The sequence below is a fragment of the Oncorhynchus mykiss genome, chromosome 23 (genome assembly GCF_013265735.2).
Source record: "Oncorhynchus mykiss isolate Arlee chromosome 23, USDA_OmykA_1.1, whole genome shotgun sequence".
Lineage (NCBI taxonomy): Eukaryota > Metazoa > Chordata > Actinopteri > Salmoniformes > Salmonidae > Oncorhynchus > Oncorhynchus mykiss.
The window spans coordinates 17,916,837-17,988,925 of NC_048587.1; the positions used below are offsets into that span (position 1 = coordinate 17,916,837).

Sequence of the window (72,089 nt, forward strand, 5' to 3'; positions counted from 1 at the left end):
GAACCCGATGGTGACTCTGACAGAATTCCAGAGTTCCTCTGTGGAGATGGGAGAACCTTCCAGAAGGACAACCATCTCTGCAGCATTCCACCAATCAGGCCTTTATGGTAGATTGGCCAGACGCAAGCCACTCCTCAATAAAAGGTTGATGACAGCCTGCTTGGAGTTTACCAAAAGGCACCTAAAGGACACTCAGACCATGTTTTTCAGCGGCAGGGACTGGGAGACAAGTTAGGATCGAGAGAAAGATGAACAGAGCATAGTACAGAGAGATCCTTGATGAAAACCTGCTCCAGAGCGCTCGGAACCTCAGACTGGGGGCAAAGGTTCACCTTCCAACAGGACAATGATCCTAAGCACACAGCCAAGACCACGCTGGAGTGGCTTCGGGACAAGTCTCGAATGTCCTTGCGTGACCCAGCCAGAGCTCAAACTTAAACCTGATCTAACATCTTCGTAGAGACCTGAAAATAGCTGTGCAGCGATGCTCCCCATCCAACCTGACAGAGCTTGAGAGGATCTGCAGAGGAGAATGGGAGAAACTCCCAAATACTGGTGTGCCAAGTTTGTAGCATCATACCCAAGAAGACTCAAGGCTGTAATTGCTGCTAAAGGTGCTTCAACAAAGTACTAAGTAAAGGGTCTACTTATGTAAATGTGATATTTCAGTTTTTTTTCTCCAAAAGCCTATTTTTGCTTAGTCATTGTGGGTTACTGTGTGTAGATTGATGAAGATTTGTATTTCTTTTTTCCATTTTAGAATAAGGCTGTAACGTAACAAAATGTGGAAAAAGTCCAGGTGTCTGAATACTTTCCAAATTCACTGTATATATTTAAAATAACATATTTATAAAAAAGTATATAAGGGGGATTGGAAATTATACAGACAATTACATTGATAGAAGTACTGTATATGCAATATTAATGCTGTTCCACCCCCAAGAAAAGATTGATAAATAAAAATAAAGGATTTCCCTTCACTGGAACTAAGGGGCCTAGCCCGAACCATGAAAGACACCCCAGACAATTATTCCTCCTTTACCAAACTTTACAGTTGCCACTATATATTTTGGCAGGTAGCGTTCTCCTGGCATCCGCCAAATTCCAGATTTGTCCGTCTGACTGCCAGATGGTGAAGCGTGATTCACCACTCCATAGAACACATTTCCACTGCTCTAGAGTCCAATGGCCGCAAGCTTTACACCACTCCAGCCGACTCTTGGCCATGGAAAGCTCCCAATAATCAGTTTTTGTGCTGACTTTACTTCCAGGGGCAGTTTGGAACTCGGTAGTGAGTGTCGCAACCAAGGACAGACGAATTTTACAATCTTCAGCACTCGGCGGTCCCATTTTGTGGGCTTTTGTGACCTACCACTTTGCAGCTGAGCCGTTGTTGCTCCAATAACAGCACTTACAGTTGACCGGGGCAGCTTTAGCAGGGCAGAAATTTGACTAACTGACTTGTTGGAAAGGTGGCATCCTATGGCTGGGACACTTTGAAAGTCACTGAGCCCTTCAGTAAGGCCATTCCACTGCCAATGTTTGTCTATGGAGATTGCATGGCTGTGTGCCCGATTTTATACACCTGTCAGCAATGGGTGTGGCTGAAATAGCTGTATCTACTAGTTTGAAGGGGTGTCCACATACTTTTATACATATATACACTGCTCATAAAAATAGGGAACACTAAAATAACACATCCTAGATCTGAATGAAAGAAATATTCTTATTAAATACTTTTTTCTTGACATAGTTGAATGTGCTGACAACAAAATCACACATAAATTATCAATGGAAATCAAATTTATCAACCCATGGAGGTCTGGATTTGGAGTCACACTCAAAATTAAAGTGGAAAAACACACTACAGGCTGATCCAACTTTGATGTAATGTCCTTAAAACAAGTCAAAATGAGGCTCAGTAGTGTGTGTGGCCTCCACGTGCCTGTATGACCTCCCTACAACGCCTGGGCATGCTCCTGATGAGGTGGCGGATGGTCTCCCGAGGGATCTCCTCCCAGACCTGGACTAAAGCATCCGCCAACTCCTGGACAGTCTGTGGTGCAATGTGGCGTTGGTGGATGGAGCGAGACATGATGTCCCAGATGTGCTCAATTGGATTCAGGTCTGGGGAACGGGCGGGCCAGTCCATAGCATCAATGTCTTCCTCTTGCAGGAACTGCTGACACACTCCAGCCACATGAGGTCTAGCATTGTCTTGCATTAGGAGGAACCCAGGGCCAACCGCACCAGCATATGGTCTCACAAGGGGTCTGAGGATCTCATCTCGGTACCTAATGGCAGTCAGGCTACCTCTGGCGAGCACATGGAGGCCCCCCAAAGAAATGCCACCCCACACCATGACTGACCCACCGCGAAACCGGTCACGCTGGAGGATGTTGCAGGCAGCAGAACATTCTCCACGGCGTCTCCAAACTCTGTCACCTCTGGCATGTGCTCAGTGTGATACTGCTTTCATCTGTGAAGAGCACAGAGCGCCAGTGGCAAATTTGCCAATCTTGGTGTTCTCTGGCAAATGCCAAATGTCCTGCACGGTGTTGGGCTGTAAGCACAACCCCCGACTGTGGACGTCGGGCCCTCATACCACCCTCGTGGAGTCTGTTTCTGACCGTTTGAGCAGACACATGCACATTTGTGGCCTGCTGGGGGTCATTTTGCAGGGCTCTGGCAGTGCTCCTCCTGCTCCTCCTTGCACAAAGGCGGAGGTAGCGGTCCTGCTGCTGGGTTGTTGCCCTCCTACGGCCTCCTCCACGTCTCCTGATGTACTGGCCTGTCTCCTGGTAGCGCCTCCATACTCTGGACACTACGCTGACAGACACAGCAAACCTTCTTGCCACAGCTCGCATTGATGTGCCATCCTGGATGAGCTGCACTACCTGAGCCACTTGTGTGGGTTGTAGACTCCGTCTCATGTTACCACTAGAGTGAAAGCACCACCAGCATTCAAAAGTGACCAAAACATCAGCCAGGAAGCATAGGAACTGAGAAGTGGTCTGTGGTTACCACCTGCAGAACCACTCCTTTTTTGAGGGTGTCTTGCTAATTGCCTATAATTTCGACCTGTTGTCTATTCCATTTGCACAACAGCATGTGACATTTGTCAATCAGTGTTGCTTCCTAAGTGGACAGTTTGATTTCACAGAAGTGTGATTGACTTGGAGTTACATTGTGTTGTTTAAGTGTTCCCTTTATTTTTTTGAGTAGTGTATATATTTATATATATATATATATATATATATATATATATATATATATATATATATATATACATGGTAACTGCCTACATTTGTCTAGAAGAGTAGCTGCTGCCTTAGCTCTTTAGCCACACACACCAGTGATGTGTTTGGTGTTAAAAAGGGAACTGTATGAGAGAATGCATGTTCAGTTAGCCTATTGGGTATTAGTTCGTTTTTATGATTGTGCAAGAATAGAAACCTGGTTTTGTTGAGAATTAAAAGCCTGGCTTTTATGAAAGATCCCAAAAGTTACACAGATCCTAACACAGAGGTGTTATATCCCTTCCTGTGATTGAATATAATTTGTTATGGTCTCTTCGTAGACTGGTAAGATTAAACCATATGTCAATGATTCCAACATTTTTGTTCTTTGGCACTGTTTTGTGTGAAAATTAAATTGCCATGACAAGGATGGACCTGTTGCACAGAATGACATTCCAGAAAGCACATAACATGCTGAGAACCATATGTTTCTTAGAGCTTGGTGAGAGTGTGGTTGTTCTATGGTTATTTTGCATACAACCTTCCCACAACGTTCTGGGAACGGTGCAGGGTAATTGCTTGGTTTTGGAAAATTCTCAGCACGTTTAAGGAACAAAATAACGTTACTTTCTTGGTATTTCATTACTCTAACAGAACGTTTCCTAAAAGTTCAAACATGGTTACATTTCATACAATTTTGGTAATGTTCTAGGGAGGTTCTCCAACTGGTTTAACATTGGGAATGTTCTCAAATAGTTCAGAGAACATTAAGAAACAACTTTCGTCTGTGGGAATTTCAGTACTGCAGTGTAATGTTTCCTTATGGTTCTATTTAAATGAAAGTTCTCAAATTGTACAGAGAATGTTAAGAAAACATTCCATAAAAACCACAAGCAAACTTTAGTAACATTCAGAGAACGTTCTAAGAACGTTATTTAAAAACATACATTCGGTTTTCAGCATCAAGAAAACTCTATACTCTATCTGTGATATTAATACGTTCTTGTTCCTTGTTGGAGTTTCATCTGTTTGAATAGACTAAAATGAGCAGCTTTGTATGAGTTTAGAATAACAGCTCCACCCTGGTGATGCATTGGACTAATTCCATGGCTAGAGATCAAAGTATCATAGGTTTGAATCTCACTGACGCTGTGCCACAAAAGTAAATAAATGTGTTTGCATGTTTAATTGCTAAAGCAAATTAATTTACATGTGTCCTATCTGTGCTTGGAGTTCAAAACAGTTCACCAAAACTAAGCTAGTAGTGTTCTCAGAAAGTTATTTAATTTCCGTTCTCAGAACATTAATAAAACTTTCAAGGAATCATAGTAAAACACTATCAGAACCTCCCTGCAACCTAAACAACAACTTTCCCAGAACAGACTAAATGTTCTCAGAATGTTTAAAAAAAACTTTAAGTTTTACCGGTCAGGACACTTATGGCGTCGTTGTTTTTGGGAAACCAAAAACGTACGTTCCCACAACTTCCAAGGAACCATTTCAATTCCTCTGACTCACTCTTTTCCTGCAAGCAGCAGAGGAGGTTTGTTTCTTCAGTGAGAAGCAGTTTTCTACTGCACTGTATATGAACAAAGATATTGCAAGCTTCACAAGGGTTGTAGATTCCCCACCCCCCCCCCCCCCCCCCCCTAAAAAGAATTTGAAATTAATCTAATATCTCCACTCAGAATGATATAATTAGGCAAATTCTTAGTGCCGTTAAATTGGAAAGGTTTTTGAGAAGGATCAAAACATTTGACAGACGACAGCGGTAGAGACAGTAGTTGTGGTGGAAGTTCTTATAATTTAAAAAAAAATGAGGGCTCTATTCGATCCGCATCGCAGAAGTTCAGCGTTACAGCGCGACTGAAATTTAAAAGCAATGTTTCTGCCTCAGCGGTGACTGCATTCACGGTAAACACTCCATATTTCGGCTCAATTGGAAATTGCTTTTACTTTTCTATCGCAGAATCTGTAACGCTTTATAGATTGAATAGAGCCCTTCGTTACTTCGCTGTTACATTGTGTTCACTGTACATAAAAATATGAGTCTCCATTTATGCACCTGAATATAAAAAATAACCAGATTAAAACATCACAATCCTCTCATCTCCTGTCTTCACCCTCCAGTGACCACAGAACAGTTCTTTGAAACCTTGGGCCATGCACCGGTGGGGTAATCAGCTTTCAGCCCCTACCCACCTCGTGATGAACTTCGTCTGGAATCTTTAAATAAGGACTGGTTCATTAATAAATGTCTTTGAGTTCAAATGTGCACAATTAACAATGTTAGAGAGAGCCTGTCTGGAGACAATCTTTTGATGGCCACCCATAATGCTGAAGATAAAAGATCAAGGTCTGCTTGCTAACAATCCAACTCCCCCTCCCCTTTACATAATACATCAGAATGATCCTCAACAAGGTAATAAGGGCTAATAGTTCACAGAGAAGTGTGTCAGGGAAGATATGTACAGTGCAGATTAAATGACAAGGAATAACTCTAGGTTGTTGAGACAGAAATGTATTAATCAGAATATCCCTCGTTAATCTTGGTAACATCTTGTGCACTTCAAAAGGCTACAGGCCCTATAGGTGGGTTGAGTCACAGGTGATTTCATTATTATCCTTTGTGTGTTGCCATGTTTTGCTGAGAGACCCCACAAGATCCCCCAGACATCTCACTGGAAATGAGCCAATCTACTGTTTCATTTCCTCCTATTAATTGAGTAATTCTGTCTGTCTATCTCTCCCCGCCTTGCCTCTCTGTCTCCCCCTCTCTCTGTCTCTCTCTCTCTGTCTCAGACGAACAAGGCAGTGTCTAAGGGGGACTTCCACTTGGCCAGCTCCAGCTCCAGACGTGCCCTCTTCCTGGCTGTGCTGTCAATCACCATCGGGACAGGCATATATGTGGGCCTGGCTGTAGCGCTCATCGCATACCTCTCCAAGAACCACCACTTGTAGCCTTGCCCTGGCCCCACCCCCTGCACTACAGGACTGATTGCGCTGGGGGGGGGAAGGGGAGTGGTTCACTTGGGGGCAGTTTAACAATGGAATTTAGGCCTGCAAACTATGGGACTATCAGGATGAACAGAACCTGGCCATATGGTTGACTCAATTCATGGGATGTAACATAAGAGGGTTATGATATGGAAAATAGTCTTGTAATGGTCAAGTCATTCTCTCATTTTGACAAAGAAAAACTGGAAACTCGTTAGTCGTTCCATACACAACTGAATATTTTGTTCTTCAGATGTCTAAAATTGGTGTGTGAGTTTTACCAAGGCAAGACACATCCTTTGAGAGGTCAGACCAACCTGCACTAAATATTACCTGTACCAAGGGCATAGTGTTAGTTTACGGGGCATGCTCTCTGCTCGGTTAACGGTGAGTTGTTGAGTGGGCTGCTTTATGTTCAGCTACATTTACCGCACTATCAGTCACATTTGGCAGCTCCTGTCGAGTATAAAGAGGGTGGATAAAAGTGCTTTTAAAGCTGTCACTCATCCATACATTCAACCTGTATACATGTATTCTACATCACATTGAATTGATCTGTGGAAGTCGCATAGTAGACACTGCAGCTCACTTATTAAGTAAGGTGATGGTCTATATACTGCACTCTAATACAGTATCTTGGTGGTCCTATTATCTCAAGGGAGAACTGATGTGTCCTCACGGCACAATATTTTTTAACACATGCCACACACCTGAAATGTGGAGCTTTGTTGTAACCCTACGACAACATGCTTTTGTGTTTCGTCAGGGAGATCAAGTGCACAGGCTTGCAGCTCTCTGACAGAACCTGCTTACACAGAGATACCTCCATGTTGATAGGCACAAATCACTAAGGAAGAGAAAGCAGACAAGTCTTTGGAGGCAGAAGCCATGCTGTAAATACCTCGATACATGCCTAACTGCAATATTTTTTTTTTGCAATACTATTTATTTTCCTGTTGTATACTGCTACTATGTATGGGCGGCACGTAGCCTAGCAGTTAAGAGCGTTGGGGCGGTAACCAAAAAGGTTGCTGGTTCGAATCCCAGAGACGACTAGGTGGGAAATCTGTCTATGTGCCCTTGAGCAAGGCACTTCACCCTAATTGCTCCAGAATTGCCATCAATAATGGCTGATCTCTGGCTGTGACCCCACTTTCTGAGGGTGTCTCAGGGGGAGTGAGTTATGCAAAAAACACATTTCCAATTCACACATATGTATAATACACACTTGTACATGTGTGAAGTAGGACAAATGTAATTATTATTATGTCAAAACTGTCGATTTTGGGGGGAAACTCATTGGACTCAGTGTTTGACATAAAAGTGCTTGCAAATTAAATGTATTTCCATAAAAAAAATGGCTGATTTCACAGTCTGACTTGGGTTAGTTCAGCTGCTAAAATTATAGTTTTTTTCCTTCATGCACACAGTATTACCACATTAAGTAATATGGTCTTGCAGGTTAGGCTATTTTGTTGCATATACTGTACAGTATAAAATACTTTTAAAAAAAATACTATGTGCAATGTAAAGGCTTCTAACAAACAAAAATATTACTTGAACACACCAAAAGATTACTGAGTGTTTATTGAGGTCAATATAGACATACATTATGGACCCTGCTCAAGCATCAGGTTTCTCCACTCACTCCCCTAACTCCCTATCCTCTCCTCCACTGCACACACACTATTGCAACTCTATTACACCCAGCCTTGCACCCAAGAATGACTAATCACCTGCACGCACTGTGCATATTTCATGGCAGCAGAAACATCTCACTGCCTGTCAGAAATATTAGCTTGCCAGGCGCCCAGATGATTTATACATTTTACATGACATTGCGGGCACCTTAATTGCTCCAACCCCTCTTCTTCTGTCCCTCCTATATGATATGAGAGTGTGGGATTGGGTGATTGGAGGTTTGGTGAGTGGGACCCTGTGGACACGATCAGAGGGAGGCCGGGTTTCTCTCTAATTAATGAAAACGTAATTCAGCTCAGAGCGGATGTTCCGCTGGCTGTAATTAACGCGTCTCTATGTGCTTGCCAAGACTTCAATGTCAGGGGGGGGGGGGGGGGGGGGCTATAGTTGTATCATATCTATATGTGACATGAGAGAGACTCAGTGGTTAAGGCCTATTGTACTCAAAACAAATTGTATTCGTCACATGCTTCCTAAACAACAGATTGTAGACTAACAGTGAAATGCTTACTTACATGGCCCGCCCCAACAACGCAGAGAGAAAGACAATAGAGAAGTATAATACGTAACCATAAAAATAATACCAATAGGCTATCAGGCTCTGGTTGAGTCACAGGGGCTGGAAACCCAGCAGAGGCAATAACAACAGCCATTCTGTAAATGCAAGGAGGATTGATGATAAAGAAGACACCTACCACCTATAGCGTTTATGGCTATAGACCCGGAATGGTTAAGATACCCTTTTTTAGAAGGCACGGGGAAATTGGATTGCAACAATAACCATGGAAATCAATAGCCTATTCCAATATCGGTATTGTCTAGACCTCCAACATGTGTTACGATACGATAAAGAAGCAGATGAGACACTCTTTTGCATTTGGCCATCAAAGTATTGGACTCGACCGTACACTGACCTTTAACATGTATTGACAGCACTGGAACAATGCATTAGAGCTCTCATTGTTAAACAGAGGGCCCCTTATCACCAGAAAACTAACAAGCAACTCCAAGGCAAAGAGCTGCCAATAGGGATAAACGTCTGCTGCTAACATCTGTGTGCTAAGAGCAGCCCACAACCCTATCTAATAAGGGGTGAAATGGTGGAGGGTTGGAGAGCGGGGGACTGAGGGAGTGGGGGAAGATGGGTAATTAGCTTAATGCACAGTGGCTTCAACAATGTTTTTGTTAACTAGCAGGACATCTGATTTGAAAAGCAGAGATGATGATTGCACAGTCTATTCATATCTGCATTGTCGTATCCTCTAAAACATGTGAAGGGCATTGATTATGGTTGTGTACTGTAAGACTGCACTTTGAGGCAGAGTTGGCAGGGTAAGATCTAAAAGGAGATATGTTTTAATTCAAATGTTGATTCGCACAACACCCCCATTTGACACTTAACTCTCAATGTCAATCATTGAGTCAAATACAGTGTTCGGCTCCAGAGATTTGATAGGTTAGACAAAAGATGTATGGTAGCACTAGCTACAATACATATCATTGCTGGTCTCAACCAGCAACAAAAAGTGAATGAAATGAGAAGTTGCTACCATTCATCACATGGTGTGGTTCTTGTGGCGAGGAGGAATCTAGTCGATGAATGACAGCAGCTGTTTTTCTCCCAAGGCTCATTAATTGTAAATGAACAGTGATTGAGTTTTCTTCCACAGAAAAACTTGGCCTGGCTGGGCTCTGTTGAGGAGAAGACACAGAGGGACAGACAGGTTTACATTAGCTTTTGCAGCAGTTTGACATTTGTGACTCGTTTTATGAAACTAGGTGTATGTCGCGCATCACTACTTCACAGGAGAGCCATTTGAACATAAACTTAAAAAAATATATATATATCGTTTTTGGGCAGAAATCCCTTTTGGAACATGTGAACTTTCACGTGCCTTATTAACAAACTTGTATGCCATCTGTAAATACGAATAGTTGGTTTAGCCACCGAAAAAGACAGGAACCTTTCCATTAGCCATGATTGGCTGAGATAAAGGCTGAACAAGCAGAGAGATGAGTTTGTAGCACGCTTCTGTCTATAACATGAGCTGGTCAGTACGTGTATGTAATTTCCTTTGTAATGCTGCTTTTTTGAAATATATCACATAGTAGAACTACAAAAGTGTTGCTCTCCACTTTCTGGAAGACCCAGTTTTGAAACCAGTGGAATGCCTGGTGCAATTAAGAGTATGATAGCTAAGGAGATGGAGAAAAATCTCACGTTTAAATGCAAATATGCAGAGGGAGTCGAAAAGAGAACACAGAACGCTGTTGTAAAAAACACTTGTCTCCGGATAACATCTTCAAACTAAGAGCAACCATGGCACCCGTGACAGAGAGGGAGATGCGTCCATCCATGTATACGGGTAAGATAGTCTAGCTAGCTACATTTTCAGATATTATACGTTCCTAATTTTGTCAAAGTCGTTTTCATTTAAAGTTCAAACTTACTGTTAGCTAGCTAGCTAAAGTTAGCTTGCTGGCTTGCTAGCTAACGTTACATTACGTGTATGATCTGTGTAGTAATATTAATTGTTTCTCAGAGCCATTTACATTGCTAGTTATAGCCTAATGTTAGCTAGCTAGCTAACATTGAACCTGGTTGGTTAGCTACCTGCAGTTTCATGCAGGGTAGTAATGTTATGAGTTGAGATTATGGTTCATTGTTTAGCTAGCTAGCTACATGTCTAAACAAAAGACTCCACTATGCAAGTAACTATTTCACTACACCGTCTGTATCCTGTGCATGTGACAAATAAAGTTTATCAAATGAAATCATAGTATGTGTTTACTAGAGACGGTAATGTGAAGAACATGACCTGCACCAAAGTCAAATTAGGATATAACGTTAGGCCAATGAGACAATGTCCAAGTGAAAAAATTATCCGGTAGAATGCCCTGCTTTTATTTCGTCACACTCACAACCGTAAGCTATTTTCTGTAATTGGCTCGACATTCATTTGTAAATAATGATTTTGTTGTGAGTTTATTTTCCTGTAATAATGAAAACAAATTAGCTAAAGTGAAGACGTTGTCAGCTATATGATAATTATTTGAACTGGCTAGCCAGTTAACTTAACATTAGCTAGTTAGTTAACAAGCTAGAAACTAACCAAAACTTTGTTTAGAAAGTTTATTTTAGTAGCCTGGTTTGATAGATTGACATATACTCATTTCATTTTTAAACAGGTGGGTTTATTGGTGTTAAAATACACTAGTTATGATATTTTGAAACACCAGGCTGATGTCATGCAGCCTGTAGTTTTTGTGTTTATACTTTTTCATAATGACAAGTTTGATGTCGGATGACAATAGAATGTTCATGGTGTCACTGCAACAACTGTCTGTAGATGTAGTATAAACCAACCTTTAGTCTTGAAATCTTTGGTTGGTTAGTACATTACATGGCCTCACATGTGAATCCTTAAAAAGATGGGTGGGGCTAAGGCTTAAGAGGGTGTGAACGATGCTGAATGGGTGTAGACAAAGAAGCGCTCTCCAGTTGGTTCACCAAAATATTCAAGGACCATTTTCTCAAAGTGAGGTTACACGTTTATCAACTTTCAAACCAGAATTACTGAATTACCTGAATTACTTTCCCATTGTTCCTCAACTGTAGTGTATGATATACCATTTTCTATCTCTGAGTCTTTACTTTTATCCAATGTAAAAAATAAAATTTCAAATTTTGTAACATAAGACCGAATCGAGCTGGTAGGTCACATTTACACCTGTTTATGTTCAAGAAGGAATAAGGCAAGGAAAGGATGAGAAAGGGGATTATTTTTTAAATTAATTATACATTATAATATTTTGTCATGAAAAATGTATGCAAATGAGAACTAATGCTGTGGGTAACTGGAAATGTATAGTGTTTATCATTATACACTGCCCCTAATAATGTACATTACATTACGGGAGGTCTGAGTTCTTTTCCATTGATGCAACACTGTGGTTTGGGCTGCCGTTAATTAAGAAGAAACGTCAACCTAGATCTGTAATGTGTGCATCCTCTCCCTTGAGCTAAAGGGTTAATTATGATGAAATAGACATATTGTCCCTAAGATCCATTTTAGAGTCACATTGAATATCTGCCACATGAATAAGGTATGAATAATGGGCACGAATGTATACACACACACACACACACACACACACACACACACACACACACACACACACACACACACACACACACACACACAGTTATATTGTGCATAACTACCTGCAAAGGACAACACATAAATAATTGCACAAATAAATACATTATCTATATGATACTGAGCCAGGTGTGCATCTCAACCCTCCACTCAGATGCTTCACCCAAAATTCAATATAATCATCATATGGGTCAATTAAAGATTGCTGAGATTAAGCTATTCATAATACAGCATAAGTAGCAAAGAAAAAGGTCCTGGCTTTACCCTTTTCAATTAATTCTAAAGGGTTCGCTCGCGGGTTTCCATGACAGCTGCAAATGTTAATGAATGTGCAAGTGGTGCATCAATGTACAAGAGCCCACTGCTGTGGCACGGAGCAGTGATGACTCAACCCACTTCTCTCATCTTTGAATGATTTGTTCATCCAGTCTTCTCCGAGGCCAACAACTCTCTAGATGGGCCAGTAGTTGTGAGAAGTGGTCGGGGAGCAAGGCAAGTCAACAGGAGGTTGTTGTGTACTCTGATACAGAATCGGACACTTGTGTTCCAACTGGGTCATCATGGCTAGTGTCATATTATCTCATGAACAATACAGGCACTGTGGCTAATCAGATGTTAGCCTGAAATGAACAATCAGAGTTGGGTCACCTCACATACACAGAGCGTTACTTTCTCTCCTCCACTGTTGTGTTCCCCGCTTATGCCGTAGAGAGTTCCTGTGAGATCACAGACGCCAAGCTCTTCTGGGCGGTTCCGTCATACTGTACGCCGAGAGAAAGGAAGAAGGCAACCACGGCCCTGCCTCACTGAGGATCAGAGCAGCAGACCCAAATGCTTTTGATCAAGCCCTGCCTTTAGGGAGGGGGTATGGGTCTAGTCAGGCATGTCTGCACAGCGGAGACCATGCTTGAGACACTCAGCATACCACACCATTGTTGTAGCTACGTACTGTATTCTGCAATTCTGGCTTGACCCTTTAGTGAGAGTCTGAACAATGCCTGAATGAAAACTCTTTGGTGGAAATGCAGTTACTTGTGTGTACTGATGCAATAATTTCACTTGGATGTTTGGATTACATTATAATGTACTGTATTTGATTATTAAATGAATCAGCAATATGAATGCAACCGACCACAGGTTAAACGGAAACTTCAGACACAATAATGAGGATTTCTGATCAGTGATGCAGACAATGTCATCTGGTTAAGAGGGAGACAACAGTAGCGCTCTGCTGATAACCACTGCCATTAGCCACTGGAGTCTGAGGAGAGACCAGGCAGGAGCAACCACAAACCAAATGGACTTCAGATGGAGGGATGAAGCAGAAAACAAAACGGAAGGAGAAAGAGGTGGGAAGAGGAAGGCTCATTAACGTAGAGAGTACTGTATAATAAATCAACCTTTAAAAGGGAAATGTAATGCAGTCAAATGGAAATCACCCAGCAATGGAGTTTTAATTGCTATGCAAATGCTGTCTATGCCTCCTGAGGCTCGATATGTGGGCCCTGCTTCTCACTGCTCCAATCACACCACAGCAGAGCAGACACTAGCTCTCTCAAACTCCAGGCAGAATTCTGCTTTCTCCCTAGAGTTCAGAGTGGTTAGCTTCACCCACGCTTGGCTCCATGTGAACTACAATCCTGACACGGTGTTTTACCGTTTACTAACGTCAATAATCATCGCTTAAGATACGTTTTCGAAACATGGCTTTAATATCAGCAAAACATGATATTTCAAATAAAACATATACAATTACTGTAGGAGATTTGCATCCATATGCTGTGTGTGTCTCCAGTTGACGAACTACACTTCCTCCCCAGTTATGCTGACTCATCGGTGTACTGAGCACGCTAGATAGCTAATTAGCACAGGGGATCGCCTCTGTTTTTTGTCTGTCTTCTGTAAACAAGCGCTGTAACATGGAGATGTGACAGTGTGGGAACACTAATCCTATGACGGTGTGTAGTAATTGAACCTTTTGTTTTTTTGAAAATGTATTCTCGCTGATATGACAGATGTGATCCTTATATGACAGATCCTTATGTGTCCAAAACCGCAAGCGATGAAGAAGATACCTTTATCAATAGGTTCTAAAGTTAGTTAGCATCTATGAATGGGCTAAGCAGACACCCCCTTCCTTCATTAAACCACTGTGTTGCTATTACTGCGTCCGACACATTGACGTCATCATTTTCGCTGGTCCTGTCATTTGGGATGACATGTTAAACCGAGGTCCTCTTGACTATAGATCCCAAACACTTGGGATCTATTGCACTTATTGCAAGTGTCCTGGCTACATTCCCAATCTAGCCCTCATATCATGGCCACCTAATCATCCCCTGATTAATTGGCATTTGTCGCTCCTCACCTCTCCACTGTGATAGCTGATGTGTGATGATGAGCTCTGGGACAGAAATGCCTGCACAGGCATCACTCTCGAGGGTGCTACACATTGATAGTGGATGAGGTGAGTTTTCCCATACAATGTGAAGCATTTTGAGCTCCTGGTGGAAAAGCTATATACAGCAATAATAAATTAGCAATTTATACTCTATACAAACAACACTGTCAGCTGTCCCACAGGAGACGCTATACAATACAGAGACATGGTTCTTCTATAAGAGCATTTAATGAAAGTGCCCTCTAAAAAGCCAGATAACTTAATTGAGCAGTGGTAATGCAGTTAGTGTGTTGCATATCTATTTGTTTTTGAGGAAGTCGTCTTTGTGCATGGAATGGCAGCCATCCATCAAGCAAGCAAGAGGAAGCAGTCAAGACCAGGAAGTGATGTTCTGTATCAGTGAAGTCAGGTGACAGCAAATCCATATCCCAGATTACAGCTGCCCCATTTAAGAGAAGAGGAAGAAGTGGAAAATACAGAAAAGTTTTAGAAAATGAAGTACAATCATACAATTAAATCCAAATGTGCAATTTTAATCCCTAGCATTCAAATAATTCAACTCTCAGTAATACTTTTAAAATCTCAAGCTTCTAACAACTGTGTTTGCTGGACATAGTTCTGCCATTTAGTAAAGTAAACAAGTATGTATGCCAAAGGCAGAGCCATGGGTTACAGAGTTTAGAGTGCTTCTTATGGTGGTGATGCAACCCAGACAGTGGCTTATGCACTTTCCTGTATGTATGGGGTGACATGCATGCATTACTCAAAGCTATGGTGAATAACAATGAAGTCAATGTCTAAAATTACATCCACAGCATTCGAATAACATGTGAAGCAGTAGCCTATTTGTTCACACTACGCTGAAGCTACTGAACAATTAAAGCATGACCCGTGTACCCTGACCATCAGGGTATGGAGTGGATATATTTTCAGGATATCTTCCCATTCATAGCAGCAGGGTACAAAGTCCAAACTGATGCCCATTAGGTCCAAATCATTGATGTCAGAGTCATGTCAGGATTAGCTTGACGACTCAAACTGAATTATTCCGCTTGCTCTATGTTCGCTACATACTACAGTCTGAGACTGCCATCGTTGAAGTAATTTGTGGTGGCGTCAAAAGGATGTCACCGCAAAACAAAGTCATCAGCGATTGGATCATTTCTAACCAATCAGAGTATCAAAGCCAATAAAACATTTTCAAAACGCTGCTTTAACTACGTGTACTGGCCATGGCTGTGAGAAGATGTTTTGGGGTGTAACTTGTCTGTGTTCTCTAAGAGAGGCTACAGGGGAGGGAGAATTGAGCCTCAGCAGTTGGAACCTAAATTATTTTCCAATTGTTTTGTTCCGAACAGAACCATCATTTTTTTTCGTTCCATTTCACTGTTCTGAACAGCAAAATAAAGTTCTGAATCGGTTCGAACTCCAAAAAAAGTAACGGTTCATATTGTTCCTTTCAGTTCCTTGTGAAACCTCTGAAATTCACAAAAACATAAACGCAACATGTAAAGTGTTGGTCCCATGATTCATGAGTTGAAATCAAAGATCCCTGAAATATTCCATACGCACAAAAAAACTTGTTTTTGTCAAATTTTGTTCACAAATTACTTTACATCCCTGTTAGTGAGCATTTATCCTATGCCAAGATAATCCATCCACCTGACAGGTGTCACATATTAAGAAGCTGATTAAACAGCAGGATCATTACACAGGTGCATCTTGTACTTGGGACACTAAAGGCCACTTTAAAATGAGCAGTTTTGTCACACAACACAATGCCAGAGATGTCTCAAGTTTTGAGGAAGTGTGCAATTGACATGCTGACTGCAGGAATGTCCACCAGAGCTGTTGCCAGATCATTTTATGTTAATTTCCCTTCCATACGCCGCCTCCAACCTCGTTTTAGAGAATTTGGCAGTTCGTCCAACTGGCCTCACAACCGCAGACCGGGTGAATGGCATTGTGTGGGTGAGAGGTATGGTGATGTCAATGTTGTGAACAAAGTGCCCCATGGTGGCGGTGGGGTTATGCTATGGGCAGCCATAAACTATGGACAACAAACACAATTGCATTTTATTGATGGCACTATGAATGCACTGAGATACCGTGACCAGATCCTGAGCCCATTAGGGCTCCAGAGTGGCAAAGCGGCCTAAGGCACTGCATCTCGGTGCTAGAGGCGTCACTACAGACTCTGGTTCGATCCCAGGCTGTATCACAACCAGCCATGATTAGGACTCCCATTGGGCAGCGCACAATTGGCCCAGTGCGGTTCGGGTTAGGGTTTGGCCGACGTAGGCCGTCATTGTAAAAATCTGTTCTTAACTGACTTGCCAAGTTAAATAAAGGTTAAATTGTCGTGCCATTCATCCCCCGCCATCAGCTCATGTTTCAACATCATAATGCATGGCCTCATGTCGCAAGGATCTGTAAACAATTCCTGGAAACTGAAAATGTCATCATGCTGAACGACAGCATGTTCCAGTTCCTGCCAATATCCAGCAACTTTGCACAGCCATTGAAGAGGAGTGGAACCACATTCCACAGGCCACAATGAAATCTATGCAAAGGAGATGTGTCGCGACGCATGTGGCAAATGGTAGTCACACCAGCAAATGACTGGTTTTCTGATCCATGCCCCCTACCTTTTTTAAGCGACAGTATCTGTGACCAACAGATGCATATCTGTAATCCCAGTCATGTGAAATCCATAGATTGGACCTAATGAATTTATTTCAATTGACTGACTTCCTTAAATGAACTGGAACTCAGTAAAATATTTGTAATTGTTGCATGTTGCATTTATATTTTTGTTTAGTATAGATTTTTTAAAACATTTAGCTCGACATTAAATTACTTCACCAATCAGTGTGGATAGAGCAACATGCCTTGGAGCAGGCAGGATATAGCTAGTTGTTTACATGGGGAAAAAATGCCCAGAATGTAAAAGAGCATTATTTACCAGTTCCCAAGCTTTTAAAAGAACAGTTATTTTCTGGAACAGTATAGATCACTTTCGTTCCCAGTTCTGATTCTGTTCCTCGAAAAATGTCATTCTTTTTCAGCTCTGTTCCCTAAACCGGTTGCAATGATCCATGCCTGGCAGTCATCTGTCACCAGCCTCAGTCTACTGGAAGAGCATTCCATTCTCAATCAGTCTGCACTAATGCCTCTATATACCTTACCTGTTTTCACTTGATCGACTGTATGTACGACTATGAGTCCACTTCGGTTAAGACCGCTCTTGCTTTTCATCCTTCCCTCTTTGCATACATTACATATTGTATAGGTTTATATTGAACTAAATCTGATTTAAATTAGTATGCAGTTAACAATCACACAGCACTGCTGTCATTGGTGATGTGGTGATGAACAGGTTTGAGTTTGGAGGACCTAGACTGGGGAATAAAAATGCATCCACTTTGGGAGCTGTTGCTAGGTTACATTCAGTTTAACAGAATAATGACATGACCTGGTTTAAATTGTTGAGAAACATGCCTCTGCTATTTCTACTTTTAAAAGTTGTGAAGATGTGGCAAGAACTCATTATATAAAATACATATCCACGAAAGACGGCAAAAAATACAGGGATTTGTATGTCTTCCTCGCCTCCTCCAAGCTGTCGTATTGCAAGGCAAAGCAAAGACAGGGCCAAGAGTGACAGATGCTACCTGTTTTAATGGGTACATACATAACATTAGTTGGGCTAAAGCCTTGTTTTGATTTGTGCCTGCATGAGTTTCTACCACCGGGCATGTCAAATGACTGGAAGTGACTGAATAAATGTAACTTAGAGAGCATCCCCTTATCTCTGAACATCACATTATACCTGTGGACAGATGTCCTTGGAAAAGCAGGATGGGAGCGAGAGACAATTCATAACTACATGCATTACACGCCTACAGACTGGATGACTAGCTGTATTGTGTAATGCTCATATCTAGCTGGAAAACCACAAACACACTTTATTATTTTATAATAGTCAGCCAGATAGTTGCCATTTAGCACTGTATGATGGATGACATGTTGTGGGTCATCATACAACACACTTTGAAAGTAAAAATTTCACCACTGAAGGGTTGATAAAGCCCTTGCAATTAGGTTATGTAATTCAACATATGTAAAGTAACTGGAGACGTTCACACCAAGGATAGACAATAGAGTACACAAACCAAATAAAACTACATACAGTTACATCCCCATCCACTTGATATGCTCAAGAGAAGGGTCATTCCACGAAATGAGTGCCTTTTGCGTCCCTTTAATAATTTAAGTAGAAATTGTGCACAAATATTGAATTTTAACCCTTGGATAAAACCACCTAAATTATATTTTTTCAACTTGAAATGTGATGTCTTTTCCTAGAGTGACGCCAACATTAGAAAAAGTGAAACATCGCCTTTGTTCATATTTCCATGAAAGCTATACACCACCAGGGTACAAAGATTGTCTTAGGGTCATTTTTCACCTGGCAGTTATAAAATCAGACCTATGAGTAGAGTGACCTGTGTGCCTACATAGGGCTGCTAATCTTAGCGGGTGTGTATAAGTACCGAGGCGAGGCTACGTGTCGTCTCTGGGATGCAGAGAGTGGAAGGGCGATTTTCCGTGACACGATGCCACTGAAAGTCTTTCACTTTTTCTCAAGAATGCTACAATTTGATAACCGTGAGTCAAGACGTGTGAGAGACAAACTGGCGGCCATAAGAGAGGTCTGGGAGAAGTAGATGGAGCGTCTGATATACAGTGCCTTGCAAAAGTATTCGGCTCCCTTGAACTTTGCGACCTTTTGCCACATTTCAGGCTTCAAACATAAAGATATAAAACTGTATTTTTTTGTGAAGAATCAACAACAAGTGGGACACAATCATGAAGTGGAACGACATTTATTGGATATTTCAAACTTTTTTAACAAATCAAAAACTGAAAAATTGGGCGTGCAAAATTATTCAGCCCCTTTACTTTCAGTGCAGCAAACTCTCTCCAGAAGTTCAGTGAGGATCTCTGAATGATCCAATGTTGACCTAAATGACTAATGATGATAAATACAATCCACCTGTGTGTAATCAAGTCTCCGTATAAATGCACCTGCACTGTGATAGTCTCAGAGGTCCGTTAAAAGCGCAGAGAGCATCATGAAGAACAAGGAACACACCAGGCAGGTCCGAGATACTGTTTATGAAGAAGTTTAAAGCCGGATTTGGATACAAAAATATTTCCCAAGCTTTAAACATCCCAAGGAGCACTGTGCAAGCGATAATATTGAAATGGAAGGAGTATCAGACCACTGCAAATCTACCAAGACCTGACCGTCCCTCTAAACTTTCAGCTCATATAAGGAGAAGACTGATCAGAGATGCAGCCAAGAGGCCCATGATCACTCTGTATGAACTGCAGAGATCTACAGCTGAGGTGGGAGACTCTGTCCATTGGACAACAATCAGTCGTATATTGCACAAATCTGGCCTTTATGGAAGAGTGGCAAGAAGAAAGCCATTTCTTAAAGATATCCATAAAAAGTGTCGTTTAAAGTTTGCCACAAGCCATCTGGGAGACACACCAAACATGTGGAAGAAGGTGCTCTGGTCAGATGAAACCAAAATTGAACTTTTTGGCAACAATGCAAAACGTTATGTTTGGCGTAAAAGCAACACAGCTGAACACACCATCCCCACTGTCAAACATGGTGGTGGCAGCATCATGGTTTGGGCCTGCTTTTCTTCAGCAGGGACAGGGAAAATGGTTAAAATTGATGGGAAGATGGATGGAGCCAAATACAGGACCATTCTGGAAGAAAACCTGATGGAGTCTGCAAAAGACCTGAGACTGGGACGGAGATTTGTCTTCCAACAAGACAATGATCCAAAACATAAAGCAAAATCTACAATGGAATGGTTCAAAAATAAACATATCCAGGTGTTAGAATGGCCAAGTCAAAGTCCAGACCTGAATCCAATCGAGAATCTGTGGAAAGAACTGAAAACTGCTGTTCACAAATGCTCTCCATCCAACCTCACTGAGCTCGAGCTGTTTTGCAAGGAGGAATGGGAAAAAATGTCAGTTTCTCGATGTGCAAAACTGATAGAGACATACCCCAAGTGACTTACAGCTGTAATCACAGCAAAAGGTGGCGCTACATAGTATTAACTTAAGGGGGCTGAATAATTTTGCACGCCCAATTTTTCAGTTTTTGATTTGTTAAAAAAGTTTGAAATATCCAATAAATGTCGTTCCACTTCATGATTGTGTCCCACTTGTTGTTGATTCTTCACAAAAAAATACAGTTTTATATCTTTATGTTTGAAGCCTGAAATGTTCAAGATCAAGGGGGCCGAATACTTTCGCAAGGCACTGTACCTCTACAACCCTGAGCCTGAAGTAACAGTGGATGAGCCACTAGTTCCATTCAGAGGTACATTTTTATTTTCATATCTGTAATGTAAGTGATTTTCACTGTTAATTTTATTATCTATTGCTGTAATATCATTGATTTATGTGATTGTTTTCTGTGACACTGATACTAATTACTGACAGTAATCTCTTTTGTCAAAAGGTTGCTGTCCTTTCCGGCAGTATATGCCCAGCAAGCCAGCAAAGTGTGGCATCAAGATATGGGTGGCTGTGACACACAATCCAGCTACACTTGGAAGATGCAAGTCTACACAGCGAAGCTGACCAGTGGAGGCCCGGAGAAGAACTAGGGGATGCGGGTTGTGCTTGATGTGACAGATGGACTTAGGGGGCACATTTTCTTCACCTCTTAAAAAACTCAGCCAGCAGCTCCTGAAGAGGAAGATCACCATGGTTGGCAGAGTTAGAAAGAACAAGCCTGAGCTCCCCCTTGCAATCCTCGCAACAAGGGGGAGAGAGGCCTTCTCATCAAATCATGGCCGGTCCGGACCGGACCCAAAAACTATGCCCATGTACTTTGAAAATCAAGGCCAGGGCAGACTGAATTTCAACTAGTTTTCAACGTTCATGGATGTCCGGTGTCGGTCGGGGCTCAGGGGTAAGGATGCTGGTTACAGTAAATGGAAAGAGAGGGTCTTATGGGTATGTGTCAGTAATACCCATGAGCTGGGAGAGGTAACATTAACTAGATATAGAGAAGGCAGAGCGAGGGAGTGAGAGAGTTAGGGGTTGTCCAAATGGTTTTCCCATTGACCACCAGACGACAGAAACAGAAAGAAAACAGTTATGAGCTGAACATAACAGTATGCCAGTAGAAGATGAGGACAGTAGCAGGTGACCCAACTGTGGCTTGTCACTACTATGATTCTCCATTGTAGCCAATTCAATTGCAGTCATTCTGTTACCAATTTGGCAACAGAATTCTGAATTTTAACCACTTAATAATTCAGAAACAACTAAATTATTCTCAGTTAAAACACTATAACTAACTGGTAGGTCTACCTTTACTATTACTTCTGTGAAATAAGAAAATATCTTAAAGATATGTGGGTTTTTGGTAACAGAATGACAAGACACAAGGCCATATTTCTTAAAAATAATCAGTAAATGGTTAATAAGGTGCTACATTAATCATCAACTGATGTATTAGTATGTGCATTTACTCACATTTACAAATGCACTCATTAACAAGTATTAAATATCCCATTCATGGCATATATAAATATATTGATAAATATGCATATAACATAACCATTAATCAACCATTAACAAATGCCTTATAAATAATCTTATGAGTTGACAATAACTCCTTTATCACTGGTTTGTAAGTACATTAGTAATACATTATTATTAATTTATCATTTACACAAATTGTGAACCTACTATGATCAAACACCTTATTCATTATCTTATAAATCATACAATTTAAATAAAAAATGATTTAAAATAGTGTTCATAAATGCGGAAATATGTAAAGATTGCTTATTGACGTTTACAAACATAGGAACAATGATTAAGAAATGGCAAGTAAACTCTTTACAAACTATTTAGAAACGTTTTATGAAGGGAGCTAAATATAAAGTGGTACCTAGAAATGTACATCCTCAAGCTGCACATGGCTCTCTGGCTACCGAGGAAATCATGTAATAATTAAACAACAGACACTTTGAGATGTAAAAACAACCTCTCCCTTTCAAACGGAATCCTCCTGCAAGAGCAACATGAGCTCCGAACGAATGCTCACATTGTTGGGCTGAGATAAATTTAGAGCACTCCATCAAAATGGCAGGAACCACTCAGTCTATTTGATTGCTTACCTCTTGCAACAAGATTGGCCTCTAAAAGGCCCACAAATCAATACAGTATACTTGACAAACCCATTTGCATCATGTTACTGTAGCAGTTTTTAAGGCTGACAGCATCATCAACTTTACCCAGTAACAGACCATTCTAGCCCATAAACTGGTTGCCTCTGCAAGGAGGCTGAAACTAGGCCGCAAGTGGATCTTCCAGCAAGACAATAACCCAAAGCACACATCAAAATCTACAAAGAAATGGTTAATTTACCATAAAATCAACATTTAGCAATGGTCATCTCATTCCCCGGACTTGAACCCCATTAAAAACCTGTGGTTTGAATTGAAGAAGGCAGTCCATAAGCGCAGACGAAGGATATCAAGAATCTGGAAGGATTCTGTACGTAGTAATGGTCTAAGATCCCTCCAAATGTGTTCTCCAATCTCATAAATAATTATTTGAAAGGCTCAGTGCTGTTATTTTCGCAAGGTGAGGTATTGAAAGGTATTGGAAACAGGGACACAAATAATTTTGACCCCTATCTTTTGGGGAAAAGAGATGATTACTTGATTTTTTTTAAATCTCTTACTCTGAGCAATCGTATTAGTATAAAATAATATAATAAAAAAATGTTTTTGCATACAGTATACATTAGCTCAGTGTTTGTATTATTTATTTTATACAGTATTTTTGGCTCATCTTTATTAAGGGTGCCAATACTTCTGGACCTGACTGTATATTCTATCACACATCAAAGTAAACATTTCAAAGTCAATATCTATCATGGTTTTTCACCTTGTTTTTTATAGATCTGAATGACAAAAATCTATTTCATGTTGGAGACATACACTACATGGCCAAAAATATGTGGGCGATTAGGCCTGGCTCGCAGTCGGCGTTCCAATTCATCCCAAAGGTGTTCTCTGGGGTTGAGGTCAGGGCTCTGTGCAGGTAAGTCAAGTTCTTCCACACCGATCTCGAAAAACCATTTCTATGTGGACCTTGCTTTGTGCACAGGGGCATTGTCATGCTGAAACAGGAAAGGGGCTTCCCTGAAATGTTGCCACAATGTTGGAAACACAGAATTGTCTAGATTCTAGAATGTCATTGTATGCTGTAGCGTTAAGATTTCCCTTCACTGGAACTAGCCCGAACCATGAAAAACAGCCCAAGAACATTATTCCTCCTCCACCAAACTTTACAGTTGGCACTATGCATTGCGGCAGGTAGCATTCTCCTGGCATCCGCCAAATCCAGATTTGTTCGTCGGACTGCCAGATGGTGAAGCGTGATTCCTCACTCCAGAGAACGCGTTTCCACTGCTCCAGAGTCCAATGGTGGCGAGTTTTACACCACTCCAGTCAACGCTTGGCATTATGCATGGTGATCTTAGGCTTGTGTGAGGCTGCTCGGCCATGGAAACCCAATTCTTGAAGCTCCCAACGAACAGTTATTGTGCTGTTGTTGATTCCAGAGGCAGTTTGAACTCGGTAGTGAGTGTTGCAACTGAGGACAGCTAATTTTTACGCGCTACGAGCTTCAGCACTCGGTGGTCCCGTTTTGTGAGCTTGTGTGGTCTACCATTTAACGGCTGTTGCCATTGTTGCTCCTAGACGTTTCCACTTCTCAATAACAGCGCTTACATTTGACGAACTGAGTTGTTGGAAAGGTAGCATCCTATGACGGTGCCACGTTGAATGTCACTGAGCTCTTCAGTACGGGCCATTCTACTGCCAATGTTTGTCAATGGAAATTGCATGGCTGTGTGCTCGATTTTATACACCTGTTAGCAACAGGTGTGGCTGAAATAGCCAAATACACTAATTTGAAGGTGTGTCCACATACTTTTGGCAATGTAGTGCACCTCACATAACTCATAGTGATAATTCATGCTTTTTTATATATATTAAGAACAAATCTGCCGAAAGTCATAATTTCTTTGGTCAGGGAAGTGAGTGCAGTCAGTGGACATCAGATGTCCCATCTAAGAGTTAGTACAGGATTCTAAGAAACAATTTAAAAACATTTTTAAAGGGATTGCCTAGCAAAACTACATGGTCAAATTTGAGAAAATGTCATGTCTCTGATTGACTTATCATTGTGAGATACTAAGTAAGCCATTGAAATCCTAAGACCAGTTTCTGCCAACATGAAGAGTGAAAAACAGGATTTTCCCTGGAGGGGGGAAGCTGTGGAAAAACACAAATAAGATAAAGTTCTCTGTCAGTGAGTGAGCAACGACAGATGGTGGTGGTGGGGGTGGGGGGTGGGGACTTTGATGACAGAGGTTCAACCTTAGTGCATCAGTGAACTACCATCTCTCTCCTGTGAAGTAGAACGTCTACTGACCTTTTTCAGAGAGCTGATTTTTTTATGCAGCTAGATGTCAAAACCAGAATACAATTCATGGTCAAGTGATGTGACAGGGAATAAAGAGACCATGAGGATACAGCCAATGAAGACCAAATTTGACAGACATTACAAAATGTGTACAGTTTCCCACTTCTGGCTTTATCCCACTTATGGGATGTGGGACCTGTAAACCAGTTAATGTAAATGATTATGAGATGAGCATTATAATTAACTTGATGTTACTTCTACATACTGAAAGTGCAATGCACTTCTTTACAGACATGACAAAAGTGAAATAAAAATTTGTCAGATGTTTTGAGGAGTGCAGTTTGGTCTCTCAAAACAGGGTTGTTAGTCTGAAGACAGAGTAAATGTTCAGTTTCCATGCAAAGATTTATCCACAGGGTATAGTTTCCAAAAATGTCTCGATTCAGGTCACTCTGACATGGCCTAAACTGATTCCCCCAGTCAGTGTAATCATCAACGTTCTCTAGTTGAGATCTCTACAACTCCATGACGTTTCCCAAAATGTATTAATAATTCACATTTGGATTTTTACCTCCTTGTGTAAAATAAGACATTATTTTGTCAATTCAATGCAGACAAAGCTCTTGGAAACGCGAGCTATGTCTACCAGCTGCTGGTGGTAATTGGTACTACAAACAATGTACAGTATATCTACAGTATGAGTAGCCCATAGAGTAGTGTTTTATGACTCTAGATGTCATGAATTTCGTCACTTTTACTGTTTTCTCAAAGCCTACTTTGGTTTCTTGTGGATGATTAGACGCCTTTTTATTATTCATGTTTTATTTCTTTGTATTGCCACTTTCCACAGACAACATTATTTTAAAAAGCACTTTTACGTTTACACAAGCAGCACTGTTCTTCTGTTCTTTATTTTCACTAATTGGTCTTTTTTTTGTGTGATATCCAATTGGATATCGGGAGAGGCGAAGGTCGAGAGCCATGAGCTGTGTCGGAGGACACCATACATCTGGCCAAAGTGGCAGCGTGCATGCGCCCGGGCCGCCTCAGGAGTCGCTAGAGCGCGATGGGACAAGGACATCCCGGCCGGCAAAAACGCTCCCCTAACCCGTGCGTCGTCATGGGTCTCGCGGTTGCGCATCTCTAGTGACGCCTCAAGCATTGCAGTGCGTTTGACTGCTGCGCCACTCCGGAGGCCAACTAATTGGTCTTTTCACCAATCAGATCGGAAAAATGCTATTACACAAGACTGTTCAAAGGGAGCTTTAAACCAATTTAAGGCCAATTCAAAATTGGTTGTGGTTCTTTTATTTTATGTACTGATTAAATATAAGTAAAGCACCACCTTTCCATGTAACACAATTAATGAAAATAATGTTCTGTTGCAAAAAGATGAGAGAATGTCAATCAAAAGATATTGAAATGATCAAACTAGTTTGTTCAGTTTTCTCTATTGGCTGCACCTGTTAGTTAATTGATTGTCTTGTGGAAGTAGGCCCATGGTAGGTTTGACTAGTCTGCAACATGTGGTGGAAGTGTTGCCTTACAGGAAGTCAAATAAACAGAGCAGTGTTGAGAAATCTCTAACAGGCATGGGGCTGAGTTACATGCTTCTGCTCTTCTCTGGCTTGTGCTCAATTGGTAAGATCTTATTTTAATAGGTTGAAATTGTCTGTGTTTAGTAGAAGTAGTATGGCATGTTCGTTATCTAGGTTTTCTTAGGATTGAGGATTTTTGTCCACAATTTAACAATTCTAATTACTTTACCATAACCACACAATGTCTGTAATTACAAAAATGTTGAATAATGAATTGTCTTTTGATCAGTAGCAGTGCATGACCGTTAATGATTACTGTTGTGAAATAATGCAGCTGTATCCTGTTAGCGTTAGGCCCTTATGGCTTGATTTCAGTTTCTTTGTGGGGAGTTAGGTTTCTCTGCTCATGTTGGTTGACTTAATCGGTATGAGAAATATATTGTCACTTGCCTTTTGGCAACAGTTCTGACTGTCAGTTGTAGCACAGTCTTGTGTAAGCTGACCTAATTCTGTGTTCATAGGAAGACCTGTCGAACCTAAAACATAACGTCGCAAACATTTAGTGAATTTGTTGAATTAGCTTCTTTTTTTTCAGTCAGTTGCCAAAGGTTAGTGCCTGGCGCTCCATATAAGATCGACACAAATGACAAGGGGGTCCTAAAAGCGGCGCTTCATGGGACCAATTCATTTAACAATCAGACCAATGATGCCTTTCTCTTCAAGCCATCTGCAATTGAAAAAGCCGAAAGACAGGTATGGAGGACTGACATTTTATACTGAAGTAGTCGTATATTGAATGCGTTGAAATAAGGATGAAAGCTATGTTGAATTGAAGTTCATGCCTCGCTGGTATAGTCCAACTGCACTGCTCAGAAAAATACAGGGAACACTTAAACAACACAATGTAACTCCAAGTCAATCACACTTCTGTGAAATCAAACTGTCCACTTAGGAAGCAACACTGATCGACAATAAATGTCACATGCTGTTGTGCAAATGGAATAGACAACAGTTGGAAATTATAGGCAATTAGCAAGACCTCCCCAATAAAGGAGTGGTTCTGCAGGTGGTGACCAGACCACTTCTCAGTTCCTATGCTTCCTGGCTGATGTTTTGGTCACTTTTGAATGCTGGCGGTGCTTTCACTCTAGTGGTAGCATGAGACGGAGTCTGCAACCCACACAAGTGGCTCAGGTAGTGCAGCTCATCCAGGATGGCACATCAATGCGAGCTATGGCAAGGTGGTTTGCTGTGTCTGTCAGCGTGGTGTCCATAGCATGGAGGCGCTACCAGGAGACAGGCCAGTACATCAGGAGATGTGGAGGAGGCCGTAGGAGGGCAACAACCCAGCAGCAGGACCGCTACCTCCACCTTTGTGCAAGGAGGAGCATTGCCAGAGCCCTGCAAAATGACCTCCAGCAGGCCACAAATGTGCATGTCTGCTCAAACGGTCAGAAACAGACTCCATGAGGGTGGTATGAGGGCCCGACGTCCACAGGTGGGGGTTGTGCTTACAGCCCAACACCATGCAGGACGTTTGGCATTTGCCAGAGAACACCAAGATTGGCAAATTCGCCACTGGCGCCCTGTGCTCTTCACAGATGAAAGCAGGTTCACACTGAGCACGTGACAGTCTGAAGACGCCGTGGAGAACGTTCTGCTGTCTGCAGCATGACCGGTTTGGTGTGAGTCATGGTGTGGGGTGGCATTTCTTTGGGGGGCCGCACAGCCCTCCATGTGCTCGCCAGAGGTAGCCTGACTGCCATTAGGTACCGAGATGAGATCCTCAGACCCCTTGTGAGACCATATGCTGGTGCGGTTGGCCCCGGGTTCCTCCTAATGCAAGACAATGCTAGACCTCATGTGGCTGGAGTGTGTCAGCAGTTCCTGCAAGAGGAAGGCATTGATGCTATGGACTGGCCCGCCCGTTCCCCAGACCTGAATCCAATTGAGCACATGTGGGACATCATGTCTCGCTCCATCCACCAACGCCACGTTGCACCACAGACTGTCCAGGAGTTGGCAGATGCTTTAGTCCAGGTCTGGGAGGAGATCCCTCAGGAGACCATCCGCCACCTCATCAGGAGCATGCCCAGGCGTTGTAGGGAGGTCATACAGGCACGTGGAGGCCACACACTACTGAGCCTCATTTTGACTTGTTTTAAGGACATTACATCAAAGTTGGATCAGCCTGTAGTGTGGTTTTCCACTTTAATTTTGAGTGTGACTCCAAATCCAGACCACCATGGGTTGATAAATTTGATTTCCATTGATAATTTGTGTGTGATTTTGTTGTCAGCACATTCAACTATGTCAAGAAAAAAGTATTTAATAAGAATATTTCATTCATTCAGATCTAGGAGGTGTTATTTTTGTGTTCCCTTTATTTTTTTGAGCAGTGTATCATAGAGATGACAGAACAGACACAGTGGCACTTACCCACGACGGCGGAGGAACAACATAAGGGTTTACCTAAAGGAGGCAGACCTGATGTTAGGGATGATTTTTTATTTAAATATTTTAATCATGAAGAACAAACTAATTGTTCTAGATTGCACATTCAAACCATGTCATGTTATTATAACACCAAGACAGTTTAAACATTTTTTTTTTTACAAGTATAACATTGAGAATTTGCCATATGCAGAAAGCACTACAAGTTGTCTAGCTAACATTACCTCGCTTTGCCAGGGTGGAGGAAAGCCAGAGTTGTCCACCAGAGGTGGGACCATGGGCGGCATACCTGGGGGAGGAATACCAGGGGGTGGAATATCTGGGGGGGGCATAACTGGCGGGCCCATGACTGGGGGGGGGCATTGGTCCTGGTACATTGCCCATCATTGGATCATATGGTCCGGGCATACCTGGACCATACCCGAATCCTGGCCCATCCATCGGTGGCCCATCAAAACATCCATCCATAGGTCCACCTGGACCCATTGGCCCATACCCATCCATGGGGCCTCTTGGCCCGTATCCATCCATGGGGCCACCTGGACCCATTGGCCCATAGCCTGGCCCATATCCGTGATAATCTGGGGGCATGGGGCCTTGCATCATTGGATCTCCCATAAAGTTAGGATGTGGACCGGGGCCACATGGGTTGATACATTTTATTTCCATTGATAATTTGTGTGATTTTGTCAGCACATTCAACTATGTAAAGAAAAAAGTATTTAAAAATAATATTTCATTCATTCAGATCTAGGATGTTATTTTAGTGTTCCCTTTATATTTTTGAGCAGTGTAGTTCAGGGCTGCCCAACCATCTTCCTGGAGATCTACCATCCTGTGGGTTTTCAGTCCAACCCTAATTTAACACACCTGATTCTACTAATTAGCTGCTCAACCAGACCTTAACTAGCTGACTCAGATATGCCAAATTAGGGTTGGACTGAACCTACAGGACGGTAGATCTCCAGGAAGAGGGTTGGGCAGCCCTGGTATAGTTAAGACTACACCAGGGAGGCACACACTTCTTCAGTTCAATGTAGCTTTCTGTTACAGATTGTAAAGGGACTCGAATACATTTTGGAAGTAGACCTCTCACGGACCGTGTGCCGCAAAAACGGACACAAAGACCCAGACCTGGCCAACTGCAAGTTCCAACCAGATGGTTTGTTGCAGCAGGTATTGTACGTTTTTAGTTTAGAAATATGATACATTATGTTGAAGCTGTATGTATAGCAATTGGGTGAATATCAGCACTAATTTTGGCTGGCAAGTGGATCATAGCTAAAAGTAATAACATTGGAGTGATTAATTATAATAGTGCATTTGTGTCTTTCAGACCTTCCACTGTGTCTTTGAGGTTTGGACAATGCCTTGGCTCCACTTCATGAAGACTACCTATTTTTCGTGCAGCCCATCTGACCGATCTTGAAGGAAGTTCCTAAGCTGTTTCTCTCCATACATGACTGAGCATTTTCATTCCTTGAAATAAAATTGAGCCTTAACGTATAGTTTAACAATGGCTATTACTATATGTCTTGAGTACCAATATGTATCTTAGGTTAACTTATCTAACCTTGTTATCCTCAAATAAGATGGTGGACTGCTTTATCCCATGCAAATTATACAATGAATTATAACTCATGTTTTGGCATGAGTTAGGGTCTGCACAGACTAATACATTCTGATCAACACCTTAAATCCCAGACTGGATCATCATATCTGTAGGAAAGAAAGAATAGAAAATCTGTGCGGCTGTTCCGAGTTGCGTTTGTGCTCGGGCTATCTAACTTCTAGAGATTCCATCTGAAGGCTTGCTCCACAGGGCCTTTGTACAGACTGGGATATGATTCTTCCTCAGCACTCCGTGACCTATATCCTTTGAAAAGCCTGGTCTATGATACAGCCTCCATCATTCAAAGGCTCTTATGAAACCAGTGCAGCAACGTCTGATCTTAGTGAGTAGAGAGCCAGCAGCAGTGGAGGGGCCCCTCCTACAGAGGGCAGCCCTGGGATCAGGCTCGCTGAGTGGGGTCGGAGCATCTTTGAAGCAGCTCTCCGTGCACCCTCTTAATGAGGCCCTTGATCTGATGAGCTCCACTGGCTCTGAGGCAGGGGAGGGTTTCCGTGTGCTCATTTCTACTGTACATTTGAGGTGTCCACTGACATGAAACTACCCCTGTCCAACTGGTTTCTCTGAAGACATGCAGTGGGGGCGGTAGTGTATATAAACACTAGAAATGTCATTTTTATTATTAGGCAAACTGTTTTATTTCAAAGGAAGCTCAGCTGAAGGCATTCAACATTGAGCAAAAAATTGACATTCCGTTAAGCAGTTGTGCAATATACAAAGTCAGGGGAAATGATTCATACTTATTTCCTTTTTCACCACAGTATGATCAACTTGGTCTAGGATATCTAAATATACACAAGAAATCAGTTTAAAGTGGCACTCCTAAAATACAGACTCAGTGTTCTTTACATCTATTTCTACTGATAAAATTAAGTCTGAAGTACAAGAATAACATTGTCAGTTATTTTTAGGGGTGAGATGAGAGCTCAGTACTGAATGGTTCACACAAGAAAAGTAACACATTTGGCACCTCATTTCAACAAAACAGACCTGAAATACAATGTACCTTACATGGGGATTTCTTCACAAACAATTTGGCCCAAGGAATGCTTGGTAAAAAAAAAAGCACTTGAGCTCCAAAGGAAACACACCATCATACTTGTCAACAGAAGTTAAAGGGTTAATAGTTCATTGTGGGCTGATAAGACTAGAAAGGATGGATATGCATCCCAGTCAAATGTGCCTCAGTAGTGCAGCTACTTAATGAAGACTAGCCCATGTTTTCCTGAAGCTGGCGAAAAGCAATGCAAACGCAGCACATCAAGCATTAAGCCATTCCGATCAATTCCAATGTATCTGTTATTGGAAAACACTCCTTTGGGAAAGACTAGGTAGGGAGGTGTTAGATAGGCAGAGAGCAGTCTCACAGTGCGGAACATATTGCTGTCTGATGAAAACCTATTCTCCATTTTTATTTAACACGTATTGAAAGCGGTAACTCCCCTCAATGTACTCTGAACATTTCATGACTCCAGGACCAAGAACATGTATTCAAAATAGCTTCTGAAGTTTCATAATAGTATGTTTGTTAATGGGAAAATATGGCAGTTTTTCCCATTTCCTGAAAAGTTCCTGTTTTGGAGATGAGTGGTTTTCATTAGAAAGCAACACTATATGGTTTTTTTTTTTTCGAGACAGCGGTTGTGCTCAGCTCCCAGCTCAAACCTTGCTGAGATCCAGCTTGCAGAGGTAAGGGGAGCGGAAAGAGCCTAGGTAGAGGTGGCCGTCGTGCTCGTGTGCCTCGCTGACGTAGGCTGCCACCATGCCGTGGGGGTCATGGAAGCTACGCATGCATGCCCCGCTCTCCTGGAGCTCTATCACCAGACTGTAGCGAGGCACAAACTTCATCAGCACGTCCTGACTGAAGAGCTGCAGGGAGAGGGGGAGGGATGGGAGAGGGGGATGAGTCTTATCACCAAAACCAGACTGAAGTAGAGATCACACAAAGAGACAGTCTAACAACATGGTCTCATGGTCACAATGAATGAGGTATACTGTATGTATTCCTTCGATATTTGTTAGGCAGATTTCCAGCATGCAAGATCCCAAACCCTTGTATGCAGAAACACCCAAGAAACAGACCAACAGGAATGAATACCAGACTTATAGTCACAGTAAATAGGACACGTCAATCCTCCCTTTAGTCTTTTGGTGGATTAAAATGAACTTCCATGTAAATGGACAATAAAGATATCGTTTTACAACATATCATATAATACCATATGCTATCACATGTCATATCATCTACCTTAAATATTAGCTTCTTTATCCAGGGCTTCTGGGCCAGAAAGTCCAGCATGGAGAATCCAGGGTTGGGCCGCACAGCTGACATGGCCACCCAGTACCCTCCAGAGGAGCTGCGACGGATGTTGTCAGGGAAACCAGGAAGGTTGTCAACAAACGTGTCCATTCCTCCCTTATTTAGACCTGACACATGGACCCTGCACGGACACAGTCAGAAACAAAGTCGTGGAAATTCAGGAGATGAGGGAAAGAAAGTCCATTCTGTCATGCAGATTAAGGTTAAAATGGCTTGCCTCATGCTTATGGTATGTGTGACAGGTAACAGAGGTATTATGGGAAACAATTCAAAAACATTTGACAAAACTCCTGTACGAGCAGTCTTCACAATACTTTGAAGACTGTGTTATTGAAAAACAAGCCAGCTTCAGATCTCTTAGCAACAGCAGGGGATTTGACTCTGTCTGCATTGATAAAGCCAAAAGAAAATGCATGACTTATGACTATTATAAACCAGTTATTGGAGGGAGACAATCTACTTGCTGGGGAAACCTAAAATACCATGAAAAAATTTAATAATAATAATTCTGCCCCATTTTTCAGGGAATCAACTTACTGATTTCCATTATGCACAGTCATCAAATAAAAAACCTTCCCCTAACTGTCTGCATTACCATACGCGCTGAAATTAACAAACAATGAACACCTCCCTCCCACTCATTCCCCCTCACCTCCAAAATTAGTGTAAGGACAAGCCAATATAATGTCTTTCTGCTCCGGCAGCTCAGTGAAGGGGCTCTGTTACCGAGGCAACGGTGAGCTTGCATCATTTATACATGTGAGTCGTGGGAGAACTGACTGCTCCCGGCAATTTTTTAAAAGTTTGATATTACAAAGGCAACATATATTCATGAAATCTTGATAAGGGAGAGAGAAAATAATGAAAACCAGAGAAGAATTTAAAAAAACCTGTTGGCGCACTTGGAGCACGTTAAAAAATCCGGCACCACAACAACCATCTGATGAAACATGAGATAACTAAAGAATGTTTCAATCCCCTTTGGGAAGCATTTCGTCACTCGGTGCAGTAGTGAAATAAGGTTGGTTGTGTTCCTCAGGAGGATCAACTCTACAGTACCTGCGTATCCTAGCCATAGTGGTCTCAGCCACCAGCACAGACTCCTCATCAGGGAAAAGCTGGATCCCGTTGGCAAAACGAAGGTTCTCCATCAGCACGGTCACCTCCTTGGTCTCTGTGTCATACTCCAACACGCTAGAAGACAGGCAAAGGGTTACATACGGACAGCTTCGCTCAGCCGTCAGGTTGTTGTCTTAATAAAGTGTTCAATTTCTTAAAAATATAAGGTGCATAACCTGCATTATGTATCAACACAAATGCTTTCATTCTAGAAAATTCAATCTTCAAATATGACAAGGCCCTATACCAGGGGTCTCCAACAGGTCGATCGCGAGCTACCAAAAGCTCGCAGCCCACCTATGAGTAGCTCGCAGCCCACCTATGAGTAGCTCGCAGCCCACCTATGAGTAGCTCGCAGCCCACCTATGAGTAGCTTGCCAAACAATTCTGAAAGTACATGCAATTTTCAAGTGTTCCACCGCAAACTGTCATAAACAAATATCACAAGTATCAGACACCGCAAGCTCCCAGCTACTATCGAATCAACGCAACATTTACATTATCCCACCCCTGGTTAGCCACTATTGGCTTAAAAAGCCAAACCTAACACAATATCTGCCAATTAATTTACAGAAATACGTAAAGTATTTAAAGTAAAGTAAAAATAATACAGAAATAATTCCCCAAAACCTTCTCAATGAAATGTTAACTGTAAAGTAAGCTTACCTGGCAGAAGTATATCACGAGTAAGTATATCATTTGTATCTGTTATTTGTCCATTTTGCCATGAAATGAGCAGCAACAGTACAGAACCATCGCTAGACAGGCACATTAGATGGCACATTCCTCACTCGCTAGATGAGAAATTAAAAAGGGCCAGATGTGCAATTAAAGGAGAATTACACTCCAAAATCCTTCCAGACATAAAATAAATTGTCTCCTGATTTGATTTAAGCATTGACATGGACTCAGAAGATTCCATTTCATTGTTTCTCTACAAAATTATCATTTTGAGATTGAAAAAGTAAAATATCTAAAACCCAAAAAATAAAACAGTACATAATTTGTGAGATAAAAAAATTACATATTTTATAGGGCTTTATAGTGATTTTTTTGTTGTTTATTAGCCATTATTGTACCAGGTATATTGTAAGAAAACAGTGCACTACTTTCTCCTGTACACTAAGGACCTGGGAAGTGTTGCAGAGGAGAAGAGAAGAATGTGCCTATTGAAAGCTAGAAAAAAATGAGTAGCTCACAACATGTTTCATTTCTCATGCTACAAAAGGTTGGAGACCCCTGCCCTATATGCATATCAAATATCAATAGAAACTCTTGACAAAGTAGACAAGACCTTGCTATTAGAATGTGCTCAAGGATCTCCGTGTGTTCTGTGGTAACAGTTACCGTCCATCTGCTGTGGCCTCCATGATGAGATGAAGGTAGTCTCTGCGCTGCCACCTGCTGCTAGAGTCGGTGAAGTACACTTTCCTCCCATCCTGCGTTACATCCAGGTCATTGACAAAGGAGAGCCTCCGGCCCCCAACCATCTGCCCAGCCGACACCAGGTTGGTCACCTCACCTTCGTAATGAGTCAAAGAAACACTAAAATGACTTGCATAATCCAGCACTTTTATTTTGAGGATAGTATATTGAACAAAATTGATTAAACTGAGTAAAATGTGAAATTGTTGGAAAATCTAAAACAAATATTTAATACCTTGCAAAAAAACAAACAGGTCTTTGTCACATTATTGATATTAAAATCGATCCTATAAGGAATAGAGAACTGCGATGCCATTGCTGTGTGTGCTGCTTACCTGTGACAGGGTTGACCTTGAACAGCCCAAGGTAGGCATCAGCTACAAACAGGGTGCCGTTAGGACCCACTCTGATACCCAGGGGTCGTCCACAGCTAGGCTCCTGTTCACGGGATCCATCTACAACAAAGCACATAACACAGTGGACATGTGGTGTGTAAAGTAATTTATAATTTATTGGGAGAAATTATTTCAATCATTTTGAACAGGCTAATCTGATTAATATGAGCACATGTTTGGATTAGAGCTTGAGTCTATTCTTGAGGTCTTTTCAGTTTTGAGCCAACATGCTAGGCCTGTTGTGCATTAAGCTGTCCTTGTTGTGTAAGCATAAAAACAATCCATAAAGGGCATGAGGGAAATGCACCTGCTAAGAGTTGCTTATGAATGAGCATTTGAAACTCCAGTCTTGAGCAATGGGAACTGTTGGGTCATTCGTCTAAATCATGTCATGTTGAGGGAAGAGACAACATTGTGTCATGAAAGCTTAAGAAATCAGATGGACACACAAGATGGACACACAATCAGATGGACACACAGTGTGTGAGTAACCAGTTAGTCAAAGCCCCTCTCTCACTTACCACAGGGTGGCTTGCCAAGTCTGGCTATAACAGTGATGCTCTTGCCCTCAATCTTCACTATCTTTCCATCAGCCGTACCAGTGTAAATCAAATCTATAGAGAGAGAGCGAGAGATAAACAATCAAAATGTGCATGTTGAAACTGGTCAAACGCAAAGGCAATATGTTGGACATCAGCATAGAACAACCGTTGCAGAGGTAAACTAATAATGCACAAGTCAAATCAAAGGTGACAATGTGTCATGCCAAATATCTGTCCGTCACTAAGACCCACAGAGTATGTGCAGATTTGGAAACTTAAGCATCTGCTATTATTGGTCAACACAGCCATCCAGACAGTATTACCCCAGCATTGCCCCTTCAACTTTGAACTATCAGACTGCTGTTACTGTGGAATCCCCACAAATTACACAAGCCCCAAACAAACTGGGTGAAAGATGTGAAAGACATTGTCATGTGGCGAGACTCCAGCTGGAATACTCTAGTCCCATACTGACCTCCAAAGTTAGCGATAGACTCTGGGCCAACAAGCTGGTCCTCAAACAGCCGCTGTGCCTCCCTCAGCTTAAAGTTGGGCTCGTAACAGCCAGACATAAGGGGCGGCTCATTGAGGCTGAAAAGACAAGAGGAAAGAAATGAGGAAACAAAATCAAAAAGCGCCTAAGGGAAAATTGCAACCGTGCATTCAAACTTTGAGCAGAGTGCCTCATCAATCTTTCTTCAATCAATAATTAAGCAATTACTGAAAAAGTAATGTTTGGCTAAGCATTTTGTCTTTGCATCAGAACATCTAGGCCTACATGATCAATTCTATTGATAAGGGATAACTGAAACCATTCTACATACTGACTATATACTACATAATATGTATGCTATACAAGTAGTATAGGCCCAGTCATTCAGTGGAGTGAGATCTGTGAGAAGGACTAGTACATAATAGTTTCCAAAAACCGATTTCCAGAAAGTTGAAAAGTAAGCAGAAATGTTGACTATGCAGACTGATTCTAAAGTATCTTGCTGTAAAGCTGATTAAACAGTCTTAAGCAGGAAGTACCAGCGACTCGCTACACTACAGGACTGTTTTGCTAGCACAGACTGGAATATGTTCCGGGATTCATCCAATGACATTGAGGAATACACCACCTCAGTCATCGACTTCATCAATAATTGCATCAATGACGTCGTCCCCACAGTAACTGTACGTACATATCCCAACCAGAAGCCATGGATTACAGGCAACATCTGCATTGAGCTAAAGGCTAGAGCTGCCGCTTTCAAGGAGCGGGAGACTAATCTGGACGCTTATAAGAAATCTCGCTATGCCCTCAGACGAACCATCAAACACAAAGCTGCTGGGCCAGACGGATTACTAGAACGTGTACTCAAAGCATGCGCGGACCAACTGTCAAGTGTCTTCACTGACATTTTCAACCTCTCCCTGACCACCATAGTCCCTGTGCCCAAGGAAGTGAAGGTAACCTGACTAAATTATTATCACCAGGTGGCACTCACGTCTGTAGCCATGACGTGCTTTGAAATGCTGGTCATGGCACATATCAACAGCATCCTCCCGGACACCCTAGACCCACTCCAATTTGCATACCACCCCAACAGATCCACAGATGACGCAATCTCAATCGCACTCCACATTGCCCTTTCTCACCTGGACAAAAGGAACACCTATGTGTGAATGCCCAAGTTATAGACTGTTTTCTCTGCTACCACACAGCAAGCGGTACCGAAGCGTCAAGTCTAGGACCAAAAGGCTCCTCAACAGCTTCTACCCCGAAGCCATTAGACTACTGAACAATTCATAACAATAGCCACCGGACAATTTACATTGACACCACCTAATTGCTCCTGTAAGTCGCTCTGGATAACAGCGTCTGCTAAATGACTCAAATGTAAATGTCAACATTCCTTGAAGTCATTACGTTTCTGAGACATTAGAGTGAACATGATTCTAAAGAACAGGAGAGGAAAAAAAGAAGGATTTAAATTCTTGACAGCTCACCTAAGCAGCTCAGGGTGAATAGGAGACTCAAGCAGAAAAAAGACTACAAGCATTGGAAGGATCAGGCATCCTCCCAGGGTCACCAGGATCACACGGAATACCTTTCCACTATAGGTACTGGGAAAAACAAAACAGATAAATGAAACACTTTTTTAAATACAGCTGAGGAAATGTTTCCTCTCTCAAATTCATAGACAGGGCACTAGATGCAACGACTGACAGTCTGACATTCATATGATATATATTTATACATTGTCGGTGTATGTTGTTGTTAAACAATGGCATAGGCCTATAACCTTTATATTTGGGGTTATAAGTTACGATAGTTGTGTCCTCAGGCATAGGCCTAAGTTACATTCTTCAAGAATCAATGGGTATATCGAACTGATTCCCAGATCCCAGACTATAGCTTTAATATCAATTTGTTATTGGGTGTTTGAAGAGATCTATGAAATCTGGTCAACAGTGGATAATACAGTACTCAAAACATACACACAGAATGCACATGTATCTATTTTCAGAGGGAAAGCATCTATGAAAAACCTGAATAGGCCTTACTATCAGTAGCCTACACTAAGTGCACGCTGGTCAACGCTCTCTCCACTTATTACTGACTGTTTGGTTCATACCATGCATGCATAATGCAAAGTAATTGCACATTCAGTCCATCCACTTTTACCTTTAGTCAGTGAGTGTACAACTGACCTAGATATGGATTGTTTACCTCTGCATCTGCCATCAGCTAGGAAGCGCAAATGAGAATCATGCAGTCTGATACACAGTGGTTGATTGTGCATCGTTGCGTGATGCAATACTACAGTAGCAAGGAAAGCAGCATCTGATGTTAATATCAATACTGAGTAAGATAGCTTACCTGGTGCCCTTGTATTGGGGTTCCTGTAATTCGTCTGTGATGATCTGTGGTCTGTTCAGTCTCCTGAACCGCAGTCCCTCTGGCTCATTCATAATGAAATGAGACTTCTTCTACTATGACTCTATTACCCAAGAATGATGTTTAAAATAAGAAGCTCGCTACATGAGTAGGTTGATCATTTGATTGGTTGTAAAGACAGACAAATACAGGATATCGTAGAGATATCTACAGTATACGACGAGCTTTCTGAGTGGACACCTTTTTCGCAATACGCATTTTTTTCTTCTACGTCAGCGACAGCTGCTGTCTCTAGATCATTGATGTTCAACGCCACCTTCTGTTGTGGAGTGTGCATTACAGACCCTTTTGGAACGTCATATTGCCAGAGATAAATAAAATAAAATGTTATTTGTCACATGCGCCGAATACAATAGGTGTAGACCTTACAGTGAATTACTTACTTACAAGCCCTTAACCAACAATGCAGTTTTAAGAAAATACCTACAAAAAAAGTAAGAGATAAGAAAAACAAATAATTAAAGAGCAGCAGTAAATAACAATAGCGGGGTTATATACAGGGGTACCCATACAGAGTCAATGTGTCAATCTGCGGGGGCACTGGTGTTGAGGTAATTGAGGTAATTATGTACATGCATGTAGGGTTATTAAAGTGGCTATGCATAGATAATAACAGAGAGTAGCAGCAGCGTGGGGGGTTCAAATAGTCTGGGTAGCCATTTGACTAGCTGTTCAGGAGTCTTATGACTTGTGGGTAGAAGCTCTTTAGGAGCCTCTTGGACCGAGACTTGGCGCTCCGGTGCCGCTTGCCGTGCGGTAGCAGAGAGGGCAGTCTATGACTAGGGTGGCTGGAGTCTTTGACAATTTTTAGGGCCTTCCTATGACACCGCCTGGTAGAGAGGTCCTGGATGGCAGGAAGCTTGACCCCGGTGATGTACTGGGCTGTACTCACTACCCTCTGTAGTGCCTTGCGGTCGGGGCAGTGATGCAACCCGTGCTCTCGATGGTCTAGCTGTAAAACCTTTTGAGGATCTGAGGACCCATGCCAAATATTTTTAGATACTGGATATAATTACGAGATGCTGGTGTCTCCGCCCTAACAATGGGGATTCGTCGACCGTAGAGCAGAACAGCGGGCTGTCAAGCTCCCGCCTATTCCTCTCTTTGGATTGGTGGATACATTTCGTTGTTTAAATACTTTTTGAATATTCTATGAGGGGTGTTGACGTCAACCACCTGTATTCAATGGAGAGTGATATGCCATGCTATTTTCATGAATATGTATCACAGGAGGTTGGTGGCACCATAATTGGGGAGGACAGGCTCGAGCAGAACAGTATCAAATACATCAAACAGATGGTTTGATATCATTCCATTTGCTCCGTTCCAGCCATTATTATGTGTCGTCATCCCCTCAGCAGCCTCCACTGGTACGCATAGACTGTTTCGAACTCTGATATAAGATGCCTTTCTCAAAATTGCCGCGATGTGACTTGCATCACACTTATCAGTACACTCGTAACAACCTAAACATTACGAAACTTCTATTAGATCAAATGAGCCTCACATATCAAAATAGCAATTAATTTTTTCCTTGACTAAATTCAGCACTCTCTCATTTCCCATTCCCTGTGGTGATACTGAAGATTTGTTCCCCGACGTGACCACTAGATGAAGCTATAGGCCTACTCCAGGGGTGAACGTAAGGAGGGAATTTCTGGTACTGCATCCCTGCAAAATAAAGGTAAAAACGTAAAAAATCTGGCCAACTGACAATCGCCAAATGTCATTAGGCCTACACTTTTGGGCGTTTTGTGTAAAAGATGTCTGTTTCCATTCATCACTGTTTGGAGGCTAGAAATATGTTGTGAGTGGATGAACATGATTGTTTGACAATCAGATGGAAACTGGTTGCGTTTATTCAACAGTAAAAGGTCATACATTTTAAAAGTGAAATGACAAATCTTTACGACTAGGCCCACAGAGATCCTATTGAATTAATAGGGATTCTATATGTAATTCTAGGATTAGGTACATAAGAAATGTTGGTGCATGAGGTCCCATATCGGGATGAAATCACATCTACTTTCACCCCTGGCCTATTCCATATAGCCACAATGGTAGAAACATAAACAAAACACTTTCTTAATAATTAATGATCTGCTTAACGTGAACAGATTTTGGGCAGAGTAAATAAACCCTTTCGCTTCGCCTCTTCTTCTCTGATATCACCTGACGCAAACTCCCTTGCCCCATGGCCATGAATGTTTACATGTGACACTGGCAATGTCCCAATTATATCTCTCCCTCCCAAAGTGGGCACTTGTTCACTTTCCTTCACTGATTCGAAAGGAAATGACTGGTATAACACATGTGGGGGAAACCCATGTCTCTACAATTCCAATGCATTTAGATTTGTGGGAAGAAGTTCATGAGTAGTGAACGAGTGCACACTTCCCACATTTTGGGCAGATTTTCTACATTTTGGTTTTGAAAAGTGCATCATCAGGGAATGGGTATGCTACTTTAGATTCCATTGTGTTTTGTATTTTTGTTTATTTTCGCAGGTTTTGTGGATGGTAACGTTAAAGGGGCAATCTGCAGTTGCTTCATCCATTTTTGGAATTTATGAATTTAAGAGTGATAACATTTCTCCATCCCCATCCCTCAGCTTTTTGCTAAAACTGTGAACACTTTGTTGTTGTTTCAACTGCGGAATGCTCCTTTAAGCAACTGTGATGTCACAATGCACATACTCCTGGGGTGACTCCGGTAGCGTTCTCTTCCTCAGACTTTGCATGCGTCAACCAATGGTTGCGTGCCATGTCATCGACTGTGTCATTGACTGACAGGTTACTGTAACATTTGATGTGATTAGCTGACACGTAAAATATCTATCCAGGTGTTGTAAGATCTGGCACGTGTCAGCAACACCTGGGCAGAGGAATGTGCCCATTATTTGCTGTTGCAGAGCAGTTCAAACTGCCAGTAGGGGAAGTAGCAGTCTGACTGGTCCTCCACCCTGGAGTTCAGGGTGGAGGACCGGTCAAGTTGCTGCTTCCCCTACTGGCAATTTAAAATGCTCTGAGGGAACCTCTGTCAGAGCGGAGACTTCTGGCCCTTTGCCCTCTTCCCTAGGTGCAAGGAGGTAGTCACCCTGCAGGAGAGAGTTACTGTAGAGCAGCCTACCTCCAGCATCACTCGTTTTAGGGTGCTCTGGGCAGACTTAATCAATGAAGCCAAAGATCTCCACCTGCTGTTGGAGTTCCTCTTCCAGGCAGAGACCTTCAGCTTTGACTCTGAGGTAGCCTCGCAGCACGAGAACATTGAGTCTCTTTGTCATGGCCAAGGTCTCCACAGCAGCCACCTCAAGCAGTCTCGTCTATGACGAGCTCAGCCGCCTCAAGCCGAGTCTCCTCCATGACGGGCTGGGGAGGCCACAGTTGCTATCTGCTCCCTGTAAATGCAGGGCAGAATCTGGTCAAAGCACCCAGAAATTAGTGACTGGGCAGATCTGTCCCGGTTCAGTTGCAAATTAAGCTAAATGACCAAATGACCTTGTTTCAGACTCTTGTTATACTGTTTCAACTGACGTCACGATAGCATAATGACATAATAACCTTTTTCCTCTTTTTTTTAGGGTGTAGATCAGCTTTAATATTGCAAATATATTCTGGCTTCCATCAATGTAATTGTCTGCATCATTTTCAATCCCCCATGTACACTACCGTTCAAAAGTTTGAAGTCACTTAGAAATGTTCTTGTTTTCCATGAAAACATACATGAGTGTCAAAATGAATAGGAAATATAGTCAAGACGTTGACAAGGTCATAAATAATGATTCAAACTTTGCTATCGTCAAAGAATCCTCCATTTGCAGCAATTCCAGCCTTGCAGTCCTTTGGCATTCTAGTTGTCATTTTGTTGAGGTAATCTGAAGAGATTTCACCCCATGCTTCCTGAAGCACCTCACACAAGTTGGAGTGGCTTGATGGGCACTTCTTACGTACCATACGGTCAAGCTGCTCCCACAACAGCTCAATAGGGTTGACTGTGCTGCCCATTTCGTTATAGACAGAATACCAGCTGACTGCTTCTTCCCTAAACAGTTATTTCATAGTTTGGAGCTGTGCTTTAGGTCATTGTCCTGTTGTAGGAGGAAATTGGCTCCAATAAAGCACCGTCCACAGGGTATAGCATGGCATTGCAAAATGGAGTAATAGCCTTCCTTCTTCAAGAACCCTTTTACCCTGTACATATTTCCCACTTTACCACCAACAAAGCACCCCCAGACCATCACACTGCCTCCACCATGCTTGACAGATGGCGTCAAGCACTCCTCCAGCATCTTTTAATTTTTTCTGCATCTCACAAATGTTCTTCTTTCTGATCCGTTCACCTCAAACTTAGATTCGTCTGTCCATAACATTTTTTTCCAATCTTCCTCTGTCCAGTGTCTGTGTTCTTTTGCCCATCTTATTATTTTATTGGCCAGTCTGAGATATGGCGTTTTCTTTGCAACTCTGCCTAGAAGGCCAGACTGGTGTTTTGCGGGTACTATTTAATGAAGCTGCCAGTTGAGGACTTGTGAGGCGTCTGTTTCTCAAACTAGACACTCTAATGTACTTGTCCTCTTGCTCAGTTGTGCACCGGGGCCTCCCACTCCTCTTTCTATTCTGGTTAGAGCCAGTTTGAGCTGTTCTATGAAGGGAGTAGTACACAGCGTTGTACGAGATCTTCAGTTTCTTGGCAATTTCTCACATGGAATAGCCATCATGTCTCAGAACAAGAATAGACTGACGAGTTTCAGAAGAAAGTTCTTTGTTTCTAGCCATTTTGAGCCTGTAATCAAACCCACAAATGTTGATGCTCCAAATACTCAACAAGTCTAAAGAAGGCCAGTTTTATTGCTTCTTTAATCAGAACAGTTTTCAGTTGTGCTAACAATTGCAAGTGTTTTCTAATGATCAATTAGCCTTTTAAAATGATAAACTTGCCATTGGATGTTGATAATGGGCCTCTGTACGCCTATGTAGATATTCCATAAAAAAGTCTGCCATTTCCAGCTACAATAGTCATTTACATAAACATTAACAATATTTACACTGCATTTCTGATCAATTTGATGTTATTTAATGGACAAAAAAAAACGTGCTTTTCTTTCAAAAACAAGGACATTTCTAAGTGTCCCCAAACTTTTGAACGGTAGTGCATATTTTTTTGTAAATATATAAAATATATACAGTGCATTCAGGAAGTATTCAGACCCCCTGACTTTTTCCAAATGTTGTTTAAGTTAGCCTTATTCTAAAATGGATGAATACATTTTTTTTTTATCATACCCCATAATGACAAAGCGAAAACATGCTGTTAGAAATATCTTATTTACATAAGTATTCAAACCCTTTGCTATGAGACTTGAAAGCGAGCTCAGGTGCATCCTGTAGCATTGAAAGTCCCTAAGAACACAGTGGCCTCCATCATTCTGAAATGGAAGAAGTTTGGAACCACCAAGACTCTTCCTAGAGCTGGCCGCTCGGCCAAACTGAACAATCAGGGGAGAAGGGCCTTCGTTAGGGACGTGATGAAGAACCCGATGATCACTCTGACAGAGCTCTGGACTTCCTCTGTGGAGATGGGAGAACCTTCCAGAAGGACAACCATCTTCGCAGCACTCCACCAATGAAGCCTTATGCTAGAGTGGTCAGACGGAAGCCACTGCTCAGTAAAAGGCACATGACATACACAGTGCCTTGCGAAAGTATTCGGCCCCCTTGAACTTTGCGACCTTTTGCCACATTTCAGGCTTCAAACATAAAGATATAAAACTGTCTTTTTTTGTGAAGAATCAACAAGTGGGACACAATCATGAAGTGGAACGACATTTATTGGATATTTCAAACTTTTTTAACAAATCAAAAACTGAAAAATTGGGCGTGCAAAATTATTCAGCCCCTTTACTTTCAGTGCAGCAAACTCTCTCCAGAAGTTCAGTGAGGATCTCTGAATGATCCAATGTTGACCTAAATGACTAATGATGATAAATACAATCCACCTGTGTGTAATCAAGTCTCCGTATAAATGCACCTGCACTGTGATAGTCTCAGAGGTCCGTTAAAAGCGCAGAGAGCATCATGAAGAACAAGGAACACACCAGGCAGGTCCGAGATACTGTTTATGAAGAAGTTTAAAGCCGGATTTGGATACAAAAAGATTTCCCAAGCTTTAAACATCCAAAGGAGCACTGTGCAAGCGATAATATTGAAATGGAAGGAGTATCAGACCACTGCAAATCTACCAAGACCTGGCCGTCCCTCTAAACTTTCAGCTCATACAAGGAGAAGACTGATCAGAGATGCAGCCAAGAGGCCCATGATCACTCTGGATGAACTGCAGAGATCTACAGCTGAGGTGGGAGACTCTGTCCATAGGACAACAATCAGTCGTTTATTGCACAAATCTGGCCTTTATGGAAGAGTGGCAAGAAGAAAGCCATTTCTTAAAGATATCCATAAAAAGTGTTGTTTAAAGTTTGCCACAAGCCACCTGGGAGACACACCAAACATGTGGAAGAAGGTGCTCTGGTCAAATGAAACCAAAATTGAACTTTTTGGCAACAATGCAAAACGTTATGTTTGGCGTAAAAGCAACACAGCTCATCACACTGAACACACCATCCCCACTGTCAAACATGGTGGTGGCAGCATCATGGTTTGGGCCTGCTTTTCTTCAGCAGGGACAGGGAAGATGGTTAAAATTGATGGGAAGATGGATGGAGCCAAATACAGGACCATTCTGGAAGAAAACCTGATGGAGTCTGCAAAAGACCTGAGACTGGGACGGAGATTTGTCTTCCAACAAGACAATGATCCAAAACATAAAGCAAAATCTACAATGGAATGGTTCAAAAATAAACATATCCAGGTGTTAGAATGGCCAAGTCAAAGTCCAGACCTGAATCCAATCGAGAATCTGTGGAAAGAACTGAAAACTGCTGTTCACAAATGCTCTCCATCCAACCTCACTGAGCTCGAGCTGTTTTGCAAGGAGGAATGGGAAAAAAATTCAGTCTCTCGATGTGCAAAACTGATAGACATACCCCAAGCGACTTACAGCTGTAATCGCAGCAAAAGGTGGCGCTACATAGTATTAACTTAAGGGGACTGAATAATTTTGCACGCCCAATTTTTCAGTTTTTGATTTGTTAAAAAAGTTTGAAATATCCAATAAATGTCGTTCCACTTCATGATTGTGTCCCACTTGTTGTTGATTCTTCACAAAAAAAATACAGTTTTATATCTTTATGTTTGAAGCCTGAAATGTGGCAAAAGGTCGCAAAGTTCAATGGGGCCAAATACTTTCGCAAGGCACTGTATATATAAACATTCTACTGGTTGCAAGAATTTTCTATAATCATTTAAATTGAAAAACTCAAAGTTCTGAATATTTTTCACTGAATTCTTTAAACTCACAACCTTAGTTAAGCCTATATTAAAGGACACCTTTTCTTTGGTCCAACTGAACAGCGACATGGGTAACGAATAAACACACACACATATATATATATAATTTGATTCTAAATAGATTTATTTAATTCAGATTTACAGGGACAAAACACAAGTCAAACACCTCTTGTTACCTGAGTTGTAAAATGAGCAAATGTATTGCAACATACTGTAAAATACTCATGCTGCAATATTACTGGTGCATGTGGGTTGAAATATGGAAATGCTAAATACATATTACATACATATAATAACATAGTAGTACTTATCATTAGACTAGGCCCAGGTTACCTGAGAGACATGATGATAGCAACAGTGATGCAAATTTCAACCCATCCTAATATGACATCAGGGGGAATCCATGGAAGGACCATGGACGTACAGTAGAAGGCTTGCATTGTCATTTATGCAGCTTGTGTAATAGCTAGATATTCTAGAATTATAATTGCTACATGGATTTGCAACATTCATAGCATTTTTTGCTAAGCAGCTCCAGTTAGTCAGGTGTGTTGGTATTGTGCCATTATTCATACATTATTACAGTACTTGTGAGAGTCTCCCAACAGTCACTTCCACTATTTGTTCTTGAACTTCAATACACTTGTGTTCCTTCAGATTTCTCATACAGGAGAAGCTCTTCCTGCATTTGGAGCAGTTGTATGGTTTTTCCCCAGTGTGCACTTGCCGGTGAGCCTTGAGATTGTTCGCTTGGCTGAAAGTCTTCCCACACAAAATGCAGAGAAACGGTTTCTCCCCAGTGTGCACGCGTTTGTGGCGAACAAGGTTCTGTGCAAAACTGAAGCACTTCCCACACAGGTCACAGGTATGTGGCCTTTCTCCAGTGTGAGTGCGTAGGTGAAGATTGAGGAAACGCTGTTTGGCGAACTGCTTCTCACACATGGTGCAGCTGAATGGTTTCCCCTCAGTGTGAATGAGCCGGTGAGCGTTATAGTAACTTAGGGAACTGTACCCTTGTCCACATATATCACAGGTAAATGTCTTCTTGCCTGTGTGGACCCGACGATGAGTTTTGAGATTGGTAGCGGTGTGGAAATTCTTTCCGCATTCTTCACAAGAGTGAGTTTTTTTCTCTGTGTGTGTCACCTGGTGCCTTTTCAGATAGTTTGCAGACCGGTAGCATTTTCCACACTCTAAGCAGTCATAGGGTTTGTCCCCACTGTGTATCTTCTGGTGGATCATCAGCGAACTCTTTTGGTTGAAGCTCTTTCCACATACGTCACATACAAACGTTTTCTCACCTGTGTGAATGCGCTGGTGGACTTTGAGATGACTAGCTTGAGTGAAACTCTTCTGGCATATGTCACAGGTGAACGCTTTAACACCAGAGTGAGTCTGCTGGTGTCTGCGGAGGTTAGGCGCTAAACTAAAACATTTGCCACAGATCTCACAGCTAAATGCTTTCTCACCAGTGTGAACTACGTGGTGGGTATTAAGGGCACTTTTCAGGCTGAAGCCTTTTCCGCATTGGTCACACATGTAGGGCTTCTCTCCGGTGTGGGTCCTTCGGTGAGCCTTGAGGCCACTTCTCTGGCTGAATCTATTGCCACATATGTCACAGCTGAAAGGTCGCTCTCCTTTGTGTACAGTCAGCACGTGTACATTTAAACTTCGTCTAGCTGTAAAAGACTTCCCACACGCTGTACACTTAAATGGTCTTTCTCCTGTGTGTACACCCTGGTGTACTATCATATCTCTCTGCCTGGCAAAAACCTTCCCACACTGAGAGCACTTGAATCTCTTCTCTCCTCTGTGTACAGCTATTCTGTGAGCTTTGAGGCTACATTTGGCAGGGAAAGCCTTAGCACACAAAGTACATCTTAATACCTTCTCTTTCTCGCCTTTGAAAACCACCTGGTGTTCTTTAAGCTGGCTCTGGGTGCCAAATATCTTCCCGCAGTATGTGCACTTGAATCGCTTCTCCCTTTTGTGGACTATAACGTGGTGTACTTTGAGACTGCACTTTGCTGTAAAGCCCTTCCCACAATGCGTACACTTAAATGGCCTCTCACCTGTGTGGACAACCTGGTGGGCTTTCAGGTTACTTAGTTTACTAAAAGCCTTCCCACACTGTACACAGCTTAAACATTTGTCTCCTTTGACAGATTTCTGGCCCTGGGTGCGTCTCACTGCACGCAGTCTCATTTGACGTACTGTGGGAGCCGCCATCTTAGCATCATTGGATATGTCTGTGGGCACAGCAGGCTCTAAGTCTTGGTCATCTTGGGCCTTTGCTGGTGAGAGTGGTGTAGTAATCTCCTCCTCTAAGTTGTGTTCAATAGTAGCATCCTCCCCATCCTCTGTCCTGGATTCTCCATCTGGGCAGTAGACATTCCATATTAATATCACTGCGGTTGTGCTGCAGTTTCAGCATTTCATTTAAACTTTCTAAGTTGTGAATATAAGATGTAATGCAGTCAGTTGTCTACATTCAGACTATTCTGAACGCATTGAAAGGTGACTTCATAACTGCTTACCTGTGTGCTCATGTGTGTGTCCTGTCTGGGTGTCCTGTTGCAGGGTACCCTCCTTCAACGTGATCCATTCAGCACATTCCTCCTCCGTCTCTGCAGACTAGACGTGAAATAATAAATCAGTGGAAAGTATCCTTCCCCAAACACACTCTCTCTCTCTCTCTCTGACCTCTAACATTGGCTAGCTACATTCCTTGAATAGCAACTAATTTGCATCCTATTCATATTCAAGATGTTGGTGACCAGTGATATGGATATATGGGAACTTACCGTGCCACTGTTGACTTCAGACAAGTGCACAAATTTAGTCAGGTCTTTTCCTTGGGTCTTCCTGTCCTCTGCATCCACCTCTCCAAGCCCTCCAGTCGACCTCAGATCCCCATCCATCACCTGGAGATTCTCCTTCAGAACCTGATTATCTCTCTGACACACAGACACTTGCAGACGCAGAGAAGCTGTATCCTCATCTATGAGACTAATGATTTTTTGCATGGCCTCTTTGCACAATCTCTTCATGGTGGCAGACAGCTGTATATGGAGAAGACACAAACATATGACACTGACTCTTTTCTTAACTTCTGAGCTAGCTAGTCTCAATGACAATTTTCTGACCCAAGACATGACATAATAATGTCAAACAAACTATTAAGGTTAGCTACTCATACAATTTATTCTATGTAACACACACGTCCGTGCCAACACAATGCAGGCTGGTTAGCTAGGCAAATGTAAACTGTGCTTGTGACCCACTTACCTCAGTCCCAGGGCCAGTGCACTGTCTCTGTGACTCGGTGTAAACGTTTTGACTCGTGCACTCGTCCAACAATTTACTTATTTCCACCACAGCTGCATTTACTAAAAGCCTCATGACGGTGGCCAGTTGATCCTTTAAACGTGACATTTTCCCTGAGATTTTTAAGCCTACATTTAGACAAATATAACGTTATGATTACGCAGTAGATGCTGTCACATTGTAGTTCACTGGCTAACTATTTCATTCAACAAGATGACATCAGCATCTCGTCAACAACAATAGAAAAGTACTTCCGGGTCTTCTTCTTCTTTGATGAGGTTAACGGAAGTTGGAATTCCAACGTGTTGCATTACCGCCACCTACTAGACTGGAGTACAACTCCCTTATACTTTGGTTAAAAAAATATAAATAAAAAAATATAAATACCCTACCATCTAACACTAAAATCACAAAACAAATGTTAAAAAATCAATCAAATAAAAATAACACCATCCTACTCCACTATTTAAATATATTTAGTCCTACCTCATGCCAACCTGAAATAGATGGGACATCACCAATTAACACACCCTGTAACTCTTCTGATGTCAAGTCTCGCATACCCAAATACTTCTCTGCAGCTGCCACCACAACCTCAGTTTTCTGCGAAATACATTCCAACCCTGCAGTAAAGTTGAAAAACATTGCTATAAATGCTAAAAATCAAATTTTCCTGAAACGTACCGTTGGGGTCTGAAGTTTACATACACTTAAGTTGGAGTCATTAAAACTCATTTTTCAACCACTCCACACATTTCTTGTTAACAAACTATAGGTTTGGACATCTACTTTGTGCATAACACAAGTCATTTTTCCAACAATTGCTTACAGACAGATTATTTCACTTATAATTCACTGCATCACAATTCCAGTGGGTCAGAAGTTTACATCTACTAAGTTGACTGTGCCTTTAAACAGCTTGCAAAATTACAGAAAATGATGTCATGACTTTAGAAGCTTCTGATAGGCTAATTGACATAATTTGAGTCAATTGGTGGTGTACCTGAGGATGTATTCCAAGGCCTTCAAACTCAGTGCCTCTTTGCTTGACATGAGAAAATAAAAAGAAATCAGCCAAGACCTCAGAAAGGAAATTGTAGACCTTCACAAGTCTGGTTCATCCTTGGGAGCAATTTACAAAAACCTGAAGGTACCACGTTCATCTGTACAAACAATAGCACGCAAGTATAAACACCATGGGACCACGCTGAAGGTACCACGTTCATCTGTTCATCTATAAACAACATTGGACCACACAGTCGCCATACCGCTCAGGAAGGAGACGCGTTCTGTCTCCTAGAGATGAACGTACTTTGGTGCGAAAAGTGCAAATCAATCTCAGAACAACAGCAAAGGACTTTGTAAAGATGGTGGAGGAAACAGGTACAAAAGTATCTATATCCACAGTAAAAACAAGTCCTATATCGACATAACCTGAAAGGCCGCTCAGCAAGGAAGAAGCCACTGCTCCAAAACCGCCATAAAAAAAGCCAGACTATGTTTTGCAACTGCACATGAGGACAAAGATTGTACTTTTTGGAGAAATGTCCTCTGGTTTGATGAAACAAAAATAGAACTGTTTTGCCATAATGACCATCGTTATGTTTGGAGGAAAAGGGGGAGGCTTGCAAGCCAAAGAAAAGCATCCCAAATGTGAACCACGGGGGTGGCAGCATCATGTTGTGGGGTTGCTTTGCTGCAGGAGGGACTGGTGCACTTCACAAAATAGATGCCATCATGAGGTAGGAAAATTATGTTGATATATTGAAGCAGCATCTCAAGACATCAGTCAGGAATTTAATGCTTGGTCGCAAATGGGTCTTCCAAATGGACAATGACCCCAAGCATACTTCCAAAGTTGTGGCAAAATTTAAGGACAACAAAGTCAAGGTATTATCGCAAAGCCCTGACCTCAATCCTATGGAAAATTTGTGGGCAGAACTGAAAAAGTGTGTACGAGCAAGGAGGCCTAAAAACCTGACTCAGTTACACCAGCTCTGTCAGGAGGAATGGGCCAAAATTCACCCAACGTATTGTGGGAAGCTTGTGGAAGGCTACCTGAAAAATTTGACCCAAGTTAAACAATTTAAAGGCAATGCTACCAAATACTAATTGAGTGTTTGTAAACTTCTGACCCACTGCGAATGTGATGAAAGAAATAAAAGCTGAAATAAATCATTCTCTCTACTCTTATTCTGAAATTTCACATTCTTAAAATAAAGTGGTGATGCTAACTGACCTAAGACAGGGAATTTTTACTAGGATTAAATATCAGGAATTGTGAAACTGAGTTTAACTATATTTAGCTAAAGTGTATGTAAACTTCTGATGTCAACTGTATATCCCTTGTTGGCCTATCACTCTGTACTCGTACAGATATACTACTCACACCAGTCCTCTCAGGATCCCTCCCCTTGTCCCAACTTCCTCTACTTTCTTTACTGCCTCAGCATATGACAACTTCTGCACTACTCTATCCCTGGAAACCTCAACCTGCTTCTCTCGCACTGGACATTTCTGATCCCCAGCCCCAAAGAACAGACAATGACTCTTCTGTTTCCCCACTCTCGCCACCCTGTCTGCATCGCACCAAATGACGAGCATCACAAACACCGGGAATCTTCCCCTTCAGTTGGTCAACTTTTACATTTACTGCTACCCCAGTAATCACTCCTTTCAAAGGCGCCCTTTTCTTGAGAGCGAAACAATTCACATTTCTTGCCCCCATTTGTTTAACGCCGAGCCCCTTCTCCCTCTGACCAGCAGAAACACAAACAATTATCACAAGACCACTTCTGGTTACCCCCACCGATTCCACAGTACCCAATTCTGTTTTCACCCACCCTGAAACCCCAAATAGATCAGCCAAAAGGCAAGGGTCCACTTTTTCCAAAAACCTCACTCCTACTGTCACAGACTCATCATACTTCTGGGTCACGGAATTTCAGAAATGTTCAAAATAAAAAAGTCCCACATGTAATAGTAGGAAAGTGTCAATATCCTCTATTTATTCATGATATATGAAAACAATTGTCTAAACATGAACAATGATTCATTTGCATCACATTTGGGTTTGAAAATATGTTCCAAAGTTAAATAAATTCCACCAATGTGAATCCCTGTATATGGAATACATATTCTGGGTGTCGCAGTAAAAGTTCTGTAGGGAATACTCAGTGGGGTCTGTAGGATGTATATGTGGTGTCATTTCATGGGGCACTGAATAATACGGAGTGTTGCTGACCTTTTACTCCACCCATTCCATTGGACACAATGTGAATCACTGTATATGGAATACATATTGGCTTATAGAGCAAAAACCTTTCTACACAATTCTGTGTAGTAGGCTACAATTAATAAATGTGGCTAAAAAATGCTACAAAATCCACCTTCACAATGAGTTTATGCAGATCACTTGATTGGAATAAAACATTTGCAACTGGCTGTCGTGTATCTTCTTCAGCATTGTGGCCTCTTGCCCCTTCCTCTCTCTTCACCGCCTCCACATACAAGATCTGCCGTACAGCCCTGAACCTTGACACCTCAACCACATTCCCCATAACAGGGTACTCAGGGTAATAGGCGGTAACTAAATCAAATCAAGTCGAATTGTATTTGTCACATATTAGCCGAATACAACAGGTTTAGACCTTACCGTGAAATGCTTACTTACAAGCCCATAACCAACAATGCAGTTCAAGCAAGAGTTAAGAAAATATTTACTCAATAAACTAAAGTAAAAAGTAATACAATAAAATAACTATAACGAGGCTATATACAAGCGGTACCGGTACCTAGTCAATGTGCGGGGGTACAGGTTAGTCAACGTAATATGTACATGTAAGTATGGGTAAAGTGACTATGTATAGATGTTAGACAGCGTGTAAGAGCAGTGTAAAGACAAATGGGGGGGTCAATGTAAATAGTCTGGGTGGCCATTTGATTAATTGTTCAGTAGTCTTACATCTTGAGGGTAGAAGCTGTTAAGGAGTCTTTTTGTCCTAGACTTGGCACTCAGGTACCGCTTGCCGTGCAGTAGCAGAGAACAGTCTATGACTTGAGTGACTGGAGTCTTTTTTGGGTCTTCCTCTGACACCGCCTAGTATATAGGTCCTGGATGGCAGGAAGCTTGGCCCCAGTGATGTACTGGGCAGTACATACTACCCTCTGTAGCACCTTACGATCAGATGCCGAGCAGTTGCCATACCAGGCGGTGATGCCATCGGTCACGATGCTCTCGATGGTGCAGCTGTAGAACTTTTTGAGGATCCGGGGACCGATGCCAAATCTTTTCAGTCTCCTGAGGGGGAAAATGTGTTGTCGTGCCCTCTTCACAACTGTCTTGGCGTGTTTGGACCATGATAGTTCGCTGCTGATATGGACACCAAGGAACTTGAAACTCTCGAACCGCTCCACTACAGCCCCGTCGATGTTAATGTGGGCCTGTTTGGCCTGCCTTTTCCCGTAGTCCACGATCAGCTATTTTGTTTTGCTCACATTGAGGGAGAGGTTGTTGTCCTGGCACCACCCTCCCAATAGGCTGTCTCATCACTGTCAGTGATCAGGCCTACCACTGTTGTGTTGTCAGCAAACTTAATGATAGTGTTGGAGTCGTGTTTTGCCACGCAGTTTTGGGTGAACAGGGAGTACAGGAGGGGACTAAGCACGCACCCCTGAGGGGCCCTAGTATTGAGAATCAGCGTGGCAGATGTATTGTTGCCTACCCTTACCACCTGTGGGAGGCCCGTCAGGAAGTCCAGGATCCAGTTGCAGAGGGAGGTGTTTAGTCCCAGGGTCCTTAGCTTAGTGATGAGCTTTGTGGACACTATGGTGTTGAACGCTAAGCTGTAGTCAATGAACACCATTCTCACATAGGTGTTCCTTTTGTCCAGGTGGGAAAGGGCATTGTGGAGTGCGATTGAGATTGCGTCGTCTGTGGATCTGTTGGGGCGATATGCGAACTGGAGTGGGTCTAGGGCTTCTGGGATGATGGTGTCCCCAGGGGACAATGTGTTGGGGGCAACTCGCCCCCGTTACTAGGGGGTAACTGGCGTACTCGAAGTGCTAGCTAATTGCTCTTTTGCAATTCCCACACTCTACCTCACATATCCAAGCTTCACATGTGCATTTAGAGTCTCTATTGATAGGCTTTTCTCCTTCTTTCCATTTATCATACTGGTCAGGCGATGAGCACTGTCCACTCCTGAGATTTTCTGAATAAGGTAGGCTACTCGTCATCAATATCGAACGAGACTTCAGATATAATGGTGCTTTCAAGAGATCTGGGAACTCCGAAAAAAACGAGGTTAAATCATTGTGCGCGAGTCAGCTGTTTTGTAACCTGCAATCGCCCGCTAATAAACTAACCACAACCGCCGATTATACAGTATGTGATAAAGTGAAAATCTGAGACCTGCTCCCGACCCTAACCCTCAAATATAGAACATGCGCTGCGCTCTAGGCTACAGTCAGAGAAGGCAGAACGATTTTTTTGACAAGGGGTGCAGGATTTTTTGTTGTTGCCTGATTTAGATATGTTTCTGCTTATAATTTACGACATTTTGGTAGGCTATTTGTAGTTCTGTTTGTCTATAATTAGATACATGCAGCTTCTCTTCTGACATTACGTTGCCATAGAAGACCAAATAAACCCTTTCCCACCAGAATAATGTCATAAATTGTAGAATGAATGCTTCAGTCTAGTTGATATTGGTAACGTTTTCTGGTCATCTCGGATTCTTTCGCAGAGCTAAAACGTTTAGGGATCTGGGAGAAAATGCAATAACCCCCCAAAACTGGGAAATATTTTCTGTGCAAAATTTCCAAATTACAATAGTTTACCATGCACAAAGCGAGGTCCATACAAAAATGGAAAGGTATAGAAGGAATTGGAACGCCGACTGCGAGCCAGGCCTAATTGCCCAACATCAGTGCCCGACCTCACTAACGCTCTTGTTGCTGAATGGAAGTCCCCACAGCAATGTTCCAACATCTAGTGGAAAGCCATTCCAACAAGAGTGGAGGCTGTCATAGCATCAAAGGGGTACGAACTCCATGATTTTGGAAGGAGATGTTCGAGGAGCCGGTGTCCACATACTTTTGGTCATGTAGTGTACATATATGAAAATTGTGCATTTCTATATTTTGTATAAAGGAATATGAAACTAAAAAGTTATACCTGATGACATCATCAAAAACGTGATTTTCAAACACAAGATTCACGGTGACGTGGGAAGCAAAGAAAATACCTTCCCTCTAACTAGAAACTTGTTGCAGGTTTTGAAAATCACTGTAAAAAAACAACTTTTAATCCTACCCTGTGATGTCACAGAGAAGCATTTTTTAGGACCTTATTATCTATTTAACCACACATGTAGACACTGGTTTGGTGCTGAAGATAATGAATATGAATATAATGAAAAGTGGTGGAATTGCCCTTTAAATTCATGTTCAGTCTGCCACATATTCCTTGTTATTCCCCTTTATAGCCACACAGTGGTGCTGAGTGTCAAGAGTTTACCAAGAGGAAACTGCTATGGGCTTTCTCTGGGTTGATCATTAACCTCAGTGACAAACCATACTAAGATATTGTTGGTTTTGCCCCTATAGTTTAGAGTAGATTACACCAGTATTGACACAGCTGAGAAATAGTGCCTATTGTACCACTGAAGGAAAACAGTGACTATAAGGACACGGTGAACAGTCTGTAACGTTCATGATAGCAAACAGGACTGGAAGAGAAAGATAAACCAGGGGGAGTCTCTAGAGTCTAAGAATCTCTATCATGGCCAAGGAGTGATGCATCCTGGTCAGTTGACTCAAAGCTAAGAAGCTCTCCATTTCATGGTTGCATTGTACCGTGATTCAACGGTTTAGAAGCCATTTCAAAGCTTCAGAAATACCTGATTCGCATTATATAATGTAAAAAATATATTTTGTGTGTGTTAATGTGGGATGATAGAGAGGTTTTGCATTTGGAGGTGTGTATTTGTATTCTTACCCTCTCCTTTGATATCATGGGAATTGCCAATCACAGCAGTCCCTGGAACTGCTGGGTGTTAATCCTAAAAGACAGAAGACAACCATGCAGGAAACAACATTACAGTGACTCTTTAACATAATCATGAAATGGATTTTATTAGTGATGGAAAAAGTACCCAATTGTCATACTTGAGTAAAAGTAAAGATACCTTATTATAAAATGACTCAAGTAAAAGTGAGTCACCCAGTAAAATACTACTTAAGTACAAGTCTAAAAGTATTTGGTTTTAAATATACTTAAGTATCAAAGGTAAAAGTAAATGCTGTAAATCATGTCATTCTTTCTATTAAGCAAACCAGACATCACTAACTTTTACAGGTGCACAATCGAGAGCATCCTGTCGGGCTCTATCACCGCCTGGTACGGCAACTGTACCGCCCACAACCGCAGGGCTAACCATAGGGTGGTGCGGTCTGCACAACGCATCACCGGGGGCAAACTACCTGCCCTCCAGGACACCTACAACACCCGATGTCACAGGAAGGCAAAAAAGATCATCAAGGACAATAACCCCAGACTTGCCTGTTCACCCCTCTTCCATCCAGAAGGCGAGGTCAGTACAGTACAGTACCAAAGCTGGGACAGAGAGATTGAAAAACAGCTTCTATCTCAAGGCCATCAGATTGTTAAACAGCCATCACTAGCACAGAGAGGCAGCTGCCTACCTACAGACTTGATATCATTGGCCACTTTAATAAATGTCACTAGTCACTTTAATAATGCCACTTTATCTTGCATTACTTATCTCATATGTATATACTGTATGCTGTGTCCTTCACTATCTATTCTATACTATCTATTGCATCTTAGCCGCCTGTCACTGATAATCCATTTATTTTATATTTATATATTCTTATCCCATTCCTTTACTAGATTGTGTGTATTAGGGTTTTGTTGTGGAATTGTTAGATATTACCTGTTAGATACTGTTGCACTGTTGGATATAGAAGCATAAGCATTTTGCTACACTAGCAATAACATCTGCTAACCATGTGTATGTGACTAATAAAATGTGATTTTAAGACAAATTCAGTGCATGGAGGTTATACTGTACTTCCATGTAGATGTACTATTTACTGAAATGACTAGTAAAAGAAGTGGAGGAGATGTTTAGTGGGGAGGTCACATTTCCACTCCAACAAAGCCCTGTATATCTGTTAAATAAGGAAAGGAAGCATATGCTGTCTAGTTTTAATTGCGAAAGGAAGTAAGGCGGGTGTGACCCATCTACCACAGGGTCACATCGGGTCAAGCCTGAGGGATTGGTGGACATAAAGCTATCTATCTCCGTTCTAAAGTCTCTGGTCTGAAGATGAAAAGACTGGGACTAACTAGAGACTCCACAATTCATGTTAAAAAAAAGCAAGGAACAGATCACCTTCTCCTCCATGAAAACAGGCTGAAGCCCGAATGCCCAAAGAAAGGCCTCATGGCTATGGCCCCTCATACTGTCTGTGGGGACAGGGAGAGACAGGAGATGCATGGAAAAGTGCAATAAGCAGGGTTAAAGGGATGTGATGCTGACTTATCGGAGAGTAGTTGACATGTACTGTATTTGACCAAAGTCTGGCTGCACTACAGATTGTCTATGTTTTCCTGACGGGGGAAGAGTGGTGTGGGGTGTATTGTAAGGAACCCCTGTGGCTATGACAAATTAGTAATATGTGATAATCACCTTAATAAAAAAAGGAATTGTAGTACTGGACAAGAAAATTGCACTTCATCTTCTTATTAAGCCTTTGGAAGAACCCTACTCTCCAGTCCCCCTCGAAAGACTTCGCACATATGCTCATGGAGAAAACCCCAGAAAGTGATTTTCGAGGAATTAGGTCATGGCCCTCCCCACTCGCCCGCTGGGGGGTGTGGGGAGTCAGGGAGAAGGGGGTAAGTCTGTTGTGGGTGATGGGGGGGGGGGGGGGGGGGGGGGGGGGGGGGGATTATTTTAATTCATTTTCAGTGGAGCATGCAGATGTTCCTTGTGCTAATCGGAAATGAGTGTTAAACCACTGATAAACAGTATCAGACAGACTTACTGGCTAGATCAGCACAGAAACTACCACAGCAAATCAAGATGTGCCTTAGACGCAGAGCTTTCTCCTCCAGCAGCATGCAACACAACGGCACTAACGTTAGCATTTATTGGATGCAGAAAATAAGCTTGCTTATGTATGATTGTCTCCTCCTTCTTACAAACCTAACTTGACCTGATTTTTTAGAAGCATTTGATAAGCCCCTGGCGCCATGTTATGTACTGTATTATGATGCTTGTTCCATCATGGTGGTGCAATAAAAATCTTTAAAGACTTTACAAATTACGACGCCTCTTTAAAAAGACTGATCATTCGGCCATTCAGCTAAGACCATCAAAGCTGAAGCCTTTACCACACCAGGCAACCTGGGCCGAGACAGTCAGCAGCCCTGAGGTTACCTGCCTGTCACCATGTATCCACTGAAGGGCATCTTCCATTTGACCCCACGTTGTAGAATCATTACCATGCCTCGTGATTGATAGGCTCCCCCACTGCACGAAGAAAGATCTGTTCAGTACAGTTACACTCTGTGATAGTTCAAGAAATTGTGAAATGTACTCTAGGCATATAAATGCTGTATTATCCGGGCTGCCTTTTTACGGATGGGCTTTTCAGCTATAAGATACTAATAATAAAGATCTGATTTTTTTTCCAACTGTTTTGATTCATTCTCATTTTGGTCTATAAATGTGATGCTGATAGCTATAGCCAAGAACTGAGAGACACATCTTTTGTTAATGTCATTGTAACACTGACAGGAATCACTGTAATGAAGTCAAGTTTCCATAATACGCAAAGCCATTAACTTTGAATTTGGATTGGCATCTATGCGACTAAATTACATACAGAACAGTTCATCAGTCATTTAATCTATCTGGTAGAATCACCTGGTTGATAGTATAATAAGTTGTGCTGGATAGTTTGACAACATTGGTTCGCTCACCAGAGCCGAGGGTCTTGAGGGAGAACCTGTCATACTTTTTCACCCAGCGCTCCTAATACCGTACTTCAGCAGCAGCCTGATGGCAGTGGCAGCACCGTAGAGCCTGTTAATTCCAAGTTACTCCACTGTCTCCCAGTATCTCCCTGGGGGGACAGAGACAGATCGTCATCGTGGCAAAGCCATCCACTACATGCATACACATAGTTATTACTCATCAGAAATAAAGTATATCCTTCCTGTCTCTATAACCCACTTAATACGGGCACAAGAGAGAAGAACAGGACATTTCCAATTATGCCAAAGCTACAGAGCTCAATGGCCGATGTCCCACCACTACAGAGTTACAAACAAACAAACCTTAACAATCAACTGATAACTCTGAAGTACCTCTTCAGTTGACAACCCAAGGTAGTAAACCAAGACTAAACTTGTCGTCAACTCAGTGAATGAGTCACTCAACACTGGAGAAATGCCTATACTGCATACTATATGACAATGTTTGCTTTCATAGCCAAGGAATATATACTGTAGCACAACTTTGTATTTCACCCCCATCTCATGATCAAATGGTTTAGACCACAGGTGTCAAACTCATTCCACGGAGGGCCGAGGGTCTGCCGGTTTTCGCTCCTCCCTATGAAGGTCACTAATTAGTAAGGAACTCCCCACACCTGGTTGTCTAGGGCTTAATTGAAAGGAAAACCCCCAAACCCAAAACCAGCAGAGAGTAGGCCCTCCATGGAATGAGTTTGACACCCCTGGTTTAGACCGTGTGGAGGTTTTGACTGCTCGGCGTGAGCTTCTCTTCTTCTCCCACTTTGACCATGCAGTGATGGTAGCAAAAGTGATTGCTGTCCTCGTTAACTTTACCCTGTATATGTAAAAATGACCATATACACTGATTATTTCAAGCAGAACTACCAAAACTATTGCTAAGGGTGAACCTGAACAATCAAAATAAAATCAAATGTAAGCCCCGATCAGCATGTAGCCTACCTATATGATGAGAGTCTCCGGCGGCAGCTTACCGGTAGGCTACTTCATTCCAGTAAAACACCATTTCGATAGCCATTCGATCAAAATAACCTAGCGAATTACGTCTGTGAGTGGAGCTAAACTACAATGCAAACCGATCACTTTACAGGACTGCTACTGGCTTGTCCTACTCAGACTCAGCATTACCTCCACCTGGCACAAGAAAAAGTGTGAGAAACAAGTATTACCTCCTCCAATGGGATGTCTAATTTGCCCATGGAAGTTGGGTTTGTGGTCCTCTGGGCCACAAACATATGTTGGACAGAGGGGCAGTTCTTCACTGCTGCATCTACTGTAGGTTTCAGGTCGATGAACCGACCTCCATTCACACCTCGGTCGCACATGATCACAGCTTTACACTGGGCTGCAGATGGGGGACACAGTCAGAGATCTGAGACCGTGCTGACACCACTGTACAGTCCAATTGAGAATATGAAGTACTTTGAGAAAATGCAAGAAGCTGATAACAATTGGCCCGAATTGCTGTTATCTATTGTTTCTGTTTGAGGTATATACTGTACATGTTATAAATGTTTGACGTGACATGTTGCTCCTAGTTGTCTGTCCAATCCTTCAGTCCATTTCCTAATCTGCAGGCCTTCGTAATTGGCCTGGTTTCTGTCTGACCGCAAAATTCAGCTTGAAATTGAACAAACCCTTGTCTAATCTCATGATGTTAGAAGCATTTGAGTTCAACAGGACCGTTTCAACAGGACCTGTTAGATACTGCTGGAGTTAATTTGGAAAAAAAGGGGAAGAGACTCACAATGACTGACGTATCCCAGCTACAACGGCCAAGAACATGTTCTATGCATAATGACTCACCTGGGAGTGCTGAGAACCTTCGAAGACTGTTTAAATATCAGTCATTTATCCTGTGCCTTTGAACAGAACATCTGAAATGACTGTGAACTCTCAACATGATGGAGCTTTATTTAAAGGCGCAAAGCTTAAATATTGGGTCCTGATTTCTATGATTACAGTCTCTAAAATCTCAAAATGTTGAATAGCTGCAGGCATGCACAATTGAAATGCCCTTTATTGCCCTTGTGCTCAGTCAACCATTCAAATGTTATGTTTGGGCTTTATGGAGGCAGCAACTGTATACAAAACACAAACGTCCTTGAAATGCATTCTCGGGTTACCAACTGGACCATGAGATCTCGTGACATGCCAAGGTTTCTAGCTAGAATGACAGCCTGCCCCAACCATTATGGTTGAACAGTGTTGGCAACCTTGGCTAGTGTGACTTGACCCCTAACATTTGTAAAAGCCTAAATTAAGAGTTCATCTCAGTCAAACATGAGTCCAGGCCCAGTATCACTCACCATCTTGAATCCTCCCAGCCAGGGCCTCTGAGCTGAACCCAGCTAACACTACCGCGTCTACAGCACCAATACGAGCACACGTAAGCATGGCAGCCACGGCGATGGGCTACACTGGCATATAGATGGCCAACCGGTCACCCTTGTTGACCACATGCCTCTTCAGGGTGTTGGCTAAGCGGCAGGTAGTCTCAAGTAGCTCCCTGTAGAACAATCATATCGAGGTCAGACTAAAGTTATTACTTGGAGCAGCAGTTACCTCAACTCTTGTTGCATGTGTACGTTAGTAAAAGTATGAGTACTGTATTGATTCCGTCAAACACTATCTGACGTGTCGAAAACGAATGGGTGGATTTTTGGGTACAACACAGTATGAAAGTGTTTTGTTATAAGGTCTTTGAGTACTACTTTGAATCCCCACTCCTTGCAAGCCATATAGGAAGATTAATATTAGTGACTTTGTGGCTTCTTTGGGGCACTGCCATTCACTGGCATGTGTGAGATATTTACAACTGAACAATGGAGATTCTCAATTAATCATCTTCAGGTGCACTGAAATGTTCCACATTTTGTTACATTACAGACTTATTCTAAAATTGAATAATATATTTTTTTCCCCCCCTCATCAATCTACATACAGTACCTCATAATGACAAAGTGAAAACAGGTTTTTAGAAATGTTTGCAAATTTAAAGAAAATGAAATAAAAATACTTGAAATTGAGCTCAGGTGCATCCTGTTTCCATTGATCAACCTTGAGATGTTTCTACAAATCGGAGTCCACCTATTTATTGGACATGATTTGAAAAGGCACACACCTTTCTATATAAGGCCCCCCAGTTGACAGTGCATGTCAGAGCAAAAACTAAGCCATGAGATTGAAGGAATTGACTGTAGAGCTCCAAGACAGGATTGTGTCGAGGCACAGATCTGGGGAAGGGTACCAAAACATTTCTGCAGCATTAAAGGTCCCCAAGAATACAGTGGCCTCCATCATTCTTAAATGGAAGAAGTTTGGAACTACTAAGACTCTTCCAAGAGCTGGCCGCCCGGCCAAACTGAGCAATGAGGGCCTTGGTCAGGTATGAGGGCCTTGGTCAGGGAGGTGAACCCTCCTGACCAAGAACCCGATGGTCACTCTGACAGAGCTCCAGAGTTCCTCTGTGGAGATGGGAGAACCTTCCAGAAGGACAACCAACTCTGCAGCACTCCACCAATCAGGCCTTTTATAGTAGAGTGGCCAGACGGAAGTGACTCCTCAGTAAAAGGCACATGACAGACCGCTTGGAGTTTGCCAAAAGGAACCTGAAGTACTCTCAGACCAAGAGAAACAAGATTCTCTGGTCTGATGAAACCAAGATTGAACTCTTTGGCCTGAATGCCAAGCGTCAGGTCTGGAGGAAACCAGGCACCATGCCTAGGGTGAAGCATGGTGGTGGTAGCATCATGCTGTGGGGATGTTTTTCAGCTGCATGGACTGGGAGACTAGTCAGGATCGAGGGAAAGATGAATGGAGTAAAGTACTAAGAGATCATTGATGAAAACCTGCTCCATTGTGCTCAGGGCCTCAGACTGGGGCGAGGGTTCCCCTTCCAACAGGATAACAACCCTAAGCACACAGCCAAGACAAGGCAGAAGTGGCTTTGGTACAATTCTCAATATTTCTTGAGTGGTCCAGTCAGAGCCCGGACTTGAACCCAATCAAACATCTCTGGAGAGACCTGAAAATAGCTGTGCAGCAACACTCCCCATCCAACCTGACAGAGTTTGAGAGGATCTGCAGAGAGGAATGAGAGACACTCCACAAATACATGTGTGTCAAGCTTGTAGCATTATTCCCAAGAAGACTTGCGGCTGTAATCGCTGCCAAAGGTGCTTCAACAAAGTACTAAGTAAAGGGTCTGAATACTTATGTAAATGTGATATTTCAGTTGTTTTTATATATATGTGCAAACATTTCTAAAAACGTGTTTTTGCTTTTGCTTTGCTACCACAGATGAAGTTGTAGAAACATCTCAAGGGTGATCATTGGAAACAGGATGCACCTGAGCTCAATTTCAAGTCTCATAGCAAAGGATCTGAATAATTATGTAAATAAGGTATTTCTGTTTTTTATTTTGAATACATTTCTAAACCTGTTTTTGTTTTGTCATTATGGGGTATTGGCGGTAGATTGATGAGATTTTTTATTTATTTAATCCATTTTAGAATAAGGCTGTAACGTAACAACATGTGGAACAAGTCAGGAGGTCTGAATATTTTCCGAATGCACTGTATATACTGAACAAAAATATCCTACGATGAAACGTACAGAGGAAAGTTAGTTACAGGTATCTTAGCCTATGATAAGCAGCCAACTGTATTTTACACTGTTTTCATTTTTATATTTTTGCTGCAACAGTGAAATTCTGCAAATAAGTTTTGGGGTTTCTGACTCAGTTGGGGCAACATTACATTTCACTTTTAATCATTTACATGTCCTATAAAGTAGATTGTGGTATTTAGAAGACATATCAACACTTATATTAATAAAACGATATTTGTGTTAAATATTTAATGATTAACCTATTGATTTCCTTTTCTATAGCCTAATGTGTGGTAATTCATTTTCCTTTGAATTGTTCATCAGCGTCATCTCGTGTAGGCCCTTAATTAAATAAGTTAAACACTTCCATTAAAACTCTAAATGGGCTGCTACTCTGTTATTACATGTATTCTCATATTCAGGAAAAGTGCTGCCTCCTAGAGGACCATAAAGACGGGTGAAATGATATTCTCATTTAATGACATCTCAATCCCATCATCTGGATTTTAGTGGAAAACAAAATGCAATCGTTTCAATATAACGTGCAAACACATTCCAACACTTTGTTCAACAACAATTAACCCTTCAGTGTGTGATACATTTAGACCTTTCCCCCCCTCAAATCTTTACATTACATTGGGCTTGTCAATGGGCATAATGTCTAAAATAGCCTAATACAGGCCTATTATGCTGAGTACAGTAATTTCCAACCCTTGCTTGAATAGTATAAATTGGTAATTTTAACAGAAATCAATTCTTAATCAACACACTGAATATCTACTGAAAAAGCTTTAGGCCCATAACCTCCTAATAAATTATGTATATATATATATATATATATATATATATATATATATATATGCTAGTGAATTATCCACCATAAAATATTAATGTTCATGAACTTAGTCAAACAAACATTTGGCAGGCAGTTCCTGCTTGACAAAACAACAACAGATATTATTACGTTCTTTAAACTAACACTATTTTCCATTAAGAGACAATTCCAACAAAAGGCCAGATTATTTTCTCTGTTAATCTATAATGCTCTAAAGTAGTACCATCATATAATTGTTGTGTAGTTTGGGGGAGGGGATGGAAAGGTATGAAAGTGTCTCATAGATTTGTGGGATAAATTCTGATTGGTGACATTTTTACCACCCTCCTTCTTAAAACTGCCTCTGTCTGAAGTGTCTCTAGGTCTTCCCTCCAACCCTAATCTAACACACCTGATTCGAATAATTAGCTGGTTGATAAAAATGTTTCAGGTTCGTTACAACTTGGGTTGGAGTGGAAACCTACAGGCTCGCCAGGAACAGGGTTGGAGTGGAAACCTACAGGCTCTCCAGGAACAGGGTTGGAGCGGAAACCTACAGGCTCTCCAGGAACAGGGTTGGAGAACCCTGGATAATCTCTTTGTGTTTTGTTTTTTTCCCCTGCTTCTAATCTGTTTGTTCAATACATGAGAAAAGCAATCACTCACATAATGTGACCTACGGTTGGTTCACTGAGCATTATCAATAGTGTAATACTAACGCAATGATGGTAATTGTATTCAGCCTGTGCAGTTTATTATAAGTATTGTTTTTGTATGCTAGCTAAGATTGGGAGGTATTCTAGATTGATGAGGCTGTGGAGATAAACATAACGATACAAAATAATAATGTGTTTTTTATAGTAACACTCTTGCCTTTTGTGAACTAACGCTTGACTTTTTCGTACGATCACTGACTTTGCTGGTATATTTTATTGAGGAAAAATTGTTATTACTATGACTGAGATACGGGGTTATCTCAACTAGCTAAAATGAACGCTCTGGATAAATGACTAATATGTAAATGTAAATTATGTTGAATTAAACATTTTATTCTGCTTGTTGGATTGTACACAGAAACAGATACACAGTCTGGTTATGCATATCTACAACACTAATTCCAAGAGAACCTTGTTCCATTATCATGCTATGATCAATCTCAGGTATTGTTAGGGGTTCAGCAGCTTTAAATGACGTGGAGCTTATAAAGGCTTCATAAACACTACATACATGTGTTGCAAATCATCTATAACCGTATGCATGAGTTATAAAGGGTTCATAAATGTAAATGCAATAACTCATAAATGCAATAACCCACTATGTCTAATATGACATAAACCTGTGGTTTATAAATGGAGGCATAAGCACCGCTTAAATTGAGGCTTTACAAAGCATTTATAACCCTGTTATGACAGTGGGTTCGATTCCTGGGACCACCCATACATAAAAATGCATTCAGTCATTACTTTAAGTCACTTTGGATAAAAGCGTCTGCTAAATTGTATATATTATATAACTCTAAAACATTTCTAGAATGGCCCAACCTCTTTCCCTCTTGGGAGCATAGCCAATATTGGATGTGAATTCAACTTTCCTCAAAGTTCTGGGCTGCAGGATGACACACACACTAAAGGGCAGTCATGAACAGCAACAAAAAAATGTTGTTAGGGCCTTTAAAAAATCTGTCTGAATTTTTTGGGCCAAATTTCTCCCAATTTCTGTTTTTCCAGGTTTTCTTATTGTTTTCCCCCATTTTTTCTCACTTTTTTAATAGAAAACAACAAAATTGGATTTTCTATGTTCACATCGATGCTTTAACTTTGAGGTATAGGAAATATCTACATGCCCTGCACTGTTGTTCGGTTAGTGGTGTTTCTGTTTCTGTAGCACGGTAAGCACACATGATCAGATCGCAAATCAAATGGCCACTTGTGATGCCAGTGGACAGCGAAAAAAAATGTAAATTAACTTTATTTATTGTAATTTAAATGATTTTGGAGTAGTTAAGTGTTTAGTTAGATTTCATACTGTAGCTACCTCAATCATTATTTCAAATTATTTCTGTGGCTTCCACAGTAATTGGTAGTTAGCTGAAATTTAGCCAGCTACTAGAAGGGAAAATAAAAATCAGTCTAGATACAGCCACGTCTCTTTAGTCATGTCATGAGATTTATAAATGATAGAGGAATATAATAATACGAATTTAATGGAGTTTCCCATCTCCCATTTAGAATATTTCTGGGGCAGCACAGAAATGCCCTTATCCAGATTGTGAGACAAAGGCATTTTCTAACAGACCTGGTAACTATCTTTGTTGTTACTTTTAAGGTTGGAAACAACATGCAGTACCTCCAGCAGGCAGAGAGGCAAGAACCATTTGTCCTCGAGCTCAGGAACAAGCTACACTGTTCACAGCCTTGTGTAATGTTCAATGTAATTGCATTGCTGGACTTTTTGAACTTAATGTATTTGTGTTGTTTTAAAAATGTACAAATATGTCTTTGATGTTTATTTGTTTTAGCTGTTAGTGCTAATTCCCTAAGTGTTAATACATTTGTGTTTACATCATTAAGACTTTATGTATGTGTAATGAATGACCAAAGGTGTCTGACTTTAACGTAAGTACAGCGTGATGCCATATAGAGTCTTTGTAGATGCGTTATGAATGACTCAAGGTGTGTCACTGCAAACTAAGTATTACAGGACACTACATAAAGTGTCTGTCCAAAAATAGGTTATTAACATTCTGCTGACTTATGACGGTTCTCTCATGATCCACAGCTAGAGTGTGAGAGGTATTTAAATGGGTTAACGGACCTGCAAAGCTTGCGATAATGTATTTGTCACAGCCAAGATGATTTGGAGTAGTCCAACCTGAGATTACCGCACCAGGTATTCCTCTTCTGTTCCCAATGCTGGAGACCAGGGCTTGATTACAACCTGTTACAATGGTGCCCACATGTTGTTGCTGATCTGTCAGTGTGAGAGTGGGTGAATGAGTCAAAGACCTGACTGGGTCCGCTACAGCACGGTTATATATTGTTGGATGTGTATTTATGTACTGAGGAACATGTACTGTAACTTGGTTCCAGAGGAAAGCCCCTTTCAATTTCCTTGGGGACTTTCATCAAGGTAAAGTGTTTTTGTTGGTGTTAGGTCGTCCACAGGCTATTACGCACACAGTACATACAGGCCTGGGATGTTAACCATTCAAAGCTGGCCTTAGTGAGAGTGACCATGTCATTCTATGGGAGTGACCTTACTGAGTAAAGAATTGCTAGCAAAAACATTCCCCCTGGTCGTCACTGGTTATCACAGCCACAAAGTCTAAACCTTGCCCATTTCCACAATTTCTCTTCATAAAATGTGATTTTAAACCCAACTCTAATTAATGAAGGCCAAGTTTGATGAGTTGGTCCATCAAAACGTCCACACATTTAGGCGGAAGTGTCTGTGAATGAGATTAGGTGTAATGTGACCAACATGACTTCACTTTAGAGCGTATGCCATCCTTCAGTACAACATGTCACCCTTTATAAAGCACATATTTATGTCATATTTGACATAGTGTGTTGTCACATTTGACATTGGTGATTACGTCACACAGTTATTCCACATTTATGAACCCTTTATAATGCATGACATATGGTGATAGATACTTTGTAACACATTTATGTAGTGCCTATGAAGGCATTATGAAGGCTTTATGAAGTCTTTATAAGCTGAAAGTAATTTAAAGATGGACCATTATTCCTCCGTAAGGCCAAAATTCACATGCAAATACCTGTGAGATAACAAGACCTAGGAGGATGAACATTTGCATGATGGCCATGGGCCACACCCTCTGCAATGCCATGCCAACTGGGCAGATTGTGGCGCTAAAACAATCTTTTGAAAATGCTAATATTGAAAGCTCAAGCCCGCACACCGTGTGACCTAGTCATGAACTTTGTTATACATATGTCTCTCTCCTCACAAGGAATAAATGTACCTGAAGGACCCATAATGGGCTCCATGATGGATTTTCCAGCATTTTGAATTTTGTGAAAAACACTTCAAATGCTACTCACCGAATGGCTGATCTGTACGAAACTGCATATATGGCATCTACTGACCAAAGTCTGTAAACGCACTATAATCCAGGCTAGTATGTCAAACGAGATGGCCACAACGGACTAATAAATATTCATTTGGGGCGTGGTCTGTCACAAATGCATATAAATCAGTCACGGATATCTGTATTGTAACAAAATTTGGTACACATGTTTCAATCACTGTGAAGACTCAGCCTATGCAAGCACATTCATATCGACCACGTGGTGGCGCTATAACAGGCAACATTTTATATCTCTTGATCTGTTGGACAGAGTGGTGAAATTTGGCATACATGCTCAAGGATATGAGTCTAGCTAACTTGTAAAGTATGGTTGAGTTTGGCCACATTGTGGCACTGTAGGTCAGGAAAAAACATTCATGCAAGTTCATAGACTCAAAAAAAAAAAAAAAAAAAGTTAATGGGCTCGTAGCGGCCATATTGTTTCAGCTAGAGTCATGGAAAATACTGTGTTTAAATATGTCCATAGCTGCTATATACCACATTTGGTGATGATTTGGCCAGCGGTTCTGGAGAAGAAGACGTTTAAAGTAACATAATTGACAATGGTTCAAAATACTTCAAAAGCCTATTATATTACATGATCAGTTTGATTTTGAGTTCTGATATTTGGCAAGTGTTGTAAATAGTACAGAAATAACTCATCCTAGGGAAATGTGTCCAATTTGTCCTGATGGTGTCACGTTCTGACCATAGTTATTGTGTGTTTTCCTTGTTTTAGTGTTGGTCAGGACGTGAGCTGGGTGGGCATTCTATGTTGTGTGTCTAGTTTGTCTATTTCTAGGTTTGGCCTGAAATGGTTCTCAATCAGAGGCAGGTGTTAGTCATTGTCTCTGATTGGGAACCATATTTGGGTAGCCTGTTTTGTGTTGGGATTTGTGGGTGACTGTTTCCTGTCTCTGTGTTCTCTGCACCAGATAGGACTGTTTTCGGGTTTTGCCACGTTTATCGTTTTGTAGTGTGTTCATGTTGAGTTTCTGTTATTAAAAAACCATGGACACTTACCACGCTGCGCTTTGGTCCTCTCCTTCCCAGGAAGAAAGCCGTTACAGATGGTGGCACAGTGGGCACACAGCCGAACCCCGGCCACGCTGCTTGCAGCTTTAACTATTGTTTGGAAATGTGTGTTATGTATCATATTAAAGATGTTGTTGATGTTACAGGATAAATAAACTATTAGCGAACCCAAATCAAAATACTCTTTCATTTGGAAATCTACTGGCCTATTGGCTATTCAAAACATTGTAATCTCAAAACAATTTCAGATTAAAGGCCATTAGACTATGATGGGGAAAATGAAGGAAAGGCAGGAGAGCAATTATATGATTTGTGAACCATTAAGTGGGAATTATATGTGATGAAGCAGGGTTTTAAAGCTTAATCTAGACATGAAAAACAACTAGATATTAGAAATCGTAAGAACCATAAACCAAATAGGGCAACGGTGATAGTGTTTGGGGTTTTCAATACCCACTCATGCCATCACAATGAGGCTTATAGGCTAAGCAAAGCAATGTCAACAAGATACTTTTTTTCTGTGAGAAAACAGCAATAAAATAAGTAAAATAACAGATATCTAAAAGTAGGATATTGAAATAAAATATTATGTTTGAAAATACATAAACTCAATTTAAGTATGTGTAATAATAATTCATTAAAATATTTATTGACATGCACTTATGCCCAAGTTAATATACAGAGGCTGCATTAAATTAAACAACATTTTACTTTTGGTAATGTAATGTATTGATTAATAAATATTAGTATTCATATTCAGAACCCATCTATTACATTGGAGGCCTACATATATTCACCTGAAAAGCAAAATCAATTCTACTGAAACTGTGGACCTGTGAGTTCACTTCAAGCTTCCTCATCTTCTGTTTTAAGTGTCTCCCGATGAGTCTTCAAGAAATTAGACAGAATCTCTTTCCACATGTGGTACATACAGTGGGGCAAAAAAGTATTTAGTCAGCCACCAATTGTGCAAGTTCTCCCACTTAAAAAGATGAGAGAGGCCTGTAATTTTCATCATATTCATCATATTCATAAATTTTCATCATTTTCATCATCAACTTCAACTATGACAGACAAATGAGAAAAAAAATATGCAGAAAATCACATTGTAGGATTTTTTATTAATTTATTTGCAAATTATGGTGGAAAATAAGTATTTGGTCACCTACAAACAAGCAAGATTTCTGGCTCTCAGACCTGTAACTTCTTCTTTAAGAGGCTCCTCTGTCCTCCACTCGTTACCTGTATTAATGGCACCTGTTTGAACTTGTTATCAGTATAAAAGACACCTGTCCACAACCTCAAACAGTCACACTCCAAA

General features: G+C 41.5%; 4 protein-coding genes across 8 annotated transcripts in view; 2 read left to right on the forward strand and 2 right to left on the reverse strand.

Annotated features, from left to right (window-relative positions):
- Positions 1–8,295, forward strand: part of LOC110502368 (synapse differentiation-inducing gene protein 1) — a 34,241-nt gene extending 25,946 nt beyond the window's left edge. For 2 of the 3 annotated variants that reach the window (XM_021580336.2, XM_021580335.2), the window contains exon 4: positions 6,042–8,295. In XM_021580336.2, coding sequence (XP_021436011.1) covers positions 6,042–6,200 — 159 coding nt within the window. In that variant the 3' untranslated portion in view covers positions 6,201–8,295. The remainder of the gene's footprint in view (positions 1–6,041) is intronic. The other variant, XR_002470322.2, reaches the window with a different exon arrangement.
- An 18,205-nt stretch (positions 8,296–26,500) lies between these two features.
- LOC110502370 (cystatin-F) lies at positions 26,501–30,572 on the forward strand. Of its 3 annotated transcripts, none has more exons than XM_021580339.2 (4): positions 26,501–26,690; positions 27,183–27,340; positions 30,095–30,217; positions 30,378–30,572. In XM_021580339.2, the coding sequence occupies exons 1-4, from the start codon at positions 26,549–26,551 to the stop codon at positions 30,468–30,470; spliced, it is 516 nt and encodes a 171-aa protein (XP_021436014.2). In that variant the 5' UTR covers positions 26,501–26,548; the 3' UTR covers positions 30,471–30,572. The 3 variants fall into 3 exon arrangements, with proteins under 3 accessions (XP_021436014.2, XP_036815893.1, XP_021436013.2); XM_036959998.1 differs by having other exon boundaries at positions 30,095–30,203; positions 30,378–30,552; XM_021580338.2 differs by having other exon boundaries at positions 26,523–26,690; positions 27,168–27,340.
- A 712-nt stretch (positions 30,573–31,284) lies between these two features.
- Positions 31,285–39,646, reverse strand: LOC110502369 (adipocyte plasma membrane-associated protein). Its single transcript, XM_021580337.2, has 9 exons — positions 39,339–39,646; positions 38,465–38,581; positions 36,948–37,063; positions 36,452–36,544; positions 35,871–35,990; positions 35,458–35,632; positions 34,051–34,185; positions 32,920–33,112; positions 31,285–32,540 (listed from the first exon to the last, which is right to left on the reverse strand). Exons 1-9 carry the CDS (start codon positions 39,428–39,430, stop codon positions 32,331–32,333), a joined length of 1,251 nt encoding a protein of 416 aa, XP_021436012.1. The 5' UTR covers positions 39,431–39,646; the 3' UTR covers positions 31,285–32,330.
- Positions 39,647–46,920: 7,274 nt separating this feature from the next.
- Positions 46,921–50,927, reverse strand: LOC110502372 (oocyte zinc finger protein XlCOF6). Its single transcript, XM_021580340.2, has 4 exons — positions 50,108–50,927; positions 49,624–49,881; positions 49,357–49,453; positions 46,921–49,197 (listed from the first exon to the last, which is right to left on the reverse strand). Exons 1-4 carry the CDS (start codon positions 50,252–50,254, stop codon positions 47,399–47,401), a joined length of 2,301 nt encoding a protein of 766 aa, XP_021436015.2. The 5' UTR covers positions 50,255–50,927; the 3' UTR covers positions 46,921–47,398.
- Between the last annotated feature and the right edge of the window lie 21,162 nt (positions 50,928–72,089).

Coding starts and splice junctions, on each gene's coding strand:
- LOC110502370 (XM_021580338.2), top strand. CDS start 26,549: ATGGTAGGTTTGACTAGTCTGCAACATGTGGTGGAAGTGTTGCCTTAC. Junction 26,691..27,167: donor CTCTGGCTTGTGCTCAATTG/GTAAGATCTTAT, acceptor TTGTTGAATTAG/CTTCTTTTTTTTCAGTCAGT. Junction 27,341..30,094: donor TTGAAAAAGCCGAAAGACAG/GTATGGAGGACT, acceptor TTTCTGTTACAG/ATTGTAAAGGGACTCGAATA.
- LOC110502369 (XM_021580337.2), bottom strand. CDS start 39,430: ATGAATGAGCCAGAGGGACTGCGGTTCAGGAGACTGAACAGACCACAG. Junction 37,064..38,464: donor ATTCACCCTGAGCTGCTTAG/GTGAGCTGTCAA, acceptor TTGTCTTTTCAG/CCTCAATGAGCCGCCCCTTA. Junction 33,113..34,050: donor ACTATGGCTAGGATACGCAG/GTACTGTAGAGT, acceptor GTGTCCGTGCAG/GGTCCATGTGTCAGGTCTAA.
- LOC110502372 (XM_021580340.2), bottom strand. CDS start 50,254: ATGTCACGTTTAAAGGATCAACTGGCCACCGTCATGAGGCTTTTAGTA. Junction 49,454..49,623: donor CTGAAGTCAACAGTGGCACG/GTAAGTTCCCAT, acceptor TTTCACGTCTAG/TCTGCAGAGACGGAGGAGGA. Junction 49,198..49,356: donor ACACACACATGAGCACACAG/GTAAGCAGTTAT, acceptor TCTACTGCCCAG/ATGGAGAATCCAGGACAGAG.